Below are 72089 nucleotides of genomic sequence, written 5' to 3' on the forward strand. Positions count from 1 at the left end.
GAACTGTTATTCCTACTCCCATATCTTTGCCTGAGAGCCCCTTAATTTCAAAATTATAATGATTTGGAGGGAGGGAATTTACATTTTCCATTTCAAGCGAGGCTTCTGCCCTCCTTAGCAGATAGACACCTGTCTTTTTAAACCAAGACAGAGGGAAAGACAGAAGAACAGACATTGCTGCTGCCAGACCAAATGCAAATTTTTCACGACTATAAGGTACAGTGGCAGAAATCTCTGCTGGGTGCATGACAGTGTAAGTAGGATCTAAGAATAAGGAGACAGATTGTTGCTGCCATGCAAGCACTTGCAGCCCTGCACACACCACAGAGGGAAGGTAAGGCTTAGGAAGAGAAGGTGTTCCTGATACTGGAAGAAGCATCCTGGCAGGGATAGTGAAATATGGCCATGGCAGCAAATCCAGTGAAAAGGTAACACAAAGAACTCCTTCTTAGTCTTCTTAGTGATTAACACATGTATCTGAAAGATTAGACACTTCTGTATTGATCCTTCATAATTGTTTTCCCCTGGCTACGACAAAAAGTACTCTCAAATGCAGAAACACAAGTGCAGGTCATATGTGTTCAATACCATAAAAACACACAGATTCTTTAATGATTCAAAGAACACGATACTGCCTGCAATCACTTAAACCACTTCCTGCAGCCCCCTCTTACTCTCAAGTGTAGCTCAAGGTGGCATATTTTCCATGTGTTTCTAACTCACATTATCTCCGGTTGCAAAACCTTATCCTCTGTAATTATATTCAGTTTCATCCTTGCATAAGAAAGCCTCTTGCATTGTACCTCGTCACCAGTAGCCACAGAACAAATGACCTCTGATCCCACTGTTCCTTGAGAAATATACTGAAAAATGAGTAAATTCAGGTAATCAATTGCATACCTGGTAAAACACTACAAAACATAAAACCACACGACTGATTTAGACAAGCTGTATCTGAAATTGTACTGCCAGGGAGAGAGTGGTGATGAAGATGAGTAGCTCCAAATCTCATGAAAATTTAAGTGAATTTTTCCCTACATGCTACTATCATGATGCTGATTGACTATGTCAAGATTCAAATAAGTGGTTTCAGGCTTTTTTTGCCTATCAAAGGGCAGTACAACAGGCATTTGTTGGCCTAATTTTATGAAACTAAGTGCACATTGCTGTACATTGTCATTTGATAGTTTTGCTGTGGTGGCTAAGAACTACAGCAAAGTCCTGTAGGCAAACTCCATCCTTATCTCTTGTTGATGTGAGATAGATGAGAACAATAATATGTGTTTCAACAGAATAGAGAAAGGCTGGCAAAAAGGGCTCAATTAAAAAATTGCTTTCATTTCATTGAAAGGTCCTTTAGGGAGATTTTGTTCAAAAGAAGTTTGGCTTCCCTTATGTAGAACTAAGGACTCTGCAGCATTTTTGAGCTATAAATATTTTTGGTTTCCTTCTGTTCAGTAACATCATCTAATAATGTTGCTTTTTACAAGAGGAAAGGGGAAGAAAAAATCCAGTATATTTATATGCAACCTGAAAATTAGGCTGAGAAAAAGTTCTGGCAAAATCTCTGATGAAAAATGATAAATCAAGACAACAGTAAAAAATTTTCGCCAATAATTTTTATTAAAACTTAAACAGCTAACTTTCAAAATTAAATAGAAATATAAATTTATATGGTACAAATTTTGGAAGTTTGATTTTCTAATCTTTGATTGCAGAAAGAAACACAAGTTTATTTAACCACACATTTTACTGTGGAAATGATAACTCTCCCTTCCAAACCCTTTTGATAGGATAATAAACAATGACATAGCTTGGTGACAAACCGTGTTTACCAAGCCAGCTTGCAGGTATGTTTGGCAATGGCCATGGCTAAGAAAATTACTGACACATCACATATCCTGGGAAGACAGCATAAGGAATAGGTCTGAGATCTTGAAGAGTTTTCTTTTTTACTTCATTTAAATTGACTAATTGATTTTTTTATGTAGAAATATTCTACATTTTGCAGAATTATTTCCTCATGTTTTTTTTCTTCCATCACAAAATATTTTGTCCTACATGTCTGATACATAGTTTTGATTCAAATTTCTAATGTTAATATAAGTCTTAACACCATTAAATATTAAATCACTTTTGACTGCCTTTTTGCCTTTTTTCATTTTGAATGGTATTTGAAAGGGGCCTGGTTTAATAGAACCTGGAACAAATGTTAGTTCTTTGGTGTATTTTTATTTTAATCTTATTCATCCCTCCTCATTTTTAGTCATCTATTCAATTACATTTATGAAAAAAATTGTAGGGAAATGCAATGAAATTTTATGATGCATTTATTTGTCTATATTTTAAAATAATTTTTTGCAAAACATCTCAGTTATGAAAATCTCATCTTTTGGAAAACATTATTTTGAACTGCATTTCATCATTTCTAATAAGAAACTCTTAGGTAGAATGGCCTTGAGAAAGCTTCTGCTTAGTCTTTGGAAATATATCTTGCAGCTTCAGATTTAATTCTTTACAGCATGCCTAATGGCTGCTGCTATAGAATAGTGAAGTAAAAAAAAAAAAAAACCAAAAAAAACAAAAAAAACACCCCAATATTCAGTGTGTCTCCAGGTGATCAGTGATCAGGAGATAAAAAAAAATCTATTTTCTACCTGAGAAAAATTTTAATACTTTGAAGATTAATGATAATTTTTTAATCTCTTTTAAATTCTCTTTCATTTCCTATTGATGTATCTGAGATTAAATTTTTATGGCTAGAAGAATAATGAAATTTGCAACAGGAACATTAGGTTGGACATGTAATATTGGGACAGCAAAAACTTATGTAGAGTACTGGAGTGCAGAGAAATTGAAATACCAATGAAACAAAATAAGATTTATTTTAAAAATTTTTAATACTTTTTTTTTTAGGATACATGTAAAAAATGGCTAACCTGAAGTGCTGAGTGTTTTAACTACATCTATAAATGTAAACCTTAGAAAAGGTTCCCTGAAATTCTGGTTATTGGTTAAAAATTTAGAGTCATTGCTGGGAGTAAGAAATGAAGTCCATAGTCGTGCTTTTCAAATGAATACCCCACTCACTATTTATTTGACTTCTCTCTTACTTAATTCTGGCTAGAAGAGTGGAGCATCAGGCTGGCTTTGAACAGGTAGACAGTGATAGGAGTGCTTCACTGAGCCTTGCTGATGTTAACAGCATGTTCCTCAGAAGAAATGAAAGTTATTCTTTCACACACATCCTGACACAGACTTTATGGGAAGGAAGCCAACAAGATGGATGATATTTCTTCTACTTGTGTTTTAAAATAAGTGGAAGTGGTTCACCAGGCAAGGAACTCAGCCTTAATCCTGAATGTAATAGTTTCCAAAGGACACACAAATGATTCAGGGCCATCAGGCTGGAGAAGTCTCATTTTTGGGCCCTAGTTAGGCCACTGGGCAAAGTAAGGAATGATTCTCTCTTCCAATATAAATGGACAGAGAGCAGGCTGGGGACTGAGGGAGAAAAATCCTTCCCATTCTAAGTAAATAACAGGCCCATGACCCCATAAGGAGCATGAATATATGTAAGTCTAGAACAACTGATGAGTTGCATCCCAGACTCCTGAGGGAGTTGGTTGATGTAGTTGCCAAGACACTCTCCATGATATTTGAAAAGTCATGTCAGTCAAGTGAAGTCCAAGGTGACCAGAAAAAAGGAAACATTGTACCCATCTTTAAAAAGGGTAGAAAGGAGGACCCTGGGAACAACAGACCTGTCAGCCTCACCTCTGTGCCTGGGAACATCATGGAACAGATCCTCCTAGAAACTGTGCTAGGCACAGGGTGGACACAAAGGTGATTTGGGACAGCCAGTACAGTTTCAACAAGGGCAAGTCCTGACCAACCTGGAGGCCTTCCATAGTGGAGAGACTACACTGCTGAACAGGGAAAGAGACAGATGTAATTTATCTGGACTTCTGTAGAGCCCTTGAAACCGTTCCCAGCAACATCCTGCTCTCTGGATTGGAGAGAGATGGATTCCATTGATGGTCTGTAGGGTGAATGAGGAATTGGTTGCAGGGTCATATCCAGAGGGTAGCGATCAGTCACTCAGGGTCTCACTGGACATCAGAGACTAGTGGTGTCCCTCAGGGATCTGTGTTGCTACCAGTGTTATTTAATATCTTCATTAATGATGTAGATAAAAGGATCAAGTCACCCTCAGCAAATTTGCACATGACACCGAGCTGAGTGGGGAGGGATGGGATGCCATCCAGAGGGACCTGGGCAATCTTGAGAAACAGGCCCATGGGAATGTCATGAGATTTAACAAGACCAAGTGCACAGTGCTGCACGTGGGTCAGGGAAACCCCTGGTATCAGCACAGGCTGGAGGCTGAAGAGATTGAGAGCAGCTCTTCTAAGAAGGACTTGGGGGTACTGGTGGGTGAGAGGCTGAACATGACCCAGCCATGTGCACTCACAGCTCAGAAAGCCAAATGTATCCTGGCTGCATCAAAAGCAGCATGGCCAGCAGGGCCTGGAAGATTTTTCCTCTACTCTGCTCTGGTGAGACCCCACCTGCAGTGCTGCATCAGGTCCTGGCTTCCCAGCACAGGAAGGACATTGACATGATCTGTTGGAGCAAGTCCATAGGAGGGACACCAAGTTGGCTGGAGGGAGGGAACACCATTCCAGTAAGGAAAGGCTGAGAGAATTTGGTTTGTTAAGTATGGAAAACAAAAGTCTTTGGGATGATCTAACTTTGGCCTTTCAGTAACCTAATGGGGGCCTGCAAGAAAGTTGGAGAGGGACATTTTACAAGAGACTGGGCGAGGGGGAATGACTTCAAACTGAGAGTAGATTTAGATTAGATATTAGGAAAAAGTTCTTTGGTGTGAGGTTGGTGAAGCACTGAAACATGTTGCCCAGAGAACTTTTGATGCCCTCTCCCTGGAACTGTTCAAGGCCACCCCAGATAGGGCTCTGAGCAACCTGCTCCAGTAGAAGATGTCCCTGCACATAACAGGGGGATTGGAATTGGATGATCTTTAAGGTCTCGTCCAACCCAAGCCATTCTATAACTATTTGATTCTATGACCTTCACCATTCTTTTCAGAGTGGATGTTTCTAGATGTCCTTGCCCACTGGTGCCAAGTCTCCCAGAGTGTGGCTGAGCAGGGAGATGAGCACTGATCTCAGGCTGGCATTCTCAGCCAGTACCCAAAATAATATTTACACAGTAAGCATAAGTTGCAGTATGATAAAAGGATATGGAGTATAAATGGCCTGAATTTAAGATCTCAAGGTAAATTTGCAAGGATTTAGCTGCAAAAATATGTATCTCTTGTAAAATTATGACAGTGAGGATCATGGACCTGGGACTTCACACAGTTACTAGAATTTTAACACACCTACACACAAAATACAAACTAGATGGGCTAAGCCAATGAGTGAACAATTCAGTCATCTATTATAATGCCTGCACCTTTCACAAAGTAATTTCTGTACATAGGGAAAGGAGACTAATGCAAAGTATAGAATGAAAACTATGCAGCAGTTTCATCTGTATCCATTTCCATGATGAAAAGGGTTGGCAGTAGCTCTAGAATGGCTGGCTAACTTGGGAAGGTTGGTGTAACTTTGGTAGTTTACACCATTTAATATTGAATGATGGCATATTTAGACTTTTTCTATCAAATATTTTCAACAATAAATAATTTAACAACTGGGAAACAGTCCAAAAAAAGAGATTAGGATCACAGAATCATTTAGTTTGGAAAAGACCTCCAAGGTCCTCTGTATTCCAACTACTAAACACTAAACCATGTCCCTAGGTGCCACATCTAAATGTCTTTAAAACAGCTCCAGGAAGACTGACTCTACCAACTCCCTGGGCCTCTTCCAATGTTTGACAATCCTTAGAGTGAATAATTTTTCCTTATTATCCAATCTAAACCTACCTTGGAATGACTTAAAGCTGTTTCCTCATGTTTGATTGTTTGTTCCTTATGAGAAAAGGTCAACCTCCACCTCACTATGACCTCCTCTCAGGTAGTTGTAGAGTGTGGTGAGGTCTCTCCTGAGCCTCCTTTTCTCCAGGCTAAACAATCCCAGTTTCCTCAGCTGCTCCTCGTAAGAGTTATGCTCCAAGCCCTTTGCCAGTTTCATTGCTCTTTTCTAGACACACTCCAGCACTTCAATGTTTTGGGGTTTTTTTTGGTAATGAGTGGCCTAAAAACACAGGACTCAAGCTGTGTCCTCACCAGTGCTGAGTACAGAAAAATCACTTGCCTTCTTGCCACGTTATTTCTGACACAGGCCAGGATGCCCTTGGCCTACTTGGCCACCTGGGCAGAGCTGGCTCATGTTCAGCTGCTGTTGACCAGCACCCCCAGGTGCTTTTCCACTGGGCAGATTTCCAGCCACTCTGTTCCAAGCCTGTAGTGCTGCAGGGGGTTGTTGTGACCCAAGTGCAGGACTTGGCCTCTGGCCTTGTTGAACCTCACACAATTGGCCTCGGCCCATTGTTTCAGATTCTTCTGCAGAACCTTCCTACCCTCCAGCAGATTGACACTCTCATCCAACTTGATGTCATCTGCTAATTTGACCAAGGGTGCCCTCAAACCCCTCTTCCAGTCCACTGATATTAGACAGAACTGGCCCCAATACTGAGCTCCAGGGAGCTCCACCTGTGACCAGCTGCCAATTGAATGTAACTCCTTTCACCACCACTCTTTGGGCTCTGTCTTCCAGACAGCTTTTACTCAGCCAAATATAAATCTGGTGTACAGGAGTTTTAGAAGAATTTGGAAATAGTCACATAAAGTGAAGTAATCAAAACAGCATGTTATATAAATATTCTGTGTAGGTTTCTGCTGCAAAATGAAAACAAAATGACATCATGGATCTTTTATACTGAAGTTTAATTCCATCTCTTTTAGAGGTAAAACACCCCATCATGCTGCTGAAACACTCTTTCTTTGATGTCAGTCATCATTATCCTGTAGGAAAGTCTTTCAGTGTCAGATGAGAACATAATATTCATCTGTGCTGTCTATCACTGTGATAGTTGTTTCTGTAGTGCAGGAAAGGAAACAATAAAAAGTATAAAAAAATTATGGATCACTCAGTCCATAATTATAGGGACTTCAGTGCAGAAGCATTTACTTTTTGTAAGACTTCCTTGGTGGTCTTAATCGTTCTCATCAATAAATTGAAAGTGCTGTGAAAGGGTGCTGCACAAAAGCCATGGCTTAGATTTTTTAATTTTTATTTCTCTACCTAGAGCCTACTTGTCTGTACAACAGTAAAAGGCTAATAAAATGAAGCAAACACTGTGACAAAAGTCAACAATAACAGAAATGTAAGAAGAGAAATCTCAAAATAAAAATGAGAAAATAATATACAAGAAATTATAACAGCCAGATTTTTGTTTTTCACATTATATTTTCCACTTCATGGGACCACAGTATTATTTCATGCTCTAGCAATAATTATTGTTAATATTAATAATGTTGTGATAATAAGAAGAGAGAAGGAAGAGGTGGCAAAATAATATTCATGTGTGCTAACACTTGGAGAAAGATGGAGAGGAATTCAGGGAAATTACTTCAAAGCACCCCAGCACTGGATATTTGTCCTTTATTAAACTCTTAAAAATTCTACAGAGTGAATTCTGTTTTTCACCCTTCCCTTCCCTTCCCTTCCCTTCCCTTCCCTTCCCTTCCCTTCCCTTCCCTTCCCTTCCCTTCCCTTCCCTTCCCTTCCCTTCCCTTCCCTTCCCCCTTGCTTCCTTCTCAAGCATTTTCTTCTCTGTTTTTTCCCTCCTACTCTACAAGTTTCCTATAGAAGGACAAAGATATTTCAAACAAAAGGAAAGATTTCATGCTCCAAGAGATAATTCTTTGATACGCATATTTTTCAATCAATATTCAGCATTTTCTTACCCTCTGCCTGCCAGGTGGTCTTTCTTTTCTAACCTGTTTAATCACGTATGACAGTTTATTAGATGAATACTTTTGCCTTTCCAATGAGGTACTCTGACTTCATATTTCAATCTTCATATCTCTTGTAAGCTCTCTCCAGTGATTGATTAAAACAGATATATATTTATGGCCTACATAAATGATAACTTATTATAACGTTCTAAAGTATCTCAAGCATGCAAAACCAAGGGTGAAATTCTGGCCTCACAACAGCAAAACTCTTATAATTTCTGAGGGGCTAACATTTCACCCCAAGGATGAAGAAAAATTATTTATGGCAGCACAGGGGAATATAACTATGAATAATTTGATGAAATTAAGATGGAGTAAATGCCTATCAGTGAGATATATTATGTCAAGGATCAGTATATCAAGGGAAGTAATGGAAGATCTATAGATTCAGACATTTTAAACTAGCTTTGAAGAAGGACTAGACAGTAAAGCAGTGAGAAACTTATTTAATGGATTACTTCATAAATTCAAACTCTCTCTGGTTCTTATAGTTCAAAAGAGCTCTTATTGCTGCCTGCTTATACCATTTCTGTTAATTTTCCTAATGAAATAAAACTCATAGTCTTCCTGATGCATTTTTTGTACATATCTGCTTGGAATTAAGTGATCAGACCGAATTCTATTGAGGGAAGGTTTTACGGAGTTAGATATTCAACACTTACTATTGGCGTTGTGGAAAGAGGCAGCTACATAGAACAAGGCAGGACCAATTGATAGCATTGAGAAGAACCTAATAAGACATCAGGGAATCCATACAGAAGAGAAATTCTGGATGCCAAATTTCATTTAGTCTATTACTCACAATTTTGCTTTGTTTCATTTTTCTTTTAGTTCCTTTGTGTGCTGAATGCTGTAATGACAATATTATTCTTATTCTTATTCTTATTCTTATTCTTATTCTTATTCTTATTCTTATTCTTATTCTTATTCTTAATTTAAGAACACAAATTCAAGGGCATACATTTAAACTTCCAAACAAGAATTTATGCTGTAAACTAGAAACCATATGCAAGAAGAAAGGCCCAGACGAATAAGATGTTATGACAATGAGAGATCAGTGCCATGTAGAAGGGAAATATAATTCTAGGACATATTATTAAACTTGATTTTAGTAGATGAAGTTCTACCCTTCTCTTGTTAAAAAATGCCCAAAAAATATCAAACCTTTGTGGAGTCTAGGACACTTTTGTGCAGTAAACACAACAATGAATAGAAGTAATTTCCCGTTGCAGATTAAATGCATTATTCTATTGAAAACGCCTCAGAAGAATAAGTTCTGCTTATAAATGTCTCACAAAGGCTTTTGACCTTCAGAAATTTAGGTTTGTTTTGTACTGCCAAACGTGTATTAATATATTGATATCAGAGGTGTGTAGGGGTAAAATTCAATGAAATCAATGTAGAAAAATTTGCCAAAAAGCAGGCTAATTTATTATTCTCTTTTTTGTGGAGTAAATGTGTCCTATCATGGACAGAGACCACTGGCTGAAGCAGTGTCTGGTTCTCATCTCTTTCCCTCAATTATCAAGAAGTGGAGTTCAGACTTATCTTTTCCAAATATTTACAGCCAATGATGTAACACAGCCATGAAAAGGTAAATCTTGGATTATATGGGTATCACCAGGAAAGATAAGTTCACCACTGAAATTCCTTCAGTGGGCTTTGGATCTGGCTCCAAAAAAATAATAAATGCAGTTTTTACCATTGCCTTTTTCTAATTCTCATGAATCAGAGCTATTATTAGAAAAGAGAAGTCTTAGGGCTTAGTCTTAGGGCAGTTCTTTGGCTTACCTTGTAGCATAGATTCAGAAGCATGAAATGAAAGCAGGAAATAGAAGTTTCCCAACAAAAAAAGAGGAATTTCTTTTCACATCTCTAGAACACTTTGCTTGCAAAATTGTAAAGCAACTAGAGAAATGTACTGAAGAGAAATCTGTTGATGTCTACAATATTCTAAGGTACCTCCTTGCTTCAAAAATATTTGTTTAAGGGTCAGTAACACTCTCTGGTAACACCAGCATATCCTTGTTCTGCTCATATTCTCCTCTGGGCTTCTGTTACTGGCCTGTATCAGAGACAGGATGCTGAGCTTAGTGTAGACATCTAACTTCCAACAGTCCTTGCAAATGCATTTATGTTCTTTTTTTCCTCCTTTGTCACCTCCACAATAATGCTGCTGAAGTTGAGCTTTATAATTAACATCTGCCTGAACACACAATAAAACATTGTCCAAGAACACTGTAAGACCAGGAAAAAATAAATTAATAAATAGAATAATTGAAATAAAAAAAATAATCAGGAATTGGCAATGTAAGTTTGTCTGATGTCCATAATTTCATATATTAATCCACAGACCAGTACTAGAAAAAAAATTGACAAGCCATTTTTTAGTCCTCTCATTCTTTAATTAGTGGTGAAGAAAAGTCTGTAGTAGTTTAGTGTTTACTTATAAACAGAGTAGTTTATACAGTATTTTTCTGCTGTAAAGATACAAACAGGGCATTTTTGATTTCCAGATAAAAAAGACTAGATAATTGATTCATACAAAAAAAAATGCCTTTGTTTCTATCAAAGAAATTTAAAAATAAAAATTAAAAGCTGAAACAGTGAGAATAATGGAGGATCCCACCAAAGTCAGATATTATTTATCCTCTCAGTGCTATAAAGATCTCAACAATCATCAAAACCTAATTTGAAGGCAAGACAGTTTCCAGACTTTAATCCTAGTCCCCCAAACTACAAGTAACTCAATCCTTTGTGATTGGACTTTAATATAAACTTCTGATATGGAACACAAACATGTTCTTCCTCTGCAGTCTTTATAATTTAGTAGAATTGGCATTTAAAAAAATGGAAAAATATCCTGTTTTTCATTCATTGCATAATGACACAAGAAACAGCTGTGAGTGTTGGTCAGATCTGTTCTTGTACACGTCCCCACAAGCAGCCTTTCAGCCTCCAGAAATTCTCCTGAGCTCCGATTGAACAGCCCATTCTGCACCAGTGCAAGGAAGGTCACTGGCAAATCTGAGCCAACGATGGCATAGAGCAAGATTTGAAAATAAGTTTGTTATATTCCTCATAATAACTGTGTTTTAAAGTGACAGTCAGTAGAACTCTATCAAAAATACTTTAAGAAAAGATAAAATTAGCAAATGAAAAATAATTTATCCTCAGTAAATCTACATGGGTATAAGCATGACCTTTTATAAGGAGTAGAGACATTAGAGTATTTCTTCTCACATGTTTCTCTCTGATTTTACAAATACTATAAAAAACTCATTCCTCTTTCCATGGAAATGAGGCTAAGTGTCATAGCCCAGGGACATTGTCTAGGACAGCCCACAGTTTTATGTCAGAAGGAATTAGACGCTTATTCTTTCTTTTGATTCAGACATTAGTCTTTTCTCATGGATTTGACAATTCCTTCTGGCAATGAACTACTGATTCTTTTCCCATGTCTCTCTCTTCCAGTTTCACACATCAGACAACTCTTCTCATTTGGGTTGATTTCCTGAATCTTGTAGCTCCTCAAGGCTGACATTTTTTTTTCATGTACCATTGGCATGGCTCTCATACAAAAAGTGAATGGTGTAGGTTCAACTTCCAGCCTGCAGTATTTCTGTCCTCCCTACTGGCTCCTACTGTTTGAGCATATCTTTGAAGTGTAAGATTTGCATGACAGAATTTGCAGACTCAACATCAAGAGAATATTGTGAAGTATTTCCTATATCAATATTTCTTTGTTGAAAATTATGTCTGGCGTGCATACAATCTAGACAAAGGCTGAAAATGGAAGAGGAGGAAGGAAATTGTAAAGTAACCAATACTTGAAAAATCTACGGAAGTCTGTATTTTTTAAGCCTGCACACAGAAAACATGAAATATGTGTTCCTTCACTTCATTTCTGTATTGGTACCTCTGAAAACAAAAACCACAGAAACCTCAGAAAATAAATGGCAAGTCTAGAATTTCTATAAATAAAATTTGGAAAAAAATCCCGAAACTGTGGAGATACATGTGTGTATATAGTCATGTTGAAAAGATACTTTGATCTTAAAAGACAGATTTTTTACTAAACCCTATGCCCCTTAAGATAAAGGTATGCATGTAAAATTTTAATTGGAAGACAATCTTCATGAAAGCTGATATTTCCCTTACAGAGTGAGTCCTCTGAGAGCTTGATCTTATTCAAGACCTTTAAAATCCAGATGAGGAATACTTTACTTTGACCTACTAGAGCAGTGTGTTGAGAATTTCCTTATTTGGCTATACTTTGTGCAAATCAGGCAGAGCTCTCAGGTTTTTTTTAACTTTGCAGAACTGAGTTCAGAATTTCTGTGTTAATAAACTGTCAATTCACTAAGCCATTGTACTACTACTACCACTAATACTACTACACTAGTGACCATTGCCTTTTTCTGACTTACCCCAAGTAAAATTCATGTGGGAAGGTAAGATTTTTGCCTGTTTCTGGATCAAATTATTTTGCTTCTCTTACTAAAAAGTCATTTATAGACAGCTCTAAATGTATATATCATTTTACAAGTGTGGTGTAAGATACATTCCTTGCCCTGAAGTGCTTATAGTCTCTAAGATAGGAAAAAGATAAATGGAGACCAGACTGAGGAAACCAATTTAGACCGCGTGATGTGAGGAATAAGAATGAGGTAGAATATGAAGGGGAATTTCTCAAAAGAACTGGTCCTTGTGGAAGGCCAAATATTATGGAAGATGCAGATGGTGATAAGGACTTGGAGACCAATTCAGTGCAAAATCTGAGCAGTGACACTTACCTTCATGTGAGTAAAAAGGAAAATAAAACTGGAAAGAGGAGAAGGAGATGGGAGTATAAATTAAAAGGTCTGGAAAGAACAGAGACACTGAGTGAAAATGGTGGACCTTGGGGGTTTGGTCAGGGTCATTTTATGTTGCCTTGTGTCCATGATAACAACACATAAGGTTTTTGGGATGTTTTTTTCTGAATATTAGCTAGGCTAGTGTCATGAGGATTTGTTGCTGTTGAGGCGGTCACGACACAAAGCAGAGATTACAAACAGTCTCAGTTGGCAACTCTTTATTATTGAACAAGGCTGACTTTTATACACTTTTTAATTGTTTATGCTTCTTTTATTTTAACTATTGGCTACAATAAGTCAACATAATACATAATACTATTGGTGAAAAGTTATAGTGACTTCAACTAATGTTCTAAAAATACTTCGTCCAGCTGCAAGGTTCTCTTATCTTTCTTCTCTCGATCACTTTGGTTACAGCCTTGGAGAGAGCTCTTTATCAGCTTCTTCTTACTTCTCATCTTCCTCTCGCTCCTTTAGCTAACAGGCCCGCTGTTTGCCTCTTCCACAAGGATTTTCCATCTTGACCACAGAAACTCAGGTGAAAGTGTTCCTTACAATGTCAGTACTGCTTATTTCTTTACTAGACAATATATTTCAATCAGTGTGACTTAACTGAGTTCCCACTCTAATCACAAATATATGTTTTCCTCCCATCATTGCTGGCTCTGCATTTAAAACCCGTTGTTGAAATTCCTCTTCAAGAAGGTTGAAGCCAGAAAATCAGGGTGCAGGCCTTCCCCCTTCAATCCAAAAATACATGCTAGCAGCTCTTCTAATCCTTGTTCCTGTCAGTCAGTCTCTGCATTTGGGTCCAGAATAAAAACGAGCCTGAAGGATGCATGATGCCAAGAATAACTTACTTCTCCAAGTGGCCCACCGCGCCTCAAATCTGGTGACATCTTGCTCCAAAAATGCCTTGTGCTCATTCTGGAGGCTCCACAGAAGGGCTTGGTGAGCTGTGTCCGTGTGGGGCCCTCAGCTGTGGCTTCTCTGGGGGGCGGTCTGTGTAACCACTCTGTGCACCCTGGGCTGTCTGCTGGCATTGCTGCCCCAGCGTCACCCTGCACGTCACACACCAGGTGGCTCAAGGCAGGCCCTTGCAGAGCCCACAAAGCAGTGCTGGCACTTTCTCAGGAGCTCCTTGCATGAGCTATGGCTGCAGAACAGGCTCCCTAACGGGGACATGTAGCTGAACAGCAGATATCCTGCTGGCAGGAGCACCCTGCTCCTCTGTGAAACTGTCAGACCAGCCTGGCTTTCTCCTCCACCTGTCTGCAACACCTTGCTGTATGATAAATGAGACATTATAGCTATACCTATTCGTTTTGTTACAGTTTCACCAACTTATGAGAGAATTACTGACAACGTAGAAGATTTAACATTCCTAAATGCTTAATCTGCTAGAAAATGCTAGATTTAAACAAAAAATGTGCTTATTCATGTAGCTGGAACATAAGAAGGGTATTTGAAACATAAGTCTAGACATTTTTGCAAACTGTTAAAGAAATGTACAAGCAAAAATATTGACTTTGGAATGCAAATGGTCTTTGAAGAAAGTTAACCTGGAAATTATCTCAAGGAACAAAACTGCAATCTGCCTACACAAATACCAATTATTATTTTTTTAACCCGTTCAAGCAATACTTTTTAGCTGTGGTACAAAGTTAAAAATGGTCATCAGGAAAGGAATGTTTATAACTTTTTTTCCTATTTAAATGGATATTTAAGACAATTTGTTTTCCATTTCATTTTTGGAAGCAGTAGTTAAATACAATGTCTAAAACCATATTCCAGTTTGAATTTTCACAGCTTATATAAAATAAGAACATGCTGAAAACCTATGTGATTCCATCACTAGTTCTGAGCATTTAACTCCTAAATCAAGCTTTTTGGGTTTTGTAAAAACACTTCTGCAGAAAACAACAGTATCCCCATTTATTTTTTTTCCCATAAACCTATTTTAGCTTAATTTTTAGCTATCAAAAACATTTGTTTTTCTGAGAAACCTAGCTGAAAAACACAGCCTGATAATTTTATGGGAGCTAATAATAAAGAAATATACATTTTCCAAGTACATAACTTTTGACATGTTTTCTTCCCTGGCATCTGACTTGTGTTTTCAAATTAGCTTTGCCCAGCAAAATTAAATTCTAAAACAAAGAGAAATCATTAAAAAAAAGTTAGACATGTAATGTTTAACCTGGCTGTATTTCTCACTAGAAAGTAAATACTGTTATAAAGAATTACTGTTTACATAGCTGACTCCAAAATGAAAACAAACCAACTCCTGCAAAACTGGCTGGGACATTAGTTACAGGCTGATCATCATGACTTGAAAACACACAGAGCCTGTTTTTCTTCAAAACAATTGACTTTGAATTAATTTTTTGTTTTCACTACCAGCTAGTACAGCATGGAATTTCTCTAGTTTGCTGTTTATTTTTTAGCAAAACAAAATGCCTCCAAAAAAGTATCTTAAGTATTGTGGGGTCTTCATGCAAACTGGTGGGTTACACAAACTAAGTCACAAACTGGATTCTACTTCTGCCAAATTGGTGGAACTGTTTTCTCAAGGGTGACTGTAAAAGCCAAAGACGTCACATCCATCCCATCAAAGACACAGTAGGCTTAGTAAGACTACTTGAACTGTCCAAAAGATTCAGTTGCTAAAGAGTTACAGGCTGTGCTGCAATAGCATAACCTGATCTCTTATCCAGAGACCAATTCTGGGCACACACAGGCCAAACTGCAGCATTTGAGACAAGCTTTGCATTTCGTATCACAGTCACAAGGGACATAAATCTGCAAAGACCCGCCTCTTTACTGTCTGTGATAGGCATAAAAGTCACACATCACTGCTGTTTTAACTTTGGAAAAAAGGGGAGAAAAAGAGTGACTCTAAACTGGTCACAGTCATGCTGAATTACACATGCAGGAGCAGCACAGTAGCTGTTAAGGCAGCTGTTGGGAAAGAATACCTCTTCCCAGTATGTGTAGCTATCATCTGTGGTCATGATTGAAAAACCTATAAATAACAGTGATTTGATTAACTGTAATAACAAATCCAATAATTGATGTCTTCAAATTATATCGTGCTTATTTTATAGTTTATTTATGAATAGTGTTTATTTTGTCTACTGTATCCTGAACTGCATTAAGAAGTCTAGTGAAAGCAAGTGGAGGAAAATGGTTCTGCCCTTCTTCTTTGAACTGTTAAGGCCACACCCAGAGTACTGTGTCCCCTCTCCAGCACCAGAGAGAATCTGGAAATATTGGAGAAAGTTCAGAGACAAGCCACAAATGTGATCAATGTGCTGGAGTTTCTTTTGTATAAGGAGAGACTGAGAGAACTGGGCCTGGAGAGTTGAAGGCTCAGGAGGGATCTCATCAGCTTGTATAAATACCTGAAGGGAGGGAGAAAAGAAGGTGAAGTCTATTAACAGTGGTGCCCAGTAGATCTGGACAAGAGGCAATGGGTACACACTGGAACAGAAAATTCCACTTAAGTGTAGGAAAACACATTTTACCTTTAAGTGGTTGAAATCTGTCAAAAGTTTCCCAGAGAGCTTGTGGAGTCTGTATCCTTGGAGATATCCAAAAAGTGCCTGAACACAGTTCTGTAGATTCAGGAACTGGAAACAATTATGGATATAATTGTGTGATGCAAAAGCAACAACAGTCATGGTACTTTCCTACTAAAAGTTCTTTTCTTTTATCCTGGGACAGTTCTGATTCAGTGAAGACATTAAGGTGACACTAAAGACTAGTGAATACAGTGAATACAGTGAAGAAATTCCTTATGGAACATTAAACCAAAGTTAATTATATCTGCAGGTGTGGGTCTCCCACTTACATGTCTTGGTTCCAAAGAGCTCTGGATATTCAACAAGCAATAAATGGACTTCTTCTGGCATACATCTTCACAAAGATAGGAACTTTGAAAAATTTTTTTATTTGCTTAATGTTTATATTGTCTTTGAGGATTTGAAGCCATTAATGGAAATAACTGTCTCCTGTTGGTTTGCAGAGCCCTTTATCCCAGATGCCTGTGTTGTGAAAGGATTACAACACTTGTAGTCCTTGGATCCCCTTTTGATCTGGGCCAACAGGCAGTCTCCTATGAAATTTGCAATAAAGGTAAGGGCCTGTATGGGTCAAGACCATTAGTAACAGATAGTTTGAATGTGGCTGACCTCCTAGAGATATTAAGGTTTTAATAGAACAGACAAAGAGTAACCTGTACTTGTTAAATATAGTGCCAAGGAGTGCTGTGTGAAGCATTCAATTTACTCTTATAGATATATCTAGATATAATTGGATATTCTTATGGGTATATCCAATTATATCCAAAAAGATTCAATAGTTGTCACAGGAAGACAGAAAATCTGGAAATAACTCCAACACACAAAATCTGTCAAGACTATAAAGTGTAGACTGAGATGCAGATACTAAATTAAAGCAAAATAGCTGCTGAAATTACAATGTATAATTTTCCCCCAGTTTTCTGAAGGCAGACCCAGTATAGTTTATAAAGGCACTTCAGGTATACACTAGAGACCCAAAGAATGATCATGCAAAAATGCATAAAGAGAGTAGAAAAAAAAATTACTCTTGAATGACCAAAAGATTTAAATAATCCAATATTTATCATCAAATTTGAATTTGGGATTCTTACATGTTCTGAAACGCAGTCCACAGTCAGCCTTCTGCATGTGCTGTAAGATGTGCAGTGACACATGACTTCAGTTATGACCTGATGGGAAAGCACACTTGTCTAACTCCCATCCTAGAGAGGAAGGCTCATTCCTATTCTCATCGTGGCATTCAGTGAAGAATGACCCATATTTATGAGCCATAATGAAACCCCCACAGACAAAATGCTGAGCTCTTCCTATGGCCCACCTCAGGAGAACACAAGGCTGCTGAGATCTGTGACTGTAGTTTGAGACCTGTCATACAGATTTGATTGGCTGCAAGAGATTGCCAGGTATTGTTCCTGCCCAAAATTAACTCAAAATTAACTTCTAAGGTACTGGCAACTGACCTTTCTACATTATACACTTTATAACCTCCTAGATTCACAAGAGGTTCATCAAAGCTTAAAAAGGGGAAAGGGTCAAATGCTCAGCAAATGTGAGAAATAGGTGGACAGCATATGATGCTTAAAGCAGGGAATTTCAGCTTTAAATTTGGTTCATGTGAAATAGAACTGAAACATATTGAAAGTGGAAACCATCTTTTAGAGGTCTGTGCTGCAGCCACTGTATTTCTGGTATTTTTTAAAGTTTACAGTTAAGTTTTCATAAGCTTTTTCATAGCAACCCAGAGAGTTTAACATTTGAATTAGCTTAACCTGGAGGAAACCACAGTTGAATCTAAAACTGCACATTGGGCATTGCTGTAAGTGTAGCACTTGATATCTTTGTGTGTGAATGCATTCTGATATTTCCTGTTCTAGGTATTGAAGACAAAAATTGTATATAAAGTGAAATTCAGCGTGGATAAAATATTTTTCTTGAAATATCCATATAGTACTATAATTAATTTCACTTATGATACTTTCATTCCAAAGGGAAGCCATATCTTCCAACAAATTCCTGTGTTACTTTGTGATTTATTCCTTTGTGATGCTCTGTAATCTAAACTAATTTGCCAACATAAAGATGTAGAAGTGTTTGCTCTGTGCATTTGTTTCAGTTAATTTTCCTTTATAGCAGAAAAAACGGAAGGAAGAAAAACATTGCAGCATTGTCTTGTATTCTAAGTGTAAACAAGACATTTTGCCACCTAAGTTGCTTTTGGAAATCTCATTTTCCCCTCAAACATATCAATGACATACATTAAACTACTTGATTAATCAAGCTTTCAGTGATTCATATGCTTTGATTTTGCTGTAACTGAAATAAGCAGTTGCCCTAAGTTTTAATCAGGAAGGAATCGGATCCACACTTTCGAAGGATAAGGTAAGAGCAGTTTCTTTTTCTATCATTTTCCGGGTAAGACACAGTCACACAGTCATTTGAGGGAAAACAGAACCCAAACAACTTCCCTTCCAATGGCTGTACAGACAGATTTCCTTCTTCCATGTCATTTTACAGTGACATTTAAAGCCTTAGCTACTAGGACCAAAATTTTGTTTTGATTTTGTTTCAGCTGTTTCTGCAGTTGTTTCAGTCTCTGTGGGTGTTGCATTCCTAGTTTACTGGACTGCCTGTGGAATATATGTGCAGCTGAGGCACAAAAAAGGAATGTGTGTTTTTATGTTCCTTCTTCCTTTGTAAGTTGCAGAAAAAAATATCTGCAGAATCCCAAGCATCTAGGAGTGGTTGTTGCTCACCAACCACACCGGGGCACAAAACTTAATGTTCCACTGTCTTCAAAAGTCCTCTGCAGACAAAAGGAGATATTTCCTCATTAGATTTAACAGTCTATTCTAAGTTTACATCAGATCACATCAACTAAACCTGAGTTTTGAACTACAGAGCTGATAATTCAGGGGTGTTATTTCGGACTAAGTTTACAGGATGCAAGGCTTTGCAATAAATATTGTCTTTGAGGAGTATGGGAAAACTGATACCTAAGTTAATCCCACTGGAAACAGAGAGGAAACTGAGATTTTGACATCGTTTTTCTTTAAGTTTTAGAAATACTGGCATCCCCTGCTGTCTGAAGAAATCAATACTATTCCAAGAAGCTCTGACCTTTGCTGTGAATATTTTGCTTTGTTTAAGCACACAACCAGATTTCCTTCTGTCATCCAGCATAACTTTTCCCAAATTCTGTGAGAATTCAGATCATTGCTTTACTATATTCCTAGAAAACTGCTGAGAAGTATGCAAGTACAGACAGGCTGTGTCTAGAAAAGCATTTAACTTATGCGGATAGGACCTGCCCTGAGAAGAATGTTTCTCATTTCTTTGGCAAAGCTATTAACAGGAGGAGACTAATACTCTCTGTTACAGTGAAGACCACTTCTATTACTGATTTAAATAATAGATAGTTTTTAATAAATTAAAGCTTTGAAAGAAAACTTATTTTATAGAAAGTGGCCAAGGTAATAATGTAGTATTTTTCTGGTATGGCTAATGGTTTACTGGAAGAGTCAGAGTCTAGGAAGTTGTGGGTAGTAAGAGCTGCTCTGCCATGGTTATGCAATTCTCATCCAATATGAAGGATGTCCCTCTTTCAAAAAACTGCTATCTACTAAGGAATGGCATCAAATATTGCATAAATCTGTTATATGTGTTAAAACTCTTGAAGTTCTAGTTATCTCATTGGGGCTGAAAACATTAAATCTCAAAAAGCAGGTTTTCATGAACAGATTATCTTAAGTTATAGAAAGCCGGCTTGATTTTGAGGCAGCTTGTGGAAGTCATGTTTAGAATATTATTCTTCCAAACAGGGAGTTAAGAGCATTTATCAGGAAAAGGTTTTGAGGGACATTTTTGGGAACCTTGATGTGTGCTTCTAAATACCCTGCAAAATTGTTTTTGAGAGACTACATAAGGATTACTTGAAAAATTCATTCACCTAAAATGAACCATCAGAGTATTGCCTTGCTGGGAATAGTCTGCAATAACTGTAAGTCTTGGAGTTACCTATTCCCTGATGGGTGTAACACTTTACATTCTCCACCCAGAGCAGTTCCATATGAACTGTATCTATATATATCTATATATATATCTATACTACTGCATGGTAGTGAAGGCTCAGGAGCTGGAAACCCTGAGCACAGACTCATGAGCATTCTGCCTTTGGTCCCTGGCTTTGAGCCTGGCTTTGCCATTTCTTCTCTTTCCTGCACAAGCATCAATTTGTTTTAAGTTTCCTGCACACTCAGGCAAAAAACAATGAAAGAAATGGAGAACATCCACCTGTGTGAGATATAGGATGCATAGATAGCCCTGAATTCAACTTTAAGTTGTGCCTGCACACATAGATTTGTAAAGGAGTGATCTACGAGGCTGTGAGAGACTCAAAAAATGGAACAGCATGTTCTTGATTCTAGACTGTGAATGAGTGAGAAATTGGTGGAAAAATAATAGGACCATCATTCTATAATAGATTGTGATATGTTTATATATGTAAATATTAACCTTTTTGAAACAATAATTGATATTTTTCATAGGTATCAGGTTATAATAAAAATTCAATTACAATTAAAACAATGACCCACACTGCAGAGCCTATTTCATAGACGGTATTTATTTTGTAGTTTCACTAGTTTTGTAGTTTCACTAGTTTTCTAATGAATTTGGAGTGATGAATTTAATATATTCTTCCTAAAAGATATAAAAAAGTAACATAATAATGAATAAGAAAATAAAAAGAAAAATTTATTTCAGTTTTGAATGGTGAGTCAAAAGTTAAGCATTAATGTACCATAATCATCTAAAGTTCAAATATAACCAACAGGTTTAATGTCTGAGGACTCAAAATCAACAACAAGGAACTATACATCAACTGAAAATTTAAATTACAGAAATTTTCATGCTGTGATAGTTTTTGCATCTTGAGAGATCCTGAGGGACTATACTCTGGCTCATCTGGTGTCATTAGTTGAGAAAGAGCCTGAGGAAAGAGAAAAAATACAGACTGCTTAGTTGAGGAGCAAAATCTTTAAAACATTTCATAGTATCAAATAGACAAATACATCAGAGGATTCATTAAAATCAAAATATTTAAGAGGTAATAAATAGTGAAAACAGTACTATAATGTTGAAATTCTGGTCCTGCAATAAGTAAGGAAAACATCATTGACAAAACATCATTGACAGGCAATACTTATATAAAAATCACCTGATGAAGTGCAACATCAGACATTAGTGGTTTAAAAAGCACTGTAAAAACAAAAGTTATCCCACTGGAAGGTAGATTTGTTAAAGAGCAACAGTGTGGTGGTTTTTTCCTAATGTTGAACATAATCATTGAAGTGTCACTGATATCCGGGTGAGCCAATAAGATGCTTTTTTTGTTAAAACCTGGAACTTTAATAATAGACAGACAGAAGTAAAAAACCAGAATTTTATAGAAAGTAATGAGGGAATGGAAACTGGACCATAAAGGCAATGCAGAAAGAATCAAACGTTTTTCAGATTGTGACTGAAAATTAGAAATTATGGTGATCACTGTTATTATAATTTCAGTTTCTATTCAAGGTGGAGCTCCTTTTAAGACATGTGGTTATGTTAGAACATGGCAACACTCCAGAGGTAGATAGACCAAGTCTGCAGGGGGAGTTCTGTGAATGCAGTGAATTTGCCTGGAGGACTGGGGAAGAGTTGAACTAAAAGCCAGGTTACATCTCTCATGTTTCCCATATGGAGAAATAAGGAAATTATTTTTTCCTAAAGTATATTTTTGATGCTCTTGTCTTGACAATATCTAATACAAAGATGTTATGCTGCAGAGAAGAAGAATTATTTTTTTTTTAGATTCAGTGTTATGAAAATATGTGGGTATTTTGAATAGGGGGCAACAGTGCTACAGATGGAAAAAATGCCATGAAAATTGAAATACATGTTCTTAACTACAAATATTTGGTGTAAATTTTAACAAAAAAGCTCGGAATTTCTCTGATTCACACAGAGAGTTACTTCAGACTCTGGCATCCTAAAAACAAAATAGTACGTTGGTCCCTACCTCTTTTCGTCTACATCTAGCACATCTACATCTAGTACTGAGAAGAAAATTAACTCTAGTGCAGCCAAAACCAGTACAGTTATTCTGAATGAAACCATTAATTGGCTTGAATGCTATTTGTCCATTCTCGAGAAGAACAAATATCACCTGTTTCAGTTACATCTTATTTTAAAGGCAATTCAGAGTGGCTATATGGTGTCTGTCCCTGCTGCCCAGCATAATGTGAAAAAAAACTTTCAGTTACTTGAAGATTGATGTTCCCAACTGACAGATTTGCCAAGTGAGTTTCTGGAAGAAGATTTTAATATAAAAATAAAAACACATTTTACTTGCTTTAAAAGATTGCTGGAAATCCATCTCCCTAGCCAGTTTTCCTTTCTTTGCTTTGGAAAGGCCTTTCTTGATATAGTCTTGTCTCTTATCTCTGCAAAATATGATGTCTGGAATCTTTACTAAAATTTCTGTTCCTATCAGAGCCTCTTTGTTTCCTGTGGCAGTTATGTTATAAAGTAGCTGTGGTTCCAATAATTCTGACTGCCCAGAGATCCTTCTCAGATTAAGGGCAAAACTCACCAAATGCAAAGCCCTAATAGCTCTGATTAAAGAAGATGTAATATCTTCCTCCTCAAGGGGCATCAAAACAAAAAGACCACAATGTACAAAAATATGAGACACCAGATAGTCTTTTCTGTAAAACAAAGAAAGAAACTTGCACATAAAAATCAGTTTTAATATCAGGTATTTTTAATGAATCTAATCAGAAAAATGGCAGTACATGTGAAATGGAAGTACACGCACCACACCCAAAGGATGTTATACCAAGTCAGCTCCTTGATAAAATTTCACTTTTTGTAAAAGAACAATGTAAGCCACCTGAGTTCTCTGGACTTCATGTGAAATATTAAAAGGAAATTGATCAAATTAGAAAAATTGAGGATTATTACAAAACTGTAAAAATTACTTTGAATCATCAATAAAGTGCATTTGAAAAAGTTCTGTTATTGTACTAAGACATTTTCAAACTATTTTCAGCAGAGTGCGACAATATGAATGTCAGTATGCCAAGCATAAGAGACAGAGATCTAGAGTTCTGATCACTGACATTCAGAAAGATGAGCCTGGGTTTAAATAGGTGCAGAGGGGAAATCCATAATCAGAATTTTGTGATGCCTTGGCCTAAAGAAGGAAAGAAGCAGAAAAAGAAGGAAAGTAGATACAAAATATTACAGAAAGCAACTTATATCCATTCAGGTATAGTAAATGGAAAGAGAATATGTGGACAATCACATAAAAAGATCTTGTTTTTAAAGGAAATGATAGCATGAGTGCGTTCCTGGATCATTGCAACAAACTTTGTCCTGCTGTCAGACCTTGTTGGGTTACTGATCCATAACCAAAAGAAATACCCTGTACATCAGAATGTGCAACAAGACTATCTCCTTAGCTGAAGTATTTGGTGGCACTGGTAGGTAACACTGAGCTTCCTGTGACAGAATCATACATCAAGTTTGTATGGCTCAAGTTGAAGCAATAAAGATAAATAGGCTCTCTGTTCCTAATAGTTGTTAGCTCCAGTGAGACTAAACTATACTTGTCATTGAATTATTGCCATCACTGCCCTGAAGCTGAAAAGCAGACATTTATGCTGATTATTGCAGGATGACATATTATTATTAGGCTATTAAACAGAATGCCTAATCTACCATTCAAAATGTTTCTTAGCTATAGAAGATCCTTATGCAATGAACCATCGAATATTACCTACCACTATGGGAGACTTGAATAAACTTGTTATTTAGAAGAAAAAAAATGGAAACTTCCTAGGTTCTGCATATTAGCTATGATATCTGTGGGCATCAGTTTATTTTAGAGTAAAACAACATGATGCTTGGAGGCATTATTGGAGAAGACCTCTGAAGAACACTAAGAAAAACTTCTGTAACACAGATCTTACCTCACGCCTTTACATGAATCAGATATGGTCAGTTCTGGGCCTTGAAGCAAGAACTTACTGTGCACATGATTGTGCTGTTTTGGTGCTTCTGTCAAGGGAAGATTCTTCATTCTAAAGTAAAATATTTAACCCTGAAATCCTTTTTTATTTTAAACCTTAATACGGTATATTCAGTTATCATTCAATGGTAGCAAAATTTTAAAATACCAGAATGTCTACTACCATGCTATTTATTGCTTTTCACCTTCCAAAGTCATATTAGTTAGTATTGCCTCTGAGTTTAGGTTTGGAAGTTTAATATAAAGTTTATCCTTTTATTTGTGTAGATAGTATAATCACTGTGACTAGGACATAGCAAGGTTCACCATTCTCAATAGGAAGCTGAGGCCAGAAGCATGGAAATAAATACCTACCCATAAATAATTCTCATAGAGTATTTTGATTTATCTTTTTAACTATCCACTTTAATATGTATTCCAGGACAAATAAATCCAGTGAAATGACTAAAGTATAAAGTAAGTAGAAAGTGGCTTTTGAAAAAGAAACCTAAGTATTAATTGTGTAGATAGTCTAAGGAGCTGAGGGAGGATTCATTAGAAGACATTGAATATCCCTTGATAACCTGTCATGTGATGTCATCTATCAGCTCAGCATTCTAGCCACCAACAAATGACTGTAGAGCATAGTTTGCAGACTTCAGCCAGTCACTGGCTGTTAAGACAGGCCAGGCACATGACTGAAGATTTTTTTTCAAATACCTTCTCAGTTCCCAGAAATGACAGATGAATTGGTGTCAAATGGCGTGAGAGTGAGCCTTCACCAGCTGAGGAGTGGGTCATCATAGTTTGGCTTGATAGAATTCTGAATATTGGTATGCTGCAGGCTATAGAGGCTATAGGTGTTGTCCTTTTGTTTGCCACCTTTCACATGAAAAGAGTTGATTTGAGAAAGAGACATTTATTCCAAAGAAGAAGAATAATTTTTATTTGACAGCCTCACTAAGACCTCTCTTCTCTGCTTACAGCAGCAGGACTAGTAATTGTCAGCAGTATTGGATGGTTCATTTGCAATTTCTGTCCTGTCTTTTGTAATTACAGATATGCTATTAGTTTTTTGGGTTTTTTTCCAAAAGTGTGATAGATGTGTATATTTATAATAGTATTGGTTCAGCACTGAGTTCTTAGTCAGTTTGTTTCATTTGCATACCTTCTGGTACTTTTTATTTATTTGCCTCTATAGAGGGACCTAGAGCTGAGATACAGAGCACATATATCCAGAAGGAATCTTTTTCTAAGAGCAGTTGTTTTCTGCTTTGTATTAATGATATTCCAACTCTTGCTGCTAGCTGTAATTTTTAACAAAATTCGCAATGTCATCCACAAGACATAAAAAAATTTAACTGCAAGCCTTTAGATCTTCTAAAATACATTAATAGATACTGAATTTAGGCAGTATTAATTAAATAATTAAAATCATAGAAATAAACAGTTGCCTGAGGAAACTTTAGCAAAACTCATTATACTTTAGAAATTACTTAGGCATTCAGACCAGACAACTGACTGCCTCCAAAAGACAAAGTTTTGGAAGATAGCTGGCATTTAGATAGTTGGCAGTATAATTTACACTAGGAGTAAAGTGGAATTTAATGCACAATAAATCATCTTATGAGAAAATTCATAGGTGCAAGAAATCTGCTTTAGAAGGGGAGAGGAGGTGATTAAGATTGCAGGCAAGATGCCTGCAGGGTTTTTCATGAAAAAAACCACATCAGATCTCAAGAAGAGTCAAAAAACCCACACAGTTCTAATGCACATTGCAGTCATATACACTGAACATGTACTTCCTCCTGTCACCAAGGAAAGTGGGACATTGACTGTGGGGAAAAAAAGCTTGTGGCTGTTTTCATCCTGCTGTGTCCTCTCTCTGGAAACACATTAATCACAGTTTATTCCTATGCTCTGGATTTATAGTAATGAAAACGTGGAAGAAAGGAGATGCAGAAAGAGAAAGAAAAAGCTGAGATCACCAGCTAGGTTATATTGTGTTTTGTTGTAAAATGGTTTTAGGATACTGATAATTCCTCAAGAGGAAACAAAACCCATTTCATTAAAGCTCTAAGGTCACTTTAAATCTAGAGAACTTGAAGGTTTCTTTTGGCCACAGGAGAAATTTAGGTTCTGTCTTGCACAGTGTGCTATTTTCTAATGGGATAGTGGGTGTCTAAAATCCTGAATTCTTGGTTTTATTGTCTTATAAAGACAACAAAGAGACAGCCAATATGAATACAGGAAACATAGATGTGTGTGCATATATATGTTTTGATAATAAATACATTGTTCTTTTAATATATTTTTATGGTTCTATATGAACCTTTGGCTTTATCTTGTGACGTACAGACTGCAGAGAAGCAAAACCAGCTTTTTTTAGGGGAGAACTGTATTATATGTAACTTATGAGGTTGTAGTACTGTTTATAAAGTGATGCCTCTGCTCTTGACTGATTTTGTCCATAAGAAGCACATTACTATGGAAGCAGGTCTGTTTCATGGTGTTTTATATATTCATAGTGGGCAATGTTGTTTACCAGTATAGAAAAGATCTTTTAGACAGTCCAGACAGCCAAGACACATAACTCATGAAAATATTTGTTCTCTCAGATAGCTCCCCACCTGACAGATACTATATTTAAAGTCATGTAATCACTACATATTCCTTTTATCAAGACATTCTTTTCTTGCAAAACTAATTACAGGCGGTGAAATTACTGTTCAGAATGAATAATGGAGAGATAAATACTTAAAAGAAAAATTTCCCTTGTATCTTTCCACTTTTTCAGGGTGCAAGGACACTGCGAGATGCAATAACTGAATTTCAAAGCTGTTAAAAAGATGCATAAAGAAAGGGCAGGTGGGAAACTACAACCCTGAGGACTCTGAACTTCGAAAATCTATAAAACCTCATAGCTAGAAACTGATTTGTACAAGCTAAGTCTAGACACTGACAGCAACTTATTAACAACTGCCGCACTTCAGGAGAGAATATATGACCTAGCACATGCCCAAGTTATAGGAATTCTTTCATTCTGGTCACTGTCTTGAAAAAACAATTGCTTTATTGAAGTTCCTTCAATTTTCATTTGTATAAAAATAAGAGCAATGGTTGGAACATTTGGGCCTGATGTAAGTGTGCAAAAGGCCTAAGGTGACCCTGTGCAATGATGACCCCACTTCTCACATTCCAACACTAGTTACCAGCCATGAAAAAGCAGTGCTGTGCTGCTGTCTGGGTCCTGTTCCCTTATCACCAGACTCCTCAGAACTGCAGTGTGCCATGTAAACCTTAGGGGGATCTAAAGTCTTGAAATAAATTCTAAATGTTCTGGTACTGAATTTTGCATGTTAAGGGACATGATTTTTTTTTCTCTCAAGGTACATACGAACCTTAATTATGATGTTTATCATGTGTGAGATATGCATGTTTTATTTGAGAAATGTAATTTTCAGTGCATTTTGGCATTCCAGAAAGCAGAACATTTTGAATTGGAAAAGTAGACACAGATTATCTACCCACAAGGACCTTGAAACACTCAGCTGAGCATTGAGGGCATTATAAGGTGTTAAGCAGCACAAAAATTTTGGAAGATTGAGGGAAGAGATTTTTTCCTTCCAAGCAACTCATCCAAATATAATGAAGTCCCACTTTTTGGTGGGACAGTTTTTGTAATGCATGGATTGTGTAGTAGAGACTCAGAGCAATCAAGAATGTTTGGTAGTTACCTTAGTGTTTAGTGTCCTCTTTCCCAGTTCTCTGAAAAATTATTGTTATGTGAAGAATCTCTGCCTTAGCTACACTTAGAACTTGATTCCAACACATGCTGAGGAGGTAAATATGTGCCCATAAATCTGAACTCTGTGAATTTCCTATATTCTAGAAGGCATTGAAGGTGATTTGCTAAATCCACAGGGTTGTTTCTAACCCCTGCCCAAAGGCAACACTGGAGGATTGGAGGTTTTCAGCATTTGTATTCAGCAACAAAGCATAAACTGGTGTACCCACAAAATTTATGTTAAAAATATTACATGTCACTATATAGAAATAGTTTTTTGTGCTTCTTGAAAATAACCTTCTCTAATTCTTTCAGCATGACCTGTCAATCCTAATGCCAGTTATACTTCCTGCTCCTGAGTGCCAGAATCCACTTCTTGTATGTTGTTGGGCTTGTGGTCAGCCCTCACAAGCAGAAATCTGATGTGAAGTAGATGATCAGTGCTTATTCTAAGAAGTATCCTATATTTATTCCAGATAGCTATAACATTGCAGGGGGTTAACAGGCAAGGTCATTAATTCCAGAAGCTTTTGCAATTTTTTTCTTGCACATGATGCCGTCTCTAAATATAACACCAGATTTGGCATGAGAAACACAGGAATGTTCCAATTTCAATACTTCTAAACTTCTCCAGCCACTCAAATATCCAAGAAGTGCTGATCTATGACATATCCATCAACAACACCTACTATGTGAGAATTAAATGCCTTGCACAAGAAAACATCATCTGCAGCCCCATGTATCTTGTTTAACTGCAGCTCAGGTTGCTTTTGTTCCGTAAATCTTGTTTTAAAACTTACTCTCACAAAGCCAAAGTATGCAAACAAATGTAGTTTAAGGGGCCTCTCTCATGGATTTGAGGCTATCTTTTTTCCTGACTTCATCATTTCTGCAAAGCAGATGTTAAACCAGCATGAAATTAAATTAATGTTTTGCCCACTTTTGGCTTTCAGAAAATGATTTCAGTTCATGTAAATAGGTTCCAGCTAGCACAGTGCTAGAAGAATGAAAAACACATTATTGCCAAACCTGACCAAAGGTGAAATCTCAAAGACAGGCTTAAAAATACCCACAAATTGGTTGGTTTGTTGTTTGTTTTTTGGGGTTTTTTTTGTTTGGGTTTATTTTCTGTTTGTTTGTTTAGGGGTTGTTGTTTTGCTTTTTCTGGGTGTTTGTTTGTTTTGTTTTTCTTTAATTTTAACTGTCAAGCTACTCTTACTTCAGAACAGAAACTTCTATGTGGCCACGTCCAAGTGTTCAGGATAGAGCTGATGTTGATATAACACAATATTGTAGACAATAAAAACATTTTTAGAATAATAATAAACAAAGCTTTAATGAGCAAATACAGTGTTATGTTTTCAAATGGATTTGGAGGCTTTTTTGTAAACAAGGAATTATATTTTCTGGTCTTTTAACAAGTATTGTAATAGTATACTTGTAGTATTCTGTGACATTTTATTTTTTATAAATGTTATAATAATTTGCAGAGTAACTACAATATTTTAACAATCTCTTAATGCTGTCTCTGAAGTCAAGTTCCTGGACCTATGGTTAAATGCTTGATTAAGCAAGGAACAAGTTTTCAGAAAAAAAATAGAGAAGTAGTGGTCGCTCAGTGAAAGGGTTTGATAGCTCTAAACATTTTAAATAGAGTGAATTGGCTTTATAAACAGGGATTTTTTCTAGGAAGGGCAATGCAATATGACAAGCATGTGCAATTTTCCCATATCTTTCATGTTTTGCATTAATTTATGATACAACTGGAGAAAGTTTTCAAGTGTTAGAGAAGATTTAAAACTTCACATTGCTTTTTTGGAAAAAGTTATATTTTCATACTGGCAACACTTCTCATTCCAATTTGGGCTGTTAATTATAGGTAAGTTTTCAAAGAGAGGTGGGCAGATAAATACCATGACCAATTTTTTCCATGTATTCATCTTCTTAAAATATACTTTTCAAATGGTTTTTACTGGTACAATTGAGAACTTGGTTGAACTAATTTCTTTTTTATTTAATATATGTAAATTCCATTATGAAGTTCTAAAAGGTGCTAACAGCTCTACTGTTTCAAGGATCTCAGACGGAGTAGATTTTAATCATAGGAAGAATCAGAAATGTTGTTCAAATATACTATTCAATGTACTCAATATTGTTTAGAAAATAAAGCATTTAGAAAAGTCTTCTGGTGCACAAGACTTGATAGCAAGCTATGCTTTCTAGAAGTACAGACTTATTTTTTGTATTTAGTCTATGAAGAAGAATATTTTATGTACTAAATTTAAAGAACAATAAAGAAATTAAGTCCTGTCATATGTGGAGCACCATTCGTGAATCTTTACTTTTGTCTCATCCTCTGAGCAGCTTATTTTATAAAATATTATCATTTGGAAATGAATGTGTTGAAAATGTTAAATAAATGACCAAGTAAAATTATTTAGGTTAAATGATTATTTAAGCTAAGCTGAGTCTATTTTACTGGCTTGTAAAAAATAAGGTGAACTCTATCCTTTCCCAGCTTGACAACTCACTAAGAATTTTCTTCTTCAAACAATAAGAAAACAAGTGAAAAAAGATTAAGAGTGTGTATTTCACAGTGCAGAAGAGAGTAAAGAATCTCCTTTTATTAGGAAATTAACTCAGGTGGAAATCTGTGCTACCATGACAATACTGCTTTCAGCACAAAACCTTGGATGTCTCCGAGCAGTTCTCCAGTGTCAGCATGCACTCTATAGCCTCTACAGAAACTGTCTAGATTCCTAGTCCTTTCAACATCTCCTAAGATCTAACTCAATTCAATTCTGTAAGCAGCAAGATTGATTGACTAAAGAAGATCCTACATCTCCTCTTGGAGTATCATTCTGTAAAAAACATTGAAAAGCCTCACTCACCATTCTGACAAACCAATTAAAATCAGAGCTCTTTCAATCTGTCTTGATAGAGATTTATCCATGCAGATGAATGAACTTGGAATTCAGAAATTCAAAGTGATCAAGTTTTACAAAGTCATAAAATCTCAATTCAAACAACTCGAATGTATTCATGAAGCTTTTACAGAAGTGTAATGATTGCAGTGGAACTCTGACCAGAGTTCTCTAAAGGAAAAATACATTGTGGACACAGCACATGCAAGACAATGAATGTGATTGATAATGTAACTGATAATATATTTGCACTTGTAGAAGACATAAAATCTACAATACAAAATCAATTGAGCAAAAAATTAAATGGGTTAAATCTGGTTAGCTGGTCGATTTCAAAAAATAATTCTCAATAATAAATCACCATCATATGAGGACTGTTGCTAGTGGACTTCCTCATGTATCTTATCCTAGTTTTTGCTATATCATGTGCTGTTACAAGTGAGTTAGAGAAACATGCATTATTTAATTAGGTGAGAGCTCCATCAATACAGACATATATATGTAAAATTTGAAAAAAATTGAAAAAAACTCAGGAACATTTACAACAATTAGAAGGATAAAACAGAGCTGCAGGGAAGGATGTAGCCCTGTATAGGGCTATCAGGATATTTCAGTGTGATATATCACATTTCTCATATTTCTGCTCTGTATGCTGCATAAAAGTTGAGGCCAAGCTATTTTTTCTCTCTGTTTCTTCATATGTCAGAACACTTTTTATATAAACAAACTTTCAGTGTGTAGTTACCAGTGCCCAGGATCCTGAAATGGTTTGTACACCAAGGTACCTGGTTTGCTCCTAGTTGCATACAAAGAGAGAGACTAAACTGGTACTGACAACATTCATATTTGTAAAAATAAGATGGAACTTGCAAGAAGAAAGCAAGTCTCTTGTAAAGTCATGTAGGGAATATAAATGTATTTTAGTTTTGAAAAGTAGTGGAAGTACATTTGTTAAATTGTTTTAACGTCAGCTTCCAGTCATGAATTTGGAAGTTTAGTAGTCTGTAAACAGGGAAATGCTGAGTATCAAAAAATAGAAGCCATCGTACAATATTTAAATTATCTCAGTTTCGTTGTATGGAAACATATTTTGGTCTAACATTCAGACCTTTGGGAACAATGGAGAGAAACTGACAAAAAATTCAAGACAGTTGAAAGCATATTTAAGGTCAGCAGGTTTTAGCTTACAGGAGAACACTAAAGACCCAAGAGGTTAGCAGCACATATTTTACAGAAAAAGCACCAGATATAAGGATAAGTTCACCAAGAATGAATAAAAATTGATGTTATTAAAAACCAAAGTTTTGGTGCAGGAGCTGCTGAAAATGTAGTTTATGTGAGACATCAGATGTTATATTCATAAATTCTTCATGTTCTAGAGCCAATGAGCAGTCTATATTTTTCTACATTTTGACCTTTGACCTCCTGCATAATACCCATGAGCACAAACCATAATGTTTAAAACCAGGTTGTCTTTCTCAAGATGCACAGGCTGTTTTCCATTGAGGCATTACATTTTATCTTTGGATTTTAAAATTCAAGTTATATTATTTTGTGACAACTGTGAAAGAAACTTAATCAGTCTGCCTTCACCTTTGCAGATGTGGTTTACACCTTGGAGGGGCAATGATGAATCAGGAAAACAGTCCAGGCAGCAGTTTGAAGATGAGGAGGAGGATTTTTCTTTCTAAGCATTAGGTGGAGCTCATGGGGAATCAATGCCTCTGGACATTTCCTTACAGTGTATCAGTTATCAGTGGAAACTGCTCTGGAAAAGGGATGGAATAAAATCTCACTAAGGATAAATGAATCCCTAGAAGCTTCCTGATGCAGTTGGCTTTTACATAGACATACTTTCCATGGCAACAGAGTCTTCTAGGATAAAATTTCAATTTTCACTAATAAACGTTTGGAAAAACAATTCAATTTAATGTAGTTTTGATTGCATCACTTTTCATATTGGGGTACAAGTAAATAAACAAAATAAAAACCACTGTGAGAAAAAGTTTTGAATACCTCAAACTCATTTCAGTCAGTATAGTAAATAAAATTGTGCTCACAAATTATTGGCAGAAATCTGTCTCAAAAGTCTGCAGACACTTATCATGAAATGTCTTAACACGAGCAAAAGTACCAACAAAAGTTGTTCAAATTGCCTTATGGTTAAGTAATAGATATGTGAGGATATGGATATTTGTTTTCTGATTGTTTTCTGATTGTTGTTCTTCTATTTAGGTTGTTGATGGAGGTACTCTTGAAAGAAAAGTTTTAATTTTATATCATAATAACATTATTTGCATGAAAGTTACCAGAAAGTGAATAGAAAATTGGAATTAACAAAAGAGGAGAGAAAGAGAAGGCAGCATTAAAAATAGATGCGTCTTTGAAAAGTATTATTATAATATATATTTTGAAAGAAAATTGCACCTAAGATATCAATTCATGGACTTTTATTTCTGTGTTCATAATTCATATGAAGAGCAGTAGTTACAGAAAGGAAACAACTGCTACTCCAGTTCCAATCTGACAATTGAAAGCAATCTATAGAGAGTCAGATGAGTTTGAAGGTTTCCAATAGGTAAATGCACTAATTGGAATATGGTAACAATTAGTATGATGCACAAAAAAGAGAGATGGGCTGCATATTTGCAAGTCCATTCTTATTGACAATATTACAAAGGGATGTCAAGTTATGAGACATCCAGAGTAATATATCAGGGAGTGCTACATAGACCACTAGATTTATATCTTATCACCTAATGGGCCTTTTCCCTGTGGAAGAGAAACTCTGTTCTTCTCTTGCAGAAATTTTAAAGGGGAACACCAAGATTGTTACGAATGAAATAAGAACAGAAATGCCTGTGTGCTTTAACACCAGAGCAGGAGAAAAGGGTTAAAAGAAATGTCCGCCATTTGTCACAGAAAACACTATCCCCAGGTCATTGCTTCCAGGGTGATCTTCCCAGCAGTAAAATTGAGGAATGTGTTGCTCACCTGAAGACCAAAAGGCCTGCATCCAAATAAGAAATGGATGACTGATCGGTGAAGTTCTGCCTCCATACACCAGGAGCATGTCAGCAAGAGTGCAACATATCACACACAACAATTCTTTTCCTGTTAGCTCCCCAGAGAAAAGAGACTGCAACATCAAACAGATTCCAAAGAAAAACAAAGCAGCAAAATTAATCAAGATTTTTTAAGGCTTTTTAAAGGCTGTAATTTGCAACCTTTTGAGGACCAGCCCATTAAGGCAAAAATTGGTTTGCCATTGTTCATCAGAAAGACCCCAGGGTTGTGGTGAGGCTTTGATAGTCAGAGTCCTTTGGCACCTCCTTGTACAAATGATCCTGGCCAGATCACTGAGCTCATGGCACCCTGGTCCTGGTGAGCATTTATGTATATGAGAGGCCATGAATAATATGAAAAAAGGACTGCAAGTGGGAAAAATCTTGGTGATTTGAGTCAGTAAAAATCTAGTAAATCTTATAAATTATTTTCTCCTCCCCTTCCATAAGTTCTCATGCTTAATTTTTCATGAACTGGAGCGAGACTTTTTCTGGCATTCTTTTCAATCACTCTAGGAGCCTGGCTATGCCAGGAAATATGGGTAGAGTGATAGCCTTGGCTGCACTTACAATGAAAGAAAGAAGCTCATACACATTGGTTTGTGGCTGTTAGAAGAACAAAGAACTTCTGAGAAAAATGTTTTGCACTCCAATTTTTCAAAAATGAAGTAGTAAAAATCTTCTTTTCAATATAAATATGCCTATTTTTTTTTTGTGAGACAAGAATGGATAATTTTAATTTATCTTTTTCTCTATGTACAAATCCAGGTTAAGTGTTCTCTAGAAATACAATTCTGAACAGTGACCATGACATTTTTGTTGCACTTTAATACTTAACACAAGAGAATAGTAGCCAACAAAAATACAAATAAAAGAAAATTTGCTAATGAAAGGCTTAAAATATGGGATTATCAGAATGTCAGCTCACAATTTGGAAGGTAAAATCAATGAGCAGAGGATTTCACAGGGAAGCAATCAGTGTTTAACAGACAAAACAAAAGAAAGGCAAAGATAAACTAATTTCCAGGAAGAAATTCTCAGCTACACAGGTCTTTCTGTGATATTAAATACCAAGTTCCAGTTTTGACCTCTAATCTAAATGCTTTTTTTCCCTCTGTAGTTTTATGGCATTCATCCACAATTATTGAGAAATGTCTTTGAAATGTGAATAATAAAGAATGCATTAGTATGGATATTCTCCTTACAAAGACTCTCCCTCAACCAGTTAATCTTTTATTTTCATATTTTACATGCACAGCTTCATCTTATCTCTGTTGAGCACAAAGATTTTTAGAGGGAAGAGCAAAGACCATAAACCCTGCTTGGGAGTGGATACACTTAAAATACAACAATAAAGGATGCTTTCTCACATAGGATCTAAACATAGAAATTTTTTTTTGTTATTTTACCAGCTCAATATACACCTGCTATGAATCAGAGGTACTGTAAGTCACTCGTTTTTTTTGATTTCTACCAGCTGACAATTTTACGCTTAAAATGTTCTCATACAAGCAGGGCTGGTAAATCCACCTACTGTTGCTTTGCCTGTTGGTTGCATTGAACAACTTTTTTTCAGTTGTTTACAGTTTTGCCAGACTTTAAATATTTGGTCTGGAATTGCTAATCAGGATTCTGGGCTTTAACCTGTATAATTCTGGCAATGAGGGGAATGTTTAATCTGTTTGCCATTGGCTTGAAAATCCAGCTACATGGTACTACAATCCAGCTACATGTTATGAGCATTTGCAAAATTGCAGTCCATGTAGGTTCATTTTATAGTTTGTTTAAGCAGTTTAAACCCTGCTAGATTCTCCTCACTAGGGAATAAACAAGGGTCTCCCTAAAATGGGAGTTCTGCAAAGTTCTGCAAAAGTGATTTTGGATAACTCTTCTGAGACTGCAGTTGTCACAAGGAGGAAGAAGACACTGAAGAATTCAAACCCCAAAAGCACAAGGGTAACAGCCATGATTGCACTGAGTCAACACAAGTGTGGAGGAGACCTCAAAAACTGAGACTTCAAGTTAGGGAAGTACACAGACAGATTAGACATTAACTGAGAAAAACTGAGAACAGGAGACTGGGAGTAGCTGACTGGGAAGTTCGTGCAGAGACCAGTGCAGCAGTGATGAGATGTTTGAAATAACTGCAGTATAAAAAAGAGCCAGACTCAAGGTACAGAGATTTGTTGTACAGTGTAGAAAAGATGCTATGGATTGGGATTCAGAGGTCCTGAGGGAAGAAAGGGAGAATTATTTGTGTGACATGGAAAGGAAGAAAAGAATTAAACCAGGACTAACTAAGACTCCTGCCAGAAAAACAGTGTAGAGAGTAGAAATGGAATTGCTGGCTAGTCAAGGAGGCCATATTTGGGACAGAAGAAAATTTTTGCTTACGATGTCATATCAGAATCATAGAATGGCTTGAGTTGGAAGGGATGTTAAAGATCAACTGGTTCCAATCCCAATTCCATGAGCAGGGTCACCTTTCACTAGATCATACTAAAGAAATATTTATTTAAAAGCAGTACTGAAGTACAAAAGTACTAAAGAAATACTTTCAGAAAGATATTGGTAGAACTATTCTGTGGTGGAGTGACCTTGGCTGTCTTCCATATGCCCACACAGCTGCTCTCTCATCAACAGGATTTGGGAAGAAAATAGGATGAAAAAGCTTGTGGGTCAAGATAGTGCCAGGGAATGACTAACCAATGAATGTAATAGGCAAAACAGACTCAAACTGGGGAATAATAATTTAATTTATTGCAAATTAAGATATGATTAGATAATCAGAAGAAAATAAAAATTAAAGCAACACCTTTCCCTCACCCTTTCTACCCAGGATTAACTTCACTGTTTCATTCATGCCTCCTCCACCTCCTCCCTGCCCCTCTCCACAGCAGTGTGTGTGAGAATTGGCTGTAATGGTCTATCCCTAACAGTCCCTTCTTGGCACTCATTTCTCCTCACATTTCTCTCCTCCTCATGGGCCCTCTCCATAGGCCCTCTCCATGGGCTTCTTTCCTTTCAGATAAACCTGCTCCATTGTGGGATTTTCCAAAGACTTCAGTACCTTCAAAGAATGTTCACCTCCTTCAGTGTTGGGTTCTCTACTGCCCATGGGGTGGATATTTGCTCCAGCCTGGTCCTCTTTACAGGCTGGAGGAGAACCTCTGCTCTACCGTAGTATCTTCCTCAGGCTGTGGGGAAATACCAGTATTAATGCCTGGAGCCCTTCCTTCCATCCTGCAGCCTTGGTGTTGTTGGGCTTGTTTCTCACAGGTTTTTCTCCTTGCTCTTCATAAGGTTATGTGGTGGTTTTTTTCCTGTCTTAATTAAATTTTTTTCCCAAATATGCCATCAATTTGACCAATGGGCTCAACTACATCCTGCAGTGGGTCTGCTGAAAACCCCTGAGTTCAGCCAGAGCAGCCCCAGCCTGGTCTCACAGAGACTATCCTTGCAGACAGCTCTTAGCCATGGACATCCAAATGGGCATGCCATGAGAAACACATTTCAGAACCAGATAAAATCTAAGATTCCTGGATCTCAGTGTCACCATGGATATTGTCCTAATTAGCTCACTGGTGGATCCAAGTTTGCTTGATGGGGTAAAAATCAGTAATAGTCCTAGTACCAGAGCAACCCAGCTTGGAGCAGGGTTGGAATTTATTCAGTCTCATTTCCAGCACAGTCACCTGGATGACCTTCTCTTGGAAACTAGAATGTGGAGAAGGAGCTAACAAGGGAAAGAAAGAGCTGCAGAACCTTTCAACCAGGTCTAAAGCAGTTAAGGGTGTGCATAATGAGGATATGGGCTATATGTGCTCCTCTTTTACTCACAGCTGTTGCAGCTCATTTCTTTGCAAAGTGGTTGCATAGTGGTAAATACAATCACCCTTTTAACTAAGTAGAAATACATTTTAACCTTAAAAATATTATAACTCTTGTTGCAACATATGCACTTAATATAACTACTGCCAGACTCATAACCTCCTCTGTATACCTTTAATGGGAGTTCAACTAGCTAGATTTGATCACCCTTTTACCTTTCTGTGGATACTTATAATCAGATCATGAAAGTGATTGCTGGAATAGACATTCACTGATGAAGAAAGTTAGTTTTCCCAGAACTAACATGAAATCACAATGCTACACAAACCAAATTGCTGTCATAGTCCTCATATTCCAGAGAATAATTGCAAAATCAATTTTTGCAACAATAAGTCTGCTTGTCTGTCTAGCCTAAAACAATAGGCCTACACATTCTGGTAAAAAAGGTGTCACTCTCTTTTTTTGCAAAGGGCTTTTTACACAGAGAGGCTATTTCCAGTTAATTTCTCCAGGCTGCTAAGATAAGAAAAAATTCTGTTCAAAAGAATCAGTTCTCAGACATCTGATTTCCAATGCTAAGAGAATTATCAGTATTATTAGTCATCATTGGATTATATCAATCCTTGTTTGTATTAGATTAAAATCTAATAAATGGCCTTAGTTCCACATATACAATAATTTTCCTGAATTCACTGTATTATTTTCTTCAAAACCCTTTCATCCAAACATATTCTCACCATTTACACTGATTTTATTCATTTTGCTGCGATGCAAACAATGGGCAGGATATGCTGGGAGCTGTTCAGCTGGAAAGCAGCTCTGCAAAAGGGAGCCTGAGGGTCCTGGTGGACCACACTGAACACAAGTGGTGTCCTGGGCTGCATCAGGAGGAGAGCTACCAGCAGGTCAAGGGGGTGATTCTCACCCTTACTCAGCCCTGATGAGAACACACCTGGAATGCTGGGTCTGGGACTCTGTTCCCCAGTACCAGAGAGATGTAGACATACTAGAGACAATTCTGTGAAGGGCCCCTGATATCATTAAGGGACAAAAGCATCTCTCCTATGAAGAAAGGCTGAGAGAGCTGGGACTGTTCAGCCTGGAGAAGAGAAGGCTCCCAAACCTGGTCATCAGATCAAGGGGGCAATTATGAGAACAAAACTGTCACACTTAATTGATGAGTGTCGGAATGTGGGAATGTTTATTTCATTAAGGTTATATGTTCAAGAACCTCATCAAATAGACTGTAAGGACCTTATCAATTGGTGTGATAAGGAAAGGCAGGAAGTCATAGAGAAAACAGACACAAACTTGAAAAAACACAAGGGAGACAAAGTCAAGAAATGAGCCTTGTCAGTCACTAACTGATGAACTATCAAGAACTGCAGGCAAACCTGGATTCTGTTACTGATAAGGATGTAAGCCTAAGCATCCAGGATGTTGGAATGAGAAATATGGAGAATGAAGAGGAATTGTGCAGGGCACAAGGATGGAGAGACATAGATGGAGAAGAGACAGAAAGGTTTACAAAAGGGGATAGTTGCATGTAAAAGAAGGGGTCTTTGTCTGATGGCCATAGTCTATCTAATCTTTTATTAAATTCTTTCCTAACTACCGCTCTGCAGAGTGTTACTTTCTCTCCTGTAGGTATATGTTCTGTGAAACTGTGTGAGATCCATCCGTGTGTGTGTGTGTGTGAGTGACAGCTGGAGTGACACCGGGGTGTAGGCACCCCTGCTCTGTGGTGTCAGCTGCTGGAGTGAGACTGGGGAGGTCTCAGTACCAGCGACTGAAATGGGTGGGGTCTTAAAGCTCAACCCACTGGGGAGGGAATGGGATGTGTCCCAAAAACCAGCTACTGGGAGGGATCAGAATGAGTGAAGTGATTGGCCTGTTCCTTCAGCTGTTTAGCCTTTGTGGGTTTGGGATCACAGGATTGTTTTCTTACTGAGGGATCCTTCTTACTGAAGTTCAGCAGAAAGTCTTGGTTTGTGCCTCTTGTTAAATTTCTTGAATATTGGTAAGCAAGCTCTCTATTTGTTCATCCTCTGTGCTACTTTTATTAAAATATGATTATACCTCCATTCAACAATGAAACAAATAAAGTTAAGCAACACAAAAGAGAATATATGTATTCTATTCCTGATTTCAGGTACATACAGAAAAAGAAAATCACTCTCCTTTTAATATGGATGCAATTTTTTCACAGGCATTTATACCAGAAAGGGCAAGGTTTGCTTGTGTGCAAGTGACTGAACTTTAAAACAAAGGAACTAATTTTCTTAGTGGATGTAGGAGTTAAAAAAACTCAACAGTTTGGGATTGCAGTGTTTTGGGCAGAACAATGGAGAAAAAGCAGTGGACAGACCTGACTTCTACAATTAGGGGCGATTTTTATGGAGTTCTGTCAAGGGAACTATAGCTGTGAATTATGACCTTTTTATAAATCCTGAGTAAATTCAACTTGTTAAAATCAAGTGAGCATTACAGAGAGTTAAGCAATATTAAATAGGAGACCTATTGACAAAAATGAATTAGACTCAGAAAAAAACATTTGTTAAATAGAAATTAGGGGGTCTCTGAAACAACCTTCATAAAATATAGGACAGTATGTCTCCACAAGCATAATAGAAATAAAGGACATACATCATATGTGGCAAAATAATTATAAAATGTAACTTTATCACATGTGGCCAATGTTTCCAATTATTTCTGTAAAATAAAGCCATTTTTTTCCATTAATGATGTTGCAGATAACTCACTCAGAGGATCATTACTGGTAGTAGAACTCTCCATCTCTTTAATGAGGACCTTACAGGCCTTGAAATGATACTGAAGTAATTATAAGATTGACTCAAAAGTGAGAGTGAAAACTTCCATGGAGACATACACCAAACTAACATGGAATTGAAGAGTTCCCCAGAGAGTCAACAAATGCAGGATGGCCTTAATGTGCTTTCAATTCCTGCTGAATATTTAATTGTAAGTATATGTTGATAAACTGTTGCCAGTTTTTTCATTGGAAAGCACATTCTTTTGTCACCCATGAGAAAAAATTATGAACGAGTGTAGAAGTGAAAAGACAGCAAGATCATAAAAATAATACATTGCATTTGTTTACTACAATTTAAGAATCTGAGTGAAGAGACACGTAAGCATACCTTCTGTAATTTAGAATCCTTTTAGATCAGTAGAATAATTCACAGTAACAACCTATTGTTTTAACTAGTTTACTCCCTCTGTGTCTACATATAATCCTGGAGTAAAATTCCTAAGTCTAATGCACAGAGCAACAGATGATGCCATGTCAAAGGTTTCATATGAAATTGTTTTCATTTCTGATATTGATATTTAAAAAACAGTAGAAGCACAAAGGGAAACACAGGATAATAAATTAAATTGTTGAATAAAATGGTACTTAATTTATTCAGGAATTACATGAGAGAACAGAAAATATGACACTGATGTGCCATCAAGTCAGGCACATTGGTAAAAAATGTGCATAAAAGTGTGTTCGAAAGACAGACCGTGACTTCATTTCTAACTATACATGTATAAACATGCAGCAGACCTAACACAATTTCCCCACAACAGTTTGTGACCACATCACATCAATATTTCTCAACTCTATTAAAGACCCTGTTGTAACCACAGGAACATACCTAGTCTTTGCAAGTCTAAGAATCTCCACCCTTTTCTGCCACCACACACAGCACCAGCCTTGTACTTTATTGGTTTAGGAAGTGGAATTATCACACAAAGAATGTAAGCTTAGAGACTTTATTTGTATAAAGCAATTAAAATCTAAGTGAGAAAAAAATTACATTGGGCTAACTTCATTCTCTGTATAATAAAGAGGACCAGACCCTGCCTATGTACTGGTGTGAAATTTTAACAATATCAGAGCTTCCAAGATGGCCCAAGCTCCATTCAAATGAACTGCCCACACAGTGCAAAGCTCTCATAGCATTGCTCTGAATCAGAGCTATAATATTGCACTGTGGGAATTAAATGAAGTGCATATCCATTCATTTTTATGAGAATACTGCAGGTGTTAGGTTTGGAAGGTTAAGTTTGAAATAGTATGCTGGTAAGTGATACTGCAATGACTAGACTTTCTGGTCAGCTAAGCAGGACAGCAATAGTAGGGGAGATTTTCCTCTTCAATCAAGAATTTGCAAGCCCAGCAATGCATGCAGGAGCAAAGATAAGTATACAGCCTCATTGTATGTGACCTCTTGGTGGCCTTAAGATGCAGTGCTGAACACTGCTCAGCTTGGGCCTAATTTACTGGGAATATTACTACAAGTTAAAATAGTGTCATGGGAAAGCTGAGGTGTCTGGTCCTTTACAATAAAGACTGCTCTTATAAATCAGTGATAGTATCAGACATCTTATATTGTCATGGATTTTAAAAAATGCAATAAAAAGTATGCTTGAAAGAGTTAATGAGGGAATTCAAGAGCAATAAAAGATCACAAGACTAGCCCTTTAGTCCAGCCAAAGAAAATGGTGCTAAATTGTAACCAGGTGTTTTTATTTCCTGATTTACAAAGTATTGCAAACTCAGCACTCTGTGCTAGAAAGGGCAAGATGCAGACTCACACACATAGAACATTCATTGGATTCACCTAGCCCTTATGAAACTTTAGACTTCCTGAATCAATCTCATCAATTCCAATTGATGTATGTCCCAAAACATACGGAGGAAGCTGGTGGAAGAACTCATCAAACCACTCTCAGTCATTTATCATCAGTCCTGATTAACCATGGAGATCACAGATAGCTGGAGGTTGGCCAGTGTGTCACCCAGGGTCAAAAGGATGATCCAGGGAATTGCAAACCTCTCAGCCTGATCTCGATACTGGGAAGGTTATGTAACAGATTATCTTGAATGCAATCACACATCATGAAGAGCTAAATCACAGAATCAGACCTAGCCAGAGTGAATTTAGGAAAGGCAGGTCCTGTCTGACCAACCTGATCTTTATTTATGACCAGGAGACCTGCTTAGGGGATGAAGGAAAGGCTGTGGATGCTGTCTACCTTCAGTAAAGCCTTTGATACAGTCTCCCACAGCATTGTCCAAAACTGGCAGCCCACAGCTTGGACAGGGGCACTCTTCACTGGGTTCAGGACTGGCAGGATGCTGGGTCCAGGGAGTGGTGGTTAATTATTAAGTCAGTCCTGCTTAGTATCTTTCTTAATGATCTGGACCAAAAGATTGAGAGCACTCTTAGCGAGCTTTGCAGATGACACAGTTGGACAGGAGTGTTGATCTGCTGGAGGGTAGGAAGGCTCTGCAGAAGGATCTGGACAGGCTGGATTGATAGGCTAAGGACAAAGATAAGAGGTTCAATAATGCAAAGTGGGTCCACTTTTTTTTCTTTTGAGGTCTTTTCCAACGTTAATGGTGCAATGATTTTAGGACTCTAAGACTCTTTAAAGTCATGACTAATAATCAAAACCTGTAATGACACAGGTCATCAGATAAATTGCATTACTTATTCCTTCATTAGTGTTATGTAGTTTTGCATATGCAGCCGTTTTGTCACATGGATAACTAAATCTTACTTCAGCCAGTGAAGGAGAATATCTTTGTATCTTTGCACAGTGTGACTCCCTAGCATCAGACTGGGTAATGTGCTGCAGTATCCCTTCTCAAACTCCACTGAACTATTTTCAAATGGCTTCTGGTATAAGAACAGAAGTACAGAAGGATTTCAGAAGACAATTGATGAGAATTTCTTCTGTAGAAGCTGCAATAAATTCTAAAAAAATTGAGCATTAAAATTCTCCCTAGGTAAGGCTTTTCCTTATTTGAAATTGCACTGAAGATTCTTTGTTATCTTTTATGGCATAGTGGGTATTTTCTTTCCATTTAAACTGCTCAGAAGTTAAAAACCATTCAAACAAAGAAATTTTTACTTCCATCTTGGCATTTGCAGGGTATACTATACTATTCTGAAGCACTAACTAGAAGCCATGGCATCCTGCAACATCTCACGTGGCACTGGCAAGGCATTTAAGCAAATTAATCAAGCCTTTAATTACTCTATCTCAATGTAATATTTAATGTAGCTGCTCATCCCTGTCAAAGGATAAAAAATTGTTTAGGCCATGTTCCAAAGCACATGAGTAAATAGAAACTTTAAAGAAAAAAAACAAACAATCCCTTAACAGACATTAGATATCAGCTGGAAAGCAGTTCCAGTGAACTAATATTTCCTTCATCTCTCATTTGCTTCTCAAATTTTTATGAGATTGAATTCTTTAGACCAAAACATGTGCATTGGCTACACAGAAAGACATAGGCAGTTTTACACTGTTAGAAATTAGGCTTCCATTTGGTTTCCTTCTGATAAAATAATATGGTTCTGTGCATATTAAGGAAAGATCAAGTAAAAAGATATTTATTGGGGTATTAGGGAGCTGATTCAGTCCAAACAACTTTTTGAACTGAATCCTCGAACTTCAAATTTTTTGCCATCTTCATGCTGTGAATACAATACTGGTATGAAACAAGCTTTTTAATTTCATTGTTTTAACACCTGTCAGATTGTAACAACACTTGGTCATTAATCCAGAATAAAAATGTTTGACACACTGGGTAAATAAAGCCCATTCAGAACATTCAGAAACCTATGAGTTTTCCAGTAATTAGAAAAAATGGGTTATTTTTGTACCCTAAAAAAAAGTGATATTTGGGTAAATTGAAGTCCAGCGTTTTATCTCTCTAAAATTTCTTTTCATTACTTAACCTTCAGCATGTGGAAAAACATTAATATCATTTTCTTATCAAATATAAGAAAAAAAATTCACAGACATAAGCATCATGTGGAAAAACATTAATATCATTTTCTTATCAAATATAAGAAAAAAATTCACAGACATAAGCATTGTTTAGATTCTTACAAAAACGTAATGAAAACAAAGAACTCCACTGTCTTGAGTAAAGTCTGCCATATGTTCCTTTGCACAGCATCTGTCTTCTCAAATTAAAGGCTTTAGTTTGGAATCCTGAATGCTTCAAAATGAGCATTTATAATTTAAGAATACTGTTAATCTTTGGTTTTTTCTCCTTGCATTGTTCACCTGAGAGCTATAAATTACAGAAGAACCACTTGTATAATTTTTTTAAGATAGATGACTTTACACAGCAAATGATCTTGGAATAAACTCTCTTTGGTCAATGAAACTAACTGGGTTTTTTTTTTAATTTTGTTTTTTTTTTTAAATTTGGCTGAATTTTTCAAGCAGCTTGATCAGTATTTGCATGTTATGAAAGTATACTTCTTAGCAGTAATATCTGCAGAAATGCCACTGAAATTTCTTTCAGAGGATCACGTTCTTTGCAGACGAGCTGATGTTAAATTTCTTCAGTGAAGGGTCTTCCTTTTAGAGAAATTTAGGTTTCTGTTGGATGTCTTTAAAATAAGGACTATAGGGAAGGGGCAAAATATAATCCTAAAAAACTTTTTTGGAATATCAATGGGCTGATTACACATTTGTTTATAATTTCATGTAGTATTTAATAAAGGCATACATCTGTGTTGTGATACTACATGCATTGTAAGCATCATTTTTTGCAATGGGAAATTCTTCAAATAAAATTATGACTGTGAAGCACCACAATTTTTACAGTAAACTTTTAAATTGCAGAACCAACTTACTCCTTCTTTTTGCTGAAACATGTCATCCTCATGACCTTTTGCATCTATATGAATACAAAGTCTGTGCTTTGCAGCTTTAGTCAGGAGCACAAGGAGGTCACAACCTCTCTCTCTTTCTCAGTCCTTTCAGATAATCCCTGTTTTATCAAATAAAATATAAATCTCTATGGTAAAGTACATAAGACAAGACCTAATGGGGCGTAATAAACATTCCTCCTATAAGCAAATTATTCTATAATTTTCCACTGAAGGTTTTCTTTGTGTCCTCCTCTTGATCATCTGTCTAAAGATGTTGTCAGAGACAAAATACAGGACTAGGCATTTCTTAAATTGCTGTGCACCATGCATTGAGAAAGGAAGTTCTTCACATGGCTACTCCTGCAGTTTCAAATAAATAATTTTTTGTCCATTTGAATAAATATCACCATTGTTTTACAATGTATATTGTGACTCCTTGTTTACTGATGAGAAAACTCAAATATCTGTTGACATTCAGAGAACTAGCATCAGCTTAGACAGTACTCCCAACATCAAAATTTTAAGGAACTATTTAGACTGAATTAAAAGCAAATTTAATGCAGTTTTTTATTCTACTACAAGTATTTAGATTATAACAACTGGCTCAGATTTCTGGAGATCTATCACTTCATCTTGCTAGCTCTAGAAAAGACAAGAAAATTCTAACATTTAAATACAATGAAAATCTAGATTTTTTGCAAATGAGAAACGGAACACCAAAGAAGCAATAGCAGTATTTAAAATAAATATTAAAAAATCCTTGTTTGTTATATGTCTTGCTATCTTTGATCCTAATGAGACTTTAAAATAGTCAGATAGGCATAGATCAAACATGTTTCTGAAAATCAATGCTAACTGGTGAATATTTTTTTCCAATGGTTAAAATAATAATGAGCTGCATTTTAATATTTTTAATTCTCAAGGAAAGAATTATAGTAGGATGCATATATCAAGATATATATAGCCTTTCATCCATCAAAAGCACTCAAAACAAGTCCTGAAAGTAAACTTTACAATATAGTAACTCTAGACATTAAAGGCTACAACCATGAATTAAATAGAGGGATGATAAAGTCTGCAAGACACTGAACAGGATAGACTACCCTGATTAAGACAGAGCACATAATTAATCTTTATGGTGGTCTGGAATTCTTCAAGTAAGATTCAATAAAAAATAATCTCTGAGTATTTACACACCTTCAGAAGACCAGTCTGCAAAAATACAGACCTGCTTAAGCAGACTCTGTCCATATATTATAACTGCTGACTGGACTGACTTTCTTGGGACTACAGGACTGTTTCACATTCCCAGGAGTCCAGTGCTTAATTACATTTTGGGGTTTGGCTCCAGAAATCAATTGTTACAAAGGGATAGCCTTAATTTACTGACAAACATCTTATTATACAACACATGCTTTTTCAGTTCCTGGCCTTTACACTTCCTGTTTCTAGGAATGGATTCCTAACCCCAGCATCTTGTTTTGTGTTTTTATTGTTTGTTTGGCTTTTTGTTTTTGTTTTGGGGGTTTTTTTTGGTATTATTTATTAATTCTCAATTTTTGAGTTATGTGATAAAAACTCATCTGCACACCCACAAAGGAGCATGGACACACAATAACATCTGTGAGCTCAAACAATCCCCTGCCCTGGATGGTGCAGTCACGTGAGCCAACATTTCACAGGCCCATCTCCACAAACCCAGATGAGAACAGAGGCATTGTTGTAGCAGGCAGAGAACCAAAATTAAGAGGAAGTAACATCCTACCTGAGACCCTCCCAGATGTGTCCTGGAAGAGGCTCAGCCCCATTGTACAGGTGTGGAACCCATCAAGATGAGTAGGGAGAGAGGAGTAGTGGGAGTGACTGGGTAGGTTGGATCTAAGCCAAACTGATGGAGGCATTTATGCACAAACACATAGACAAAAGTAGACCTTGATCCCACTTGGGCAGAGAGGGGAGGAGAATGAGGCCATAAATGCTCTGTGTTTCTCAGTTCTCTCTCTGTGTACCTTGCTGTGTAAATGCATATAAGGGATGTATACGTGTGCTGTCTTTGAGTGGCCTTGTTGCTTGTTGGAACTGAGACCATGGAGCTGCAGCAGACTTTACTGGCAGCTACATTCTGCCCTATTCACTAACACTGGCTTTTGGAATTGGCCTATTACCTATATTTTTAGAATAATCTATCACTAATCCTTTGGGAGGCTTGCACTGTCATTTGGATTTGACTGTCACTGTTGAAACCTCCCCACTACAGTCACAAGCTCTGTTTTCTTCCCTAGTCTGCTCTACTAGAGTTAAGCTTCTTGACTTGCTCTGCTATTTGACTGTGCTTGTCTCACACAAAATAGAAACCTCCAGGTTTCTTGTACCTTTTTTTTTCTGGAAGCTGAAGCAGTTGTTTGATGCTCTGATACACCATCATGGTTGTTAGCCAGCTGACATGAAAATATAAAATTGCATCAAAGTGACAGAGTACTGTGGAAGAGAAAGTATAACTAGTGCAGTGGTTTATTCTTTTTATTGCTGAACTAAAAGCTGAGCAAAGTTTCTTTCCAAGACTACAGAAAAATTAACTCCTGTGTGGAAAATAACCTCAAAAAATACTGCATTTAATTAGTGTGTGGGAAGTCTTTACAGCAAATATGTTTGAGAAGGAATGAAAATTCTTTTCACTAGGCTGCAAGCAACTCTTCTGTTTCAACTTTTATAATTAATTATGACTGAAATTATGTGTTTTATAAGCCCCAGCTCTATTTTATTGGTTGTTACTACTTCTGTCTGTGGGTGGGTACCTTTCGTGGTAAAGGATATGTTTTCTGCTTACCTAGACTTCTATTTCAGCTTTCAGGTGTCCTTGCCATATTGCATTATTTATTCAAGAGAAAAAGATTAAGATTTTCCCTTGAAGAGTTTTAAATAACTTGTTAAAAACTGAGTTATTTTCTTTTTTTCCCTTTATGTTTTTGGCTTCATATTGCTCTTTGTAAGTACTTTGCTCCATAGAGGCTTCTCTATTATAAATTGGAATTTAATTTTGGTATGCACTCTTCCATTCAACCATCACCTTAGGAATTCACATTTATATCACTTATATTGTTATATATTCAATTCTAGGCTTTCTTTTTTCTCTTGAGCCCAATTACCACTGAAAGAAAATATATCTTTTAGGAAGTGGGACTTTTTGAAAGTGTCCTGTCAGCTATATGGAGAAGGGCCAATCCACTGCAGGTTTTATATATGTTCAAATAAATTCATGTGTGTGTAAATATATATATGTATGTAAAAAGGAATGTAGGAGGGTGTAGAAGAGTGAAAACAGGAATCAGTGAAGATAAATGACAGGAAATAATATGTATGTTTGTGTGGGAAGAGGAGAATGAGTTTGAGGTGGGGAGAGGAAGAGGCTAATATTTCAGCCTTTGGTTCTGAAAGTTTCTCCTGAGCAAGCAGATGCTCTTTCTCTTGCTATCAGCAGGGATCTGAGTACATACAATGTGCAGACCTGATCTGACAGATTGGGAAAGAAGCTGAACAGTTGAATTAAGTGATGTTAATGGAGGGGAAAAAGGTCCTTTTATCTTGACTCATAAATCTAGTTCCTTCCTCATCTGTGCAAAGCAGCCAGTTTCAGGAGTCCCTTCAGCTGGGCTTGCTGCTTGCAGCTCATGTTACTGTTTCCTCATTAATGCTGGAGTTAGAAACATGAAGGTTCCCAGTGTAAAGCACACTTTCTTAATGTACAGTGCCTGTGCTAGAAATAAATGTTTGTTTACATGACAGCATAGGGATTTTCATATATCCCACAAGCATTCTACAAATACTTGTATTTAGCAGAATACCCTACATTATACCTCAGCAAAATTAATCAATCACTACTGCTGTTCATGCCAGAATGAGAGTTTTGTCTTAAAATAATAATAACTTACCAACTTCCATTCTCTGGGCCAAAGTTTGCACAATTATCAAACACTTTTCCTTTGCCTTCTTGCTAAGAAAATGAAATCCGGAACACAGCTGAAGGAAAAGAGAGGCTCAGGGTTTTAAGACAAAACAAGAGACAGAAAGCTTAATACTATTAATTTTCATGCAGTTTTAGCATACACATGCACCTGAAACTGAGGAACAGAAGTTGACACTGTGGGGACAGACATAAAAACCAGAATTTAAGCTGCTGTGGGAATCATAATTAAATTCTACAAAGCTTATGCAAAGCAGCATACACAATTGTAGCAATTTTATCACGTGAACATAGAAATAATTATTTTTTATAAATAGATTCTTATAAAATAATACAACAAACTCAGGATTTGAGAGTGAGCTATTCAATGTGCAAGTATTGCTACATGGTGAGTTGTCAAAACCTAAAATATGTAACTGAATCCTCAGTATGGATGAAAAGTAGTTCCCAAGTTAGGCTGAAATCATGGAGGAGCCAATAAGCTTGTGACTATAACACCACCAAGAGCAGTCAAGTCAATTATAAAACTTGCTTTAACAGTGTGTTCTTCATCTGTACCCATCTGTTCTTGGTATTTCACAACCATTTTTATTGCTCTGTCAAGACCCCAGAGAGGTAAGGAAATGCTATTCTCACTGTACCTAATGCAACCTGCAGAGTCCCTACAGTGAAGGCAGGAATTTTCGGTGTTTCTGAATCCAGTCTTATGGCATAAACACTGAAAGGTTTTTTGCCACCTACATAAGGCAACATACAAGGCAAGACCATGATCTACTGAAAGACACTGTTAAGTGGTCCTTTGCCCATAGGTCATCACACCTGGGAGTTAGAAGTCAACTGCAATTCCAGATAACAACATTTTCATGGTAACATCTCCAGTGCTGGCTCTGGAATTGTGCAGATGCAATAGCTTCTTATGAAAGCTCCTGTACCTTGATAAAGCTTCTCTGTCTGAGACACATTGTATTATAGGATCACTAGGTTGGAGGAGACCTTCAAGATCATTGAGTCCAACACAAATTTCCTCCATCCAGAACTAGATAGGAACACAATTCCACAATATGCCACCAATACTTGCACAATATTTTTGTTCTTGCACACAACATGAATTTTAACTGATTTTGATAATGAATTTTTTAATAGCTTTCAGAGCAGCATGGGTTGGAGAGGTACTCAGATGTCAGCAAAACAGAGATGTATTTTGGCAATTTCTGAGACCACGAGATGGTTTTAAAGCAAAGACTCGTATTTTGGCAGCAGGAAGTTTATATATGAGGTCATGAAAACACATTACAGAATAATGTCTAAACTAAAACAAAATCTATTCACTGTATTAAAAAAAAGAAAGAAAGAAAAATTGCAAGGTTCAAGGATTCAGTCCTGTAGCCTTCTCAAAGAAGCCATCCCTGAGTCACATCTTATATTCAGCCATCCCTGAGTCACATCAATATTCAGAATAAATGATGGATAGAGTGTTTATATAGCAATATATGTTTGGTAGAGAGAGGACACAATATATCCCTTGAAAGAATGCTGAAGTTTCAGAGAAGGAAGAACTCTTTCTTAGTGACACATCCAGTATTTTGTCCAGTTCTAGGCTTCTCAACTCAGGAGAGATATGGAGCTCATGGAGTGGGTCCAGTAGATGGTAACAAATACAATTAAGGGGCTGGAGCATCTTTCTGATGAGCAAAGGCTGCAAGAGCTGAGCCTGTTCAGCCTTGAGAAGAGATGACTGAGAGGGACTCTCATCAATCTCTATGAATATCTGAAGGAAGGGGGCCAAGAAGATGGATCCAGGCTCTGTGGCGCCAGGCAATGGGAGAAGAGGCAATGGGCAGAAATTGTTGCACAGGGAGTTCCACCTGAATGTGAGGAAGAACTTCTATACTGTGCAGGTGACCAGGCACTGCTCTCAGGTTGCCCAGAGAAGCTGTAGAGGCTCCCTCACTGGAGATATTCAAGAACTACCTTGATGCAATCCTGTGCCATGTGCTCTGGGATGACCCTGCTTGAGCAGGGAGGTTGGACCAGATGGCCCTCTGTGGTCCCTTCCAACCTGGCCCATTCTGTGAATCCTTTGTGGAGGTGCACCTGAAAGAAATTGAGATCTCTTTCTCAACTCTTTTCTCTTCAGGTTTCTTAGACCCTCATTCAGGCAAAGCCATCTCATTCAGTGACTAAAATGATTGCTTTGTGAAAGGTTGTGTACAGGACTTTGGATGAGCCAGTAATAGCTGTGAGTAACACTAACCTGCTGATATCACAAGCAAGAGCCTCAGCCAGACCCCTGTGAACACCTCAGAATGACATTTCTCAATATGGCATTTCTTTGGCCCATTCAACTGCCAAAACTTGTTCTAAGATCCTGCAGGTACAAACTTGTTAGTTTAGAAAACAGTGCAAATGTGATAAGGACCAACCTTTCCTCTATGAGAGAAGAATGCTGCCACTAGTGTTATATGACAACTGTAGGTATACCCCACTGACTGCTGAAAGTTTGCAAATCCACTTCAGTTTTAGCATTCACAACACCTCAGTCTTTCACCAAGCTTACTACTGTCTGCTGTGGGGCAGGTTGTTACAATCTAATGGTGCAAAGAACCAAGTGATATTCCATATTTCCACTGACTAGTGGGATGTGCATTTCCCACTGATAGTCTGACATTTCCAGGTGCTGTTCTAAAAGACAGCTTCTTTCAGACAGCAGAATTGTGACTTTCATTGGTACACTGACTTTCATTGACACTTCCAAGTTTTAAGGTCATGGCAATCGAACAAGATAGTATCAAATACTTTTTTTCTGATCTGAGTTACAGTGTTAGAGGTAGAAGTGTTCAGGTCCCACCAGCTTTGATAGCCTATATAAAGTCCCACCATGTGTTCATTAGCCCTCTTAGCCTTCCTCTAAACCATTAGTCTACAAGAAGAAACAGAATGGAGAAAAAACTTCATGCTGTTTTCTAACAGGTTTAAATTTAGTTTCAACATTTGCAGTTCTTTCAGAAATATCCTACATTAAAACTGTTATGCTTTAACTTAACTTGTAAAAAATGGCTCCTCAGAAGTTTAAATGGCTCTACTCTGGACAGCCATCAACTGGCTTCACTTTGTGAGCACAACTCCCCACAGCTGTAGGTATCCAATAAAGTCCTCAAGCAAAACAAACAGCCAAAATGAGTTATTTCCTAGGCAAATAAATGGTTTGAGTATATCTCCTTATTCTGACCTCATTTGTGGCTATTTGTTGCATAATGAAATTTCCTATCAAAAATAGTTTTGTTTTCACACAATGAAAAATGGTAATATCATTCCTCCCAAGTGAGAGACTTCCAGTTTGATTTCAAAATCGACAGAGACCTTGGAATACCCTAGGCTAAACAGCAACTGGGCTTAATGCTCAAGTTTTGCCTTACACAGTCATAGCCACTGGCTCACCTCTCCCTCTTTTTGCTTCAAAGCTAAGCAAGGAAGATGCAGAAGCAATCTCTGGATTGAAGGAAGAGTAATTACAATGAATCTACTGATAAGTGTAAACAATTCAAAAGCTATGATTTAAGGAATTTCAAGGAACCATAAGTGTTAAGAGGAAGTCTGTGATGAAAAAGGAGGCTGTGGAAGGGGGAAGATGTCAGATAGCACCTCCAGTTTTTCCCCAATAGCTGGAGGACGAAAGCTGCTGTGGATTTTTGTTGATGTGGGAATGACACCAGTTCCCTTCTGTCTGCAAAAGCAAGTCATACTTGAGCATAGTAGAAACAGTGTGTTTATTTCTTTGTTCCAAAATGCAGGGCTGTCAAACCCAGACTCCCAAATAGCCCCATGATTTGATTTGTGACCTCTTATATTCTCTTATTATTGAGAGTTTCCTTTTTTAACACACTCATTCTTTCCTAAAGAAGCATCCACCCCAGCTGATTTTTTTTCTCCATTGGTTCTTGTTTTGGGACAGCTATTCTGCATTTCTGGTATTTTCCCCATAGTTCCTCCCTGAAAAGTCCCTGATATTCGCCTTCAAACCTCTATAAAGTTTCTCTGTACCTCACATAACTCCCCCTAACAACCTGCACAATCCATCTATTCTTTATGATGAGTAACTCTTTTATTGCCTCACAACTGTTGATTTTTACACACAGCAGTTTTCTCATGTCATGCCCAGTAGCTTCTCACATCCTGCTCAGCTGGTTTAGCTTTAGGCCAGGGTCTGGTCAGCAACCTATTCATCTGTCCCCAGCCTCAACACAGGGATTCAAAAATATTTTATAAATCCATTTTCCACAGAAAAACTTGAAAGAAAGAAACTTTTTTTCTGAAGTGTGGACTTAGTATACTTTATGTTGCCTTGGCTGAGCTGTCAGGCACACAGTGTTGCTTTAAATGCATGCAATTCTGGTAGATGTTGTGGGCAAGGATAATTTTTCTTTACTGTATATATTTGTTTAATTAACTTAATAAAACCAATTTTTTTACCGTTTAACCAATTGAAACATATTTTTTATAACACAGTACCAAAGGGTAAGAAGTTAAAAAAAGGAAGTTTAGATTTGAGGATCAGCTCAACTTGAAAGACATCATGAACAGCAAATCGTGAAGGATGAATCTGTGAATACAAGAGAAAAACTTTCCTGTCCCACTCTGTCCCACCCTGCCCCACCCTCCCCTTCCCTTTCTTTCCCTGCTGCTTGATGAGGGCCCTGCAAGGTCCCAGTATTTTATCCAAACAAAATTTGTGCCTTCAGTTCCTGAATGTGCAAGGAGCATTTATGAAAGTGTAACATAGGAATGAAAATGTGATGTCACCACTTTTGATATGGGGAATTGTGGAAACAAATTATTGAAAACAGTTAAAGGGGATCATTATTAAAATCTGCTGTGAAAAGGAAGAGAGATAAAAACAGGGTAAAATCAGCCTTACCTTTGAGTAACAAACAGCTACTAATAAGCATTTAAAGAACAAGCAATACACACACATAAAAAGAATCTAATTTGCATTGCCTACAGTTTCTCAGTGAGGGAATTACAAACTCAGGAACATAGATGGGGAAATAGTTAAGGAGATTCATAAATTTTTTTGGCTGTTATCTGAACCTGAAACTTCAAAAAAATCCCCAAGCTTCTTCTCAGTAACGCTGAGTGGGTAAGGATTAAATTATACTTTTGATTCACTGCCCAATAAAAAACCTGGCAGAGACAGAGAACTTGAAAATCCCTTTTTGCTCTGAATGGCAACTTTTCTTTATAATAATGAACCATTTATCTTCAGTAATTGAAAGAGGAAGTTGGTGAAACAGTGTCCTGTTGTTTTGCTAGATTATCTCAACCAGCACTTAAATGTGCTTTTGCTCCCTTGGATCACAATATCAAACTTCAAATATTGTAATATGGTTCGCCAGTCACCCTCTGGCTACTCAGAATGCTTTGAGAGCCAAAACTTAACCTGGATAGAGTTTTGGAATTATGGCTAGAAATATAAATGGATTTTACAAGTCTTAAATTTGTTAGAAAATGCACTACCTGTGTGCATGTTAAAATCATTCAAACTGTCTTGAAAGACTAAAGCAAATAGCACATGCAGAACTGTCATTATACATATTCTTAGTGTTCCACATTTTTAAGTCACAGTGACTTAAAGTGTGAAGGGAAATAATTTCATACAGACAAACATATTCACAGCCAAGATGTAGATTTTTCAAATTGTGACATAAAGTGAAGATAAGCCATCTTTGTGAAGGAGGGCTGGGTGATAATAATAAAAAAATCTGCAATTACTCCAGTAGTCTGAAAGCAGTTCTGAAGGGGGAAAAGGAAGGAAATAAGGATAGGACAGCAGAGGAAAACACCCTCAAAATACTTTCTTGTAATATGCTCCGTTCAGGAAGAGTTGAATAAAATGGGGTTTGATGATCATAGCAGCCAAAGTGAAGAACTACAGACATCTAACCTGCAAAAGACTTTGTGAGGTCACTAATTCCATACTCCCTGCAAACACTTGAGCCTAGAAATTAAGTACTCAGACTGAAATAACAAGTTGGGCTCTGAATTTACATAAATATATTTTTTTTAATACATTTTGGACTTCCTCATTTGGGATCAATGAGTTGCTACTAGTGTTATGAAAAACAGGCTAAGGAGGACAGGGTTTTAGAGAAGTTATGATTAATTGGTTTGTTAAATGTGTCGTATTAAGGCTGTATCTGTAACACAAATCCCTACTTAAGTACTATATAGTTACAGTTTTTAGTTTTATACTATATATAGTCTAGAGGTATATATAGTATTATATAGTTACAGTTCGAGTTTTACAGTTAAGGTTGTATTAGAAAACTCTCTTCCCACACCTCTCATCCTGAAAAACAGGATGGGAACTTGTCCGGTCCGGCTGTCTGTCTCTGCCCCGACACGGGTAGAGTGGTTCTTGGGCGGCCCGTGTTTCAAAGGACGAGTCTGGACTCTTCAGCTTTCGGTCTTCAGGTTGTTTATTATTTCTTATCTACAAAATTTTCTGTCTGCCCAACAGAGGTCTGATCTGCAAGGCAGCCAAGGGCACTCTTGACCACCCACAGGGCGGTCATGTCTTTTTATACTAAAATCTACGTACATGATATTTACTTTTATTTTCCAATACTTTTCACCCATGTTAGCAAGTGCACTTTCACCATAAACCAATCCCCAAGTGCCAACATCACCACAGGAGATGGAAGACAAGAAGAAGAAAGAAGAAGGACGAGACACGCCCTGATCCCTCCATCTTGTCTCCATAACCCCCCTGTACCAAAAACCTTAAAGTTTATATTTCACCCTATAAATGTGTCCCTTTTACACCTTTCACTCTAAAGTGATTCTCATGTCCTCAAACTGCTGTTACTTCTGTGGATGGATCAAAATCAAGCCACCAAACACTCCTGGCAACATTCCAGGATTTCTGAGACCCCCAAGGGTTCTCCTGGCATCTCTGGACATCGGGAACGATGTGCTGAGTTCCCAAAGGAACTGTGGGAGCAAAATGCTTCCCACTTGAACGTATGAACATATGCAAGTCTATGAGACCTAAAGAGATGCATCCCAGAGTCCTTAGGGGATTGGGTGATGTAGTTGCCAAGTCACTCTCCGTGATATTTGAAAAATCATGGTAGTCAGGTAGAGTCCCAGGCGACTGGAAATGGGGAAATATTGTACCCATCTTTAGAAAGGGTAGGAAGGAGGACCCTGGGAACACCCAACCTGTCAGCCTCACCTCTGTGACCGGCAAGATCATGGAACAGATCCACACAGAGGCTGTGCTAAGGCACAAGGAACAAAGTGAGGTGATTTGGGACAGCCAACATGGTTTCACCAAGGGCAAGTTCTGCCTGAAAAACCTAGTGGCTTTCTACAACAGAGTGACAACATTAGTGACTTATGAAAGGGCTATAGATGTTTTTCTGGACTGCTGTGAAGTCTCCTCTGCCATAACATCCCTCTCTCTAAAGTGGAGAGTGATGGTTTAAATGGGTGTACTGTTAGGTGGGTAAGGAATTGGTTGGATGGTTGCATCCAGAGGGTAGTGATCAATGGCTCAGACTCCTGACAAACATCAGTGAGAAACCTGCTCCAGGGGAAGGTGTCCCTGCCCACAGCACAGGGGCTGGAACTTGATGATCCTTAAGGTCCTTTTCAACCCAAGTGACTGTAAGATTCCATGATTTATGATTTTATTTTTATATGATCTAGCAGATAATCCACATAGGACGGTGGATGATTTGCTATATTTGTTCTCTGCACCCCAGTCTGGGTAAAGGTGAAGCTTTAACCTGACCTCTCGGCAACAAAATGCTTTTGTAAAACTTACACAAATTTTGTAGGGGATTCACTTCAAGGTTAAGAAACCTCAGATGCTGACAGAAAAATATCTATGTGTGCACTGTGCCCAAGCTTCCACATTTATCTGTGAGCATGCAGGACTTGAATAAATTGCCCATACACAGGTATTGAGTGTTATTTTCTACATCAAATGGACATCAGCTGCCTTATTAAATAAAAGGGCTGCAAGATTTTTTAGGTCTTGATGCATATCTGTCAAACTCATGCAGATAATGCAAGTACTTTGGTAAGTGTTACTAGGTGTCTATGCCTTGACAACTCACTCAAACCCTTTGATACCATTGAAATCTCTACAACTCTGACAAATTTACTCTGACTTAGTACAGATTTAAAATACGTTTTGGCTAACAAGATAAACAAGAACTCATACAATTACAGGCAGAGAATCCCCCAGGATATCCCTCAGGATATTTTTCAGCGTGCTGAAAGATAAACACATACCTGATGGGAGAATGAGTTTCTTGAAATTGTATAATAATTCATCAAGAACAAGGTTGTTAATAGTCTTTTCAGCTCATGTGTGTCTGCTGCACAATAACTTTTAAGAACAGATCCTTTCAAAGAAAGGCAAAACACACCAATCCACCCATGCAATCTGATGATGGTAAAGGGAAAGAGCATGGGGGAAAGTTTGATTGCAAAAGTCAATAATAATATATGTTTATTAGTTTTTGGTTGTTTTGTGGAGTGTACAGGAGAAGGGTATACTAATATATTTGTATATTTATGTAACACTGTCAAGGCATGCAACCTGAAAACCCTGCAGTGATGGAGAGCTGTTTAGAAAGAGCTCTTAGGGTCTGTGGCAAAGGGCAGGAACCTTGGTCAAAAAGAGATAATGGACATGCCCTAATACACAAATATATTTCTGAAAGACATGAAATTTTCATATAGCATATTAATAACTTGGAAAGAGAAAAAAAGCTTTTTTGGGGGGAGGTGTGTGGCTTCCCTCTATTTCAAAAAGTCAGAGACACAGTTTTCAAAGATACAATATCCTATTATGAACTTCTGGCATGCTGAAATTGGAGGAATCACTGTTCCAAACAGCCTACAGACTAACCATGGTATTAAGTATTGTCTGACAGCTTAATGTAAACAACTTTGAATGAGGAAATGTTTTCACTAACAACTATGTCAAGCTCAAGACCTAACTATTTTGCAATGAAAAGACGTGAAACCAGATCAGAAGATGGAAAGGTATGAAGGCTGAGTTGAAAGGAATGTGCAGAGCCCAAAGTCCTCAGGGAGGCAAGAGCAGCTGTGGGCATTGCTGATGTGATTCACTTTGCTCCAAAGTGGAATAAGATTGTTTGTGACAATCTGTTCATCAGTGAAGGCATTTACTTTATCACAAATGAAGCCACCATGATTTTGGCTTTCTCTTCTAAGTGTGTTCTAGTGGGTGAGAGACTGAAGTGTTATTGTAATAACTTGTTTTCTAGAACAATGTACAGAGCAAATCCTGTTCCCACTTTGAGACAAATGAAAAGAAGTAAAACATTAGAGAATAAAATATTTATTGCCACTAACTCTTGGCTGTCCTCTTTCTACGTAAAAACAATATCTGCAGCAGAAATTATGGTTCTCCACAGCATGTACAGATGACATTATTGTTCTTCCCAGCTCAGTTTGTCAGAACATGGTGCTGATAACCAAGGTCATGGGTTCAATCCCTGTATGGGCCATTCACTTAGGACCTTTCTGGGTCCCTTCTGACTCAGACTGTTCCGTGATTCTGTAATTTGTGTGTATGTCAAACACTGCACTGGAGAAAACTTTTATTATTTTGTGCTGCTTTGGTAGGAGTCAAACCTTATTTCATTTTTCCATTTTTCTTCTCTGTGCCAGTGTCAGCAGGAACACTGAAACCTTCCTGGCTGATGAATGTGTTTATTTAACTTGTTTCCAAATAATTTTTTTAAATAGAAAATTAACACAAAGTAAAGAATAACAGAATACAAGTTACTGCATTTACCCTAAGTTATTACTGGAAAAAAAAAGTTACTGCAGCATAAATTACTATTTTTTCTTCACTGAAAAGAGGTTCACTTTTTCTCCATATGCTTCCATCATATGCATCAAGTAACTAAAACCTTTTTGCTTTATAGTTTAATTGATACAAAAAGTAGTACAGTATTTTAAGAAACTGACATCTGTGCTGACAATGAATGCACAAACACATAAAATTATGAAAACATTAATTTTCTCCTTATTTTCTGGAAAATATTGAATGAGGAAAAACTTGATCCTTGGGATCTCAGAATGGCTGGAACTGGGCAAAAAGGGTACAAAGAGTCCACAGTGCTGGTTTTCTTTAAACCACCCTTCTCAACTGCCATAAGTAATAGAACTTGAATCCAGTGACTTTACTCATATGCTCAAAATTAAGGGAACATATGGAATTTGGAACAATTGTGTATTTCGGAGAACTTTTGGCAGTGAAAGGAAGTCTATAAGCTAAGAGGATGGATGTTGCAACTGAATATTAAGAGGTTCTTGGCTGTAGTTCTTGACAATAGCCTAGCCATGAGGCACAGAGGAAGAAACAGTAAGAAGTTAGAATGAGGTCATGGAGGTGTAATGGCCTTTTTATATGGAGCAGCAGGACCAGCACCAGGTGCCTGTTCTGGGAGGGGAACAGGAGACTGAAAAAACTACTCACACAAAAGTTTTCATACCTAAAGGAAAATGCAAGACTAGAACTGTAAACCTGCAGGTTTAGATGGAGGCTATAGTTAAAAGAAAGAATTTTTTAATTTTAATTTTTTTTCTGTTGTTAATGGAGATTTTGTTAGAAACAGTCAATTCTATATCCTAAGTTTAAACTAATAAAATTTAAGGAGATGCCACTTTCTAAAGCAATGCTATACCTATGAAAACAAATTTAAAGAGGAGTTTAGATTGTCTCCAAGAACCCTGGAAAATATTAAATATCTTTGTAATGAAAGCAGTTCTTCACTGTCAAGAGGTGTGCAACACATATAGCTAGCAATAGACTGAACGATACAGGCATGTAAGAAAGGAATACTACAGCACTGAGTGCTTAGTCATAAGTCAAATGAATGAATTACCTTATCTTTCAGAAGTTTCACTGATTTTCATGTATGAAAAATACCTTTTTCTTTAAATTAATTTTTATCTTGTTATTGGCTGGTTAGGCCTGCCCTGTTTTCCAATCTGCACTGGGAATTTACACTGAAAAAATTAGAAGGGAATCTAGGAACTGCATTCCTGGCCAAACCCTCACTGTATCTCAATAACACACAACGTTAAACTGGCTGCTAGAACATTTGGCCCTTCTACCCAAGACTGCAACATGATGTCAAAAATTGTAACACAGACAGGGAAAGACACTAGCCAATACAAACAACAGTGATGAAAAAGGTAAGATTATGTAGTACATTGTGTCAACCTGATATGTAGAATCACAGAATATCCTGTATTGAAGGGGACCCACAAAGATCATCGAGTCCAATTCCTGGCCTTGCCCAGGACCATTCCCAAGAGTCACACCATGTGCCCAAGAGCACTGCCCAAACATTTCTTGAACTCTGTCAGGCTGGTGCTGTGACCACTTCCCTGGAGACCCTGTTCCAGTGCCTGACCACCCTCTGGGGGAAGAACTTTTATCTAATATCTAACCTAAACCCCTCCTGACACAGCTTCAGGCCCTTCCCTCAGACCCTGTCACTGGTCACCAGAGAGGACATCAGGGCCTGCCCCTCCACTTCTCCTCTTGAGGAAGTACCCAAATGTAGAAGTATCCAAATAAAGATGTTGTTTCATTCCCATGGAAAAAACCAAACCAAACCAAACTAAACCAAACCAAACCAAACCAAATGCCTCAAAAAACAAGCTATGACAGCAAATGTATCCAATCTTCCATAATTCTTTGCAGCTAGGATGGATAATTTTCTTCATTTTTTTGTGAGAAGCTGACAAGGCTGCTGCTGCTCTCCTGTTGATCCTGGTAGCTCTGGCAGCTATTAACAGAAAGACTGATCTTAGATCCTAGGGGACTCAGGAGATTGCTTCATATGAGCCACAAGGATTAATGCAATAAAAAGAATGGACTCACAATATTTTTAAAGCCTTCTTTCTTTTCAGCAATCAGTAGAGCACATCTGAAATTGAAAAAATCAGTGCATACTTCCTGTCTGGCTATATATGTGAGTGTCATTCCACTGCCTACTTCCAGTGTCAGTGAAAAAATTATTTACAGGATCTTTAAAACCATCACGCATTCTAGAAAATGTTCATTTTTATTTAATTTGGCATGACCAGACTAAATACTCAGAATATTTATTGACATCTTTCTACCTGCTTAGTTTCTATAGAAATCTCTTAAAAGTCAGAAAAATGTGCAAGAGCAGAATTGAATCCTGTGTTAATCCATCAGTAGTACAGTCACTAATGGGATTCCAGTATGCAGTTAGGATCCCTTTGCCAGAATAAATTTTTTTTTGGCTTCTGCAAGCTACATTCATGAGTCAGTTTAGGTTTTTTTCCTTTACTATAGTCTGATTTTTCTCTGTGTCCTTTTCACGGACTGATGATTTCTTCCTGCAGCCAAATGAGTGCCTTGGCTGCAAAATGTTCAATGAACAAAATGAGAACATCTTAGTAAGCCTCCAGGCACTGAAATATTTGGGTGGAGATAAGTCAATTGTACATCTGAGCAAGTAATTTCTGCCCTGGCATAGGGATTTGCCTTCCTTTGAACACTGAAAGGAGCTATATGACTTTTAACCTGGACCGACCTTTAAAGAGCTGCTGAAGACTACTGGAAAACCTTACAAAAGCTTAGACAGAAACAATTCTCCTTGTGTGTCTCATTGTCCCTTCAAATGTGTCATTAAAGAGAAAAGTTCCATCTAAAATATATAATACAGAGTTTTCCAGTCAGAGAAGTAAAATATCAGGCACTTACATGAGGCATGTGTAAGCTCTAATAGGAAGTGATCATTGTTTTCATTTTTGTATAAGGTTCCAAAAAGTCTTTCCTTGCTGATTAAACCAGCATTAAATGAGATTTACAGTGTAAAAATACACCTTCATTGCCTCAAATTCCTCCTGTTTTATCCCAATACCTACAAAAGCTTGGCAGCTCAAACACTGAGGGAATTGTCTACAAGAATGACTAATATCTATCTCTGTTGTTTCATTGTTCATCTTCTTTGTTCTTAATAGTTTACTTTCTTCATATTTAGATCATAAAAACCTTGGTCCAGATGTCATATTTTATTCTGTGTTTGTTTTGATCTAGACATCTGAACCTGTGTTGAAACAACAAAGAACCCTACAATTCAAGTAGGCAAAAACCAGAAGCAGAATATCAAAATTTTCACTGAACAAAAGGTAGAATTAATTTGCTTCAAATATGCTTTGAATTTTCTGGCTTTTGTCAGTTTCTAAGCTCTACACTCAGGCTTCCTTTATTTTAACTCTGTATGTCTAAACATTACATCTGCCTTCTGATCCAGGGGACTAGGATAGAAACCTAATGAGCTGTGCTCTATATTTTTCCTTCTTGTGGTGAGGTGCTGATTTAGTCAGGTAAGAGAAAGTTAAAAAAATGATACCATCAATGAGTGTGACACTTGTTCGTCAGTCGTATTATCTGATTATGCTACTGCACAGATTCCTTTTTTATTTCCTTCCTAAATGTAGATGTGTATTGTTTAAGCCCTGGCTCTTTTCCCACTGTGATTTGGGAACCTGCCATAAAGCAATGCCTGTGGGGTGCACATATATCCCTTAAAAGGTTGAAATAAAAATTCACTAAAGTAGTTGTACAAAATAGATCTCCACCCATGGGAATTAAATAGTGGATTGACATAAAAGGTGGGGTTTAATATCATGCCTCAGCTTCTTCAAAAGACTCCAAAGCTGTGTTTGCATTTGAATTTCTCCCCATGGGAAGGCACTACTTTAATTTCTTTAAAGGCAATCCTTAAATTTTCCAGCTTTGATATAAGATCTGCCACAGAACTTCTTTCCCAAGGTAGAGTTACAGATAAAGTGTTAGGTTAAAGTAGTTCTAAAAGCTTTTTGAAGGAAACTCCAGGTAACATACCCATGGATTTTAAATGCTGAAAAAAATTACAGACGTTGGATGTAATGGCATGTAGCATGAGGCCTCCTATGGTGATTCATTGCAACACTCATGTCTAACACATACCTTGAGGTTCACTGCCTATTACACTAAGATAGAAAAAATTATTTATGTGGCAGCTGTAGAATTTTAGGGCTTTGCAAATAAGGCACTGTCTACATAACAGGGTTATTTTAGCAATCCAGTTTTGTAAATATTTGCCCTAGCCAATAGATAGGTCGTGGTTAGTGTATAATGAACTATTAAGTAAGTGTAATTTGGAAAGTAATAAAATGTTTCAAGTAATATATTTTCATATAAAAATGTAGAACAATATACTATATTGTAGAACACAATATAGTATTGTTTGAAGGATGCTGTGGTGAGAGTGGTGAGATAATTCAGGAGAAACATGCTGCCTAGACATTCTGGATTATTCATAGGATCTAAACTGTGGCATATACATTAGAGTTTAACACTGTGAACTTAACATTTCTTGGTATGGAATACATACAAATACAGATGGCCTTAATACTGTAACATAGTACTGTATGTTAGAATGAGTGATTTACTAAGCTTAGCAAACATATTCTTTCAATTTTATGGAAATGCAAAAAAAAAAAAAAAAATTAAAAACTTGCAATTTGACCTCTATTGAATTACATGATTGATACTCCTGCATAAATATATTTCAAAACTTGGGGCCCACTCGAGCAGAAAATGTCCGTGGCCTTCCAGGTCATTCAAACCCTGCTGGCTGCAGAGGAAGCCAAGAGTGTGGGAGGAGAGAAAGAAAGAATGTTAATGGTTAGAGGCTCTAAGACTCTTCTTGAAGGGTACTCGGTTGAGTTGGGGCCCTGGTTTTGGTTTGATACAAAGGGAAATACAAAAATCTTACATCAGGCAAATAACTCTTCTTTTTTCTGTTCCTCATCTGTCATAAGCAAGTACAGCTTTAAACTGATATTATCAGAGCTGCTCTGATCATCTTCCATGGGGCTGATTGCTGGGCCGAGGTTAGAGAGTGAAGACAATTGCAAAATCTTGTGTTGGTGATAGATCTTCACTCTTTTCATTCTAAGGACATGTGGAGCTGTATTTTGCTTTCAGTCAGAAAAGACTGCTACATAAACCTAGTCTGCCTAATACAGGCCATGGAAGTGCATCCCAACCAAGCCTAAAATTTTTTTTTGGTATATTGTTTGGCAACAGCAGTGTTACGTATTTGGGTCAAGAACACGTGTCCTTGTCTTACAGTTAATTCAAATCACTGTCCAAAAAAAAACACGGCTGCCTAGCAGATGAATTGGAGAACTGATATAAAAAAGAAAGAAAGTGTTCATATATATGAAAACCTGCAGCAAAATTTACATAATTCCTAATTTTACTGGACACTCTGCAACAAGGACAGAGGACAGGCGCCAGGTTATCATGTGTATATATTATTATATATAATATATATTATATATAATGTGTATATAAAAACTAATGTAGTTTTATAGTAACTAATTAAATTAGTCAAACTACCCTATTTAATTATCCAGGGCCTGGTTGAGTAAAGGAAGTATCTCTGTTTTCTGCATATACAGACATGGAGAAGGAAATAATAGCTTTTGTATGAACCTTATGCAATATGGGCCCAACACTTGAAAACACTCTGTGTTACAGATATAAGTCCTCTCCAATTTCATCTGAAGGAGTGTTTAAAAATAAAGCATATGTTAAATAACTATAGTCTTGGTAACAATTTCTAGATATATTACGGAACAGATGTATTCAAAGACTGTCCTATTGGTTATAAGTGCTATCATTATATGGAAGCAGCTGCTGAAGAGTAAAGCTATATTGCTTAGACTCTGTTATTCTGTTAGTAGGTCTCAATCTCAGTAATTTATTTTCAGAGAGCAAGCTAAGAAAAATAGGTCAAGCGGAAACTGAAAACACCAGAAATCTCAGAACAAAGTCTGTTCTTATAAAAGCTTCATCCAAAACAAACTTTGGCATTTTTTTTAATTTGCCCACTGATATCCTCTCACTATGATATGAATAATTCTTGCAACTAATCTGGCTGTTATCACTGCTATTCAGTGCTACAGTTACAGAAGCCACAAGCAGTTTATTTACTTTACAATAAAACTAAAAGGATTGCAGATTAAACTGGAGATGTACTGAGAGCCAAGTAACTTCACTTACGTAGCTCAGGGTTTCACAGAGCCACATGCAGAAGTTTTACATGCACTAGCCTTGCCAGTGGGAGACTTATAGAGTTCTGGTTCCCTGTCACTGTCTACCACCTGAAGCTTACTGCCCTCATTCCTCTGCCAGCAGGCAGGAACTTTTGTCTTTAACACACCTCTGGCAAAGTTGGCCAGGTGAACTCAAGTGACCTTTTGCAGCTGGCTTTGCCAGATGTGGATGAGTGACAAGTCTGATGCCATCTCCCTGTAGAGTTTCAGGGTCATTAACTTTCTGCAGAGGAAGAGCACTGTCTATGGCTATGACTCTTTGTGAAGCTGACTTCTACCCATGGACTAAGACAGTCCAACGGACCTCATCAATAGACTTGATGAAATAGGAAACTAGCAATAAATGAGGTAGTGAGAGCAGGTTATACTGAGAAAATGTCTTTGTGAGAGTAGGAAAAGTCTCTCATTCCATTTCTGAGCATTGTTCAGATAGCCTGCTTCTACCTAACAGAGAGGAACTGTATATCATCAACAGAAAACCAACCTCCAGATATAAGTAAACACATTTAATTTTTTTTCCAACTCTTCTTTAAAAAAAAACTTTTCACTGTATCCTACTGTATTGGCAATCTAATACTAAACTGAAGAGGTACAGCCTGGAGTGTCTTCCACTGACTGAGTGTCATCTGCAGTTATTCCACTCTAAAGTCCTCCTTTATTTCAGCTTGGAATATTGGTTAAATTAAAATCTTATGTTGCATCTATGGTCCTATAAGAAAATATGATGCAGACATGGGAGACAATCAAGGCAGCATAGCACTTCCAATTTTTCAGCCAAATCAGTGAACCTGTGGTTGGCACTCTAAAAGGACTTCTGGTGTAAAATGAGGGAGAGTTGCCTCTTGAGGGAAGGGAAAGGAAATAGAAAAAAAATGTTGAAATAAGAGTGGTATATTACTTTGGACTGGATTCAGCAGATGTGGGACTAACCTGCAGAAGTTAAGAAGGAGAATTTAAAATTCAAAAAGGAGAATTTAAAATGCAAGAAGGAGAATTTGAAAGTATCTGTAAAGCTCTGTGAAATAACTCCAGTTCTTGTTATTGTTACTTTTTATGCTTTTTGATAGTGACTGGCTTTGTTAGAAGTGTAGGAACATCTCTTCCTCACACAAGACAGTGCTCATAAGTAAAAATTATTGTTCATATAGTAACAACAGCACTGTTTTTTCTGGCTGTTACGAGCAAGCTGACACCTGATCACATAATAGGAACATGGAAGATATCACTCAGTGGTCTCTGGAGCAGGAAGTAATCTGATGCCAGGGGCAGGTGTGAGATGAAAATGTGTTAGAGATATAAGCATGGAAAAAATGTCAGACCCAAAGCTCTAGAGAGATAAGCATTGCATTTTGCTGATCTAACGTAACTTTCAAAAAAATAGTCTTGCAGGGAAGCAAATAATTTTCCTGGAATGTCTTTACTGCATTTATTTTTGCGCAAATTTGTTATCTCTTTCATTCATAAAAAAAAATATAATGACAGAATGCGAAAAACAGGATCTGTACCTAACTTTTAGAAAAAAAAGTAGCACAGTAGCAAATCTTTGTTTGCTATCTAGAATTGTTCAAGTTGGGAGATAAGGAGAAACAAACCACTGATAACAAAAGAATTTTAAGAAGATTAAATATTTTAAAGGTCATAAAGTAGGGCAAAAGTGAAGCAATTCAACAGTTTAAATATGATAAATATTTTATTACTGATTAACTGAGAGATGAAGATGCCCTAAAATATTTCTTGGCCTTTTCAAGGCTAGTTTGGATGGAGCTCTGAGCAACCTGGTCTAGTAGAACGTGTCTCTGCCCATGGTAAGGGGCTTGGAACTAGAGGATCTTTAGGGTCCTTGTCAACCCAAACCATTCCATGCTTCCATGATATTCGGACCAGTCTTGAACTGATCTATCAATGTTGGGTGAAAGACAGTAACAGGAAAACTGACAACCAGCATTTTCATTGGCATCCCATGGACTGAAACAGGGATCTGTAGAGCTGTGTGCTAGTTGTTACACCTTGCTTTAAACAGATGGGATCTTAAAGGTTGGGTTGGAAACAGCTCACATAATCTCTGAACTGGCAGAGAAGGGACCCATCACACGTTTTCACACCCAAGAGACATAGACTCAATGCTGTATGTGTAGAGATCATTTAAACCACTGAACTGTACTTTTCTATAGTAAATAGTCTCAAATAGAAGATGTGTTATGAGTAATACTCTTGAGTGCAGCCTTCCAGCACCTTAATCCTTACAACCACCACAGATTTATCAGTGCTTGACTGTGAGACAGAATTGGGCACTCCAGCACAAATCTGATCACAATACCATTTATTTGCCTTTCTGAGGGGTGACTGCTCAGCTTCTGTTAACATGAGTTTTGTACATGCAACACATTTCTCACTGCATTCCAAAACCCAGTCCTGTGTTCAGTTTTCACAGAGCATTGTGGCTACAGATATTTAATAGAGGGGCTGCTATGGCAAGACCTGGGTCCTATGATGGCATTGATCTGAATTTTATTAAAACTATAGGAAATATTTCAAACCAAGTAGAATATTTCTTGATTCTATTTTTGCTTTTAAGATTGAATTTGTGTTATCATGCAGTGGCTAGCCAAACATTTCTAAACTATACTGGAAACCTATAATAAAAAAACAAAACACCAATAACTTTGCCTCGTTAAACTACAAGTTTATGTAAAATTTACCTGACTGTAATACATTCTAATTGAAATTGAATATTTCAATACTCTGATATATAACTCAATTCTTTACAGAGTTTCTGCAATGCAATAATGCAATTGCAATTTTTGAAATGTATCTATTGAGATTGCATCAGTATATCTTGGGACATAGCACACCTTGAGACACAGCACTTGCTATAGAATCTGTATCACATAAATCTCGTAATGGAAGCACTGGAAGTTTTGCCTTCAACAACTTAAAAGACTAAACTATTGAAAATCACCTGGGCTTTCATCACAGAAAAAAGATTCATGACCACTAGTTATGGCTAATAAAGTTAATACATATTTACAAGCTTTGAGAGAGATTTTTTTCAGTCTTCATTAGCTGCAAGCAGTTAAACAGAAGAGAAGCTTACATTTTCCTTCTGAATTTCTTCAATTTCACCTGAAAAAAACTTGGATCTTGGATTAATAGTGGTATTTGGTCAAGTTTTGGATACTTTCCCTGACAACTTTATTGCTTTGTGAACACAAATTAGATTCAGCTCAGTTCTCTTTGATTTGATATGTTTTTTGATATGAGAATGTGTGCTAATCTGTCAGATAAACACAGAGCTTTTGTTGGTTTGGCCAGAAAACAACATACCTAGGGCTTGATTAATGTGACATCATTGTTTCTATTTCTAAGTGATTGCTGAGGACTCAGCAAACATGTTCCTATGCTATTTCAGTCTAAAAGTGGTACAAAACCATTTTTCATCTTAACCTAATTAGCAGTAAGTGATGTTAACAATCTGAGATGGCTGTTCATGCTTCTAATGGGAAAAAATAATCCTTCTAATATGTTTTCAGGTCTCGTGAGTCCAGTGCAATGTGTTGCCTTCTACTATTCAATAAAGTAAAGTAGGATAATTTCCTTTTTCTGTTTGCACTCTTGGGAAGCCTGTGGGTCATGACTATATTGTATATTTGGCCCAGACCCAAGTCCATGACCTTGTCTTGAAAAGCATCTGATCCTTATGTTCCTTTGTCCAAACACTAGAGGCTTGCTACTTCCATGTTCACACAGTTTATGAAACAACCCCAGGTTACTGAGTTCTTAGAATGCTACATGTTTTATGCATTGGATCAGTCTGCCCAGGGAAGCAGGTGAGTCACCATTCCTGGAGGTATTTAAAGACAGGTAGATGTGGCACTTAGGGACATGGTTTGGTGGTGAATTTGGCAGTGCTGGGTAAACAGTTACATGTGATAATCTTGGAAGTCTTTTTCAACCTATGATATTCCATGATCCTCTATTCTCCTCATCAGACAAGCCTGCCTTCACTGATTTGCAAGGCGCATGTTGGTTATTGCAGTCATAAAAGCACCAGCTGGGACTGGGCTGCTCCTCAATATTTCAGCTGAAACTTCACTGTCACTGAGGCGGTCTCAGGTGGTCTCCTGGCCCATTTGGAGCAATGACAACCTAATGCTATTTGGCAAGAGTTAGCTGCAGTAAACCGGTTCCACTGGAAATGGATCCAGGGCTGCTTTTCCACATCTGTGACACCAGTTCCTTAACTCTTATATTTCTGTGCCTCAGCCCTTAATTTCCTCATGGTTTCCACCTGTCACCTCCTGCCCAGCCTACCTAAATGCCTTTTAGTAGGCATTTTGACTTACCCAACAGAGACCACATCTTGAGTGCTGTGTCCAGCTCTGGGCCCCTCAGTTTGGGAAGGACATTGAGACACTTGAGTGCATCCAGAGGAGGCAGTGAGGCTGGTGAGGGGCCTGGAACACAAACCCTGTGAGGAACGACTGAGGGAGCTGGGGGTGTTTAGCCTGGAGAAAAGGAGACTGAGAGGTCACTTATCACCCTCCACAACTCCCTGAAAGATGGTTGTAGCCAGATGGAGGTTGGTCTCTTTCTCCAAGACGCAGCTGACAGAACCAGAGGGGACAGTCTCAAGCTGCACCAAGGGTTCGATATTAGGAAAAAGTTTTTCACGGAAAGAGTGATAAAGTACTGGAATGGTCTGCCTGGAGAAGTGGTGGAGTCACCATCCTGGATGTGTTTAAAAAAAGACTGGATATGGTACTTGATGCCGTGGTTTAGTTGAAGTGTTAGGGCATGGGTTGGACTCGATGATCTTGAAGGTCTGTTCCAACCTAGTCATTCTGTGAATTGAATTCTGTGAATTGAGCTGATTGTTCACTGATCTTTCTGATACTGCTTCAAGCTGTGATTGCAGAAAACAGTACAACTTGCTCATGGGGAGGTTGAAGGGGTTCATGATTTAGTTAGGGCAAAAGTGTGTAGATTCAGGCTCACAGAAACAAAGAAACATAGTACACAAATAAGAAATATTAGAACAAGCTCTGAAATTTGACCTTCAACATTGTATATACGTCAAGATAGTATGTCATGAATATCAATTGCTTGAATAAAGCATTGGAAAGTAATTGGAATTTGCTGATTAAATTTTTACATTACTTTTTGTGAGTGACACAGATTTTGCTTTCCAAGTCTGGTTGTGGGATATTACCCCATCACCATTCACTTGATTGGAAATTGGGTGGTTTCATTCCATGATTTTGACAATGTAAAACCTGATTTCATTATTTCTCAATTTATAGGTACACGAGACTTATAAAATGGACTTATGAAACTAAGAATAACACACCTGGTTTGGACTGGACCTTCTGACAACTCAACAAGATTTGCCATGGGGGTCATAAAACAAGATGGATTCCTATGGATGGAGTCAAGTGGAAGATTTAATCCAGAAAGTATCCTTACCCCATGAGAAGCCAACCTTTACATTGTCCTGCTTTGGTATGATATTTAGAGTGACGTTCTCTTCTTTCTTGTAGGAATGATTGAAATATATAAAGAGTTTCCAGTGTTGACCTTGGATAGCTCTGAATGCCAGTTCCTAGTTTTATGGTGAGGTCTACTGAAAGAAGAGAAAGGAGTCTAAAAGACCACTAAACTTATAATTGCCCACTCTTAACCCCCACTACCTCTGGAACACTACTTAGTAAAAATCCAGAAAGTGGCATTAATTATTCAACTTTTTGTTTGGTCATCCATACAACACTCAGACATATGAGGTATAAATAGAGAGCTGAGCAATTCAGACTAAATAGCAACATAAAGCTTTTACTTTTGCATATGCCAGTGGAACACTTCAAAGTAATTTAAGGTTCACTTCAATATTTTTGGCAGGATTTATCATATTGTTTAATTCAATCATAGTAACAAAACTAATGCTTAATCATCACACACAGAGCACAGCGGCAGTTGCATTGTACCTTGTTCCAGAACAAAGATTTATGTATACAAAATAGAAAGCACATTTCTAACTTTTAGACAAAAATCTGTTGTTTTTCAACACTATACTAAAGTTTTAACCATCAAGGCACCTTGAGTGGTGATCAGTATGTCTATATTTCTTAGAGCTGGTTTGAAACTTATTCA

At 37.3% G+C, this 72089-nt stretch overlaps 1 long non-coding RNA gene across 1 annotated transcript; it reads right to left on the minus strand.

Moving 5' to 3' along the window:
• Nucleotides 1-21164: 21164 nt before the first annotated feature.
• On the minus strand, nucleotides 21165-49759 carry LOC139600794 (uncharacterized). The gene is made up of 2 exons (XR_011682668.1): nucleotides 49711-49759; nucleotides 21165-21420 (listed from the first exon to the last, which is right to left on the minus strand). It is a non-coding gene; the product is annotated as an uncharacterized lncRNA (long non-coding RNA).
• Nucleotides 49760-72089: the final 22330 nt, after the last annotated feature.

The sequence above is a fragment of the Agelaius tricolor genome, unplaced genomic scaffold (genome assembly GCF_023055355.1).
Source record: "Agelaius tricolor isolate 1412-34295 unplaced genomic scaffold, bAgeTri1.0.p SCAF_2, whole genome shotgun sequence".
NCBI classification, from domain to species: domain Eukaryota; kingdom Metazoa; phylum Chordata; class Aves; order Passeriformes; family Icteridae; genus Agelaius; species Agelaius tricolor.